The sequence below is a fragment of the Coregonus clupeaformis genome, unplaced genomic scaffold, assembly GCF_020615455.1.
Source record: "Coregonus clupeaformis isolate EN_2021a unplaced genomic scaffold, ASM2061545v1 scaf2613, whole genome shotgun sequence".
Taxonomy (NCBI): Eukaryota; Metazoa; Chordata; class Actinopteri; order Salmoniformes; family Salmonidae; genus Coregonus; species Coregonus clupeaformis.
Genome location: NW_025536067.1, coordinates 1 through 69746, shown reverse-complemented (window position 1 = coordinate 69746; position 69746 = coordinate 1). Strand labels below are relative to the sequence as shown.

At 43.6% G+C, this 69746-nt stretch overlaps 1 pseudogene; it reads right to left on the bottom strand.

Moving 5' to 3' along the window:
• Positions 1–11170: 11170 nt before the first annotated feature.
• Positions 11171–68030, bottom strand: LOC123488950 (annotated as a pseudogene).
• Between the last annotated feature and the right edge of the window lie 1716 nt (positions 68031–69746).

Below are 69746 nucleotides of genomic sequence, written 5' to 3'. Positions count from 1 at the left end.
AACAATATGAGAGACTGAAGAGACAAAACAATATGAGAGGCTGAAGAGACAAAACAATATGAGAGGCTGAAGAGACAAAACAATATGAGAGGCTGAAGAGACAAACAATATGAGAGGCTGAAGAGACAAAGCATATGACTTAGAGGCTGAAGAGACAAAACAATATGAGAGGCTGAAGAGACAAAACAATATGAGAGGCTGAAGAGACAAAACCATATGACTGAGAGGCTGTAGAGACAAAACATTATGAGAGACTGAAGAGACAAAACAATATGAGAGGATGAAGAGACAAAATAATATGAGAGGATGAAGAGACAAAATAATATGAGAGGCTGAAGAGACAAAAACCATATGGAGGCTGTAGAGACAAAACATTATGAGAGGCTGAAGAGACAAAACAATATGAGAGGATGAAGAGACAAAAATAATATGAGAGGCTGAAGAGACAAAACAATATGAGAGGCTGAAGAGACAAAACCATATGACTGAGAGGCTGTGGAGACAAAAACAATATGAGAGACTGAAGAGACAAAACAATATGAGAGGCTGAAGAGACAAAACCATATGACTGAGAGGCTGAGAGACAAAACAATATGAGAGACTGAAGAGACAAAACAATATGAGAGGATGAAGAGACAAAACAATATGAGAGGCTGAAGAGACAAAACAATATGAGAGGCTGAAGAGACAAAACAATATGAGAGGCTGAAGAGACAAAACAATATGAGAGGATGAAGAGACAAAACAATATGAGAGGCTGTAGAGACAAAACAATAGAGAGGCTGAAAGAGACAAAACAATATGAGAGGCTGAAGAGACAAAACAATAGAGAGGTGAAGAGACAAAACAATATGAGAGGCTGAAGAGACAAAACCATATGAGAGGTGAAGAGACAAAACAATATGAGAGGCTGAAGAGACAAAAACAATATGAGAGGATGAAGAGACAAAAAATATGAGAGGCTAGAAGAGACAAAATAATATGAGAGGATGAAGAGAGCAAAACAATATGAGAGGCTGAAGAGACAAAAATAATATGAGAGAGGATGAAGAGACAAAATAATATGAGAGGCTGAAGAGACAAAACAATATGAGAGGCTGAAGAGACAAAAACAATATGAGAGGCTGAAGAGACAAAACCATATGACTCAGAGGCTGTAGAGACAAAACAATATGAGAGACTGAAGAGACAAAACAATATGAGAGGATGAAGAGACAAAATAATATGAGAGGATGAAGAGACAAAATAATATGAGAGGCTGAAGAGACAAAAATAATATGAGAGGATGAAGAGACAAAATAATATGAGAGGCTGAAGAGACAAAACAATATGAGAGGCTGTAGAGACAAAACAATATGAGAGGCTGAAGAGACAAAATAATATGAGAGGATGAAGAGACAAAATAATATGAGAGGCTGAAGAGACAAAACAATATGAGAGGCTGAAGAGACAAAACAATATGAGAGGATGAAGAGACAAAACAAGAGAGGCTGAAGAGACAAAACCATATGACTGAGAGGCTGTAGAACAAAACAATATGAGAGACTGAAGAGACAAAACAATATGAGAGGCTGAAGAGACAAAACCATATGACTGAGAGGCTGTAGAGACAAAACAATATGAGAGACTGAAGAGACAAAACAATATGAGAGGATGAAGAGACAAAACAATATGAGAGGCTGAAGAGACAAAACAATATGAGAGGCTGAAGAGACAAAACAATATGAGAGGCTGAAGAGACAAAACAATATGAGAGGATGAAGAGACAAAACAATATGAGAGGCTGTAGAGACAAAACAATATGAGAGGCTGAAAAGACAAAACAATATGAGAGGCTGAAGAGACAAAACCATATGAGAGGTGAAGAGACAAAACAATATGAGAGGCTGAAGAGACAAAACCATATGAGAGGTGAAGAGACAAAACAATATGAGAGGCTGAAGAGACAAAACAATATGAGAGGATGAAGAGACAAAATAATATGAGAGGCTGAAGAGACAAAATAATATGAGAGGATGAAGAGACAAAATAATATGAGAGGCTGAAGAGACAAAACCATATGACTGAGAGGCTGTAGAGACAAAACATTATGAGAGACTGAAGAGACAAAACAATATGAGAGGATGAAGAGACAAAATAATATGAGAGGATGAAGAGACAAAATAATATGAGAGGCTGAAGAGACAAAACAATATGAGAGGCTGAAGAGACAAAATAATATGAGAGGATGAAGAGACAAAATAATATGAGAGGCTGAAGAGACAAAACAATATGAGAGGCTGAAGAGACAAAACCATATGACTGAGAGGCTGTAGAGACAAAACAATATGAGAGACTGAAGAGACAAAACAATATGAGAGGCTGAAGAGACAAAACCATATGACTGAGAGGCTGTAGAGACAAAACAATATGAGAGACTGAAGAGACAAAACAATATGAGAGGATGAAGAGACAAAACAATATGAGAGGCTGAAGAGACAAAACAATATGAGAGGATGAAGAGACAAAACAATATGAGAGGATGAAGAGACAAAACAATATGAGAGGGTGAAGAGACAAAACAATATGAGAGGATGAAGAGACAAAACAATATGAGAGGCTGAAGAGACAAAACAATATGAGAGGCTGAAGAGACAAAACCATATGAGAGGCTGAAGAGACAAAACAATATGACTTAGAGGCTAAAGAGACAAAACAATATGAGAGGCTGAAGAGACAAAACAATATGATTTAGAGGCTGTAGAGACAAAACAATATGAGAGGCTGAAGAGACAAAACAATATGAGAGGCTGAAGAGACAAAACAATATGAGAGACTGTAGAGACAAAACCATATGAGAGGCTGAAGAGACAAAACAATATGAGAGGCTGAAGAGACAAAACAATATGAGAGGCTGTAGAGACAAAACAATATGACTTAGAGGCTAAAGAGACAAAACAATATGAGAGGCTGAAGAGACAAAACAATATGATTTAGAGGCTGAAGAGACAAAACAATATGAGAGACTGTAGAGACAAAACCATATGAGAGGCTGAAGAGACAAAACAATATGAGAGGCTGAAGAGACAAAACAATATGAGAGACTGTAGAGACAAAACAATATGAGAGGCTGAAGAGACAAAACAATATGAGAGGATGAAGAGACAAAACAATATGAGAGGCTGAAGAGACAAAACAATATGAGAGGCTGAAGAGACAAAACCATATGAGAGGCTGAAGAGACAAAACAATATGACTTAGAGGCTAAAGAGACAAAACAATATGAGAGGCTGAAGAGACAAAACAATATGATTTAGAGGCTGTAGAGACAAAACAATATGAGAGGCTGAAGAGACAAAACAATATGAGAGGCTGAAGAGACAAAACAATATGAGAGACTGTAGAGACAAAACTATATGAGAGGCTGAAGAGACAAAACAATATGAGAGGCTGAAGAGACAAAACAATATGAGAGGCTGTAGAGACAAAACAATATGACTAGAGGCTAAAGAGACAAAACAATATGAGAGGCTGAAGAGACAAAACAATATGATTTAGAGGCTGAAGAGACAAAACAATATGAGAGACTGTAGAGACAAAACCATATGAGAGGCTGAAGAGACAAAACAATATGAGAGGCTGAAGAGACAAAACAATATGAGAGGCTGTAGAGACAAAACAATATGAGAGGCTGAAGAGACAAAACAATATGAGAGGCTGAAGAGACAAAACAATATGACTGAGAGGCTGAAGAGACAAAACAATATGAGAGACTGTAGAGACAAAACAATATGAGAGGCTGAAGAGACAAAACAATATGAGAGGCTGAAGAGACAAAACAATATGAGAGGCTGAGGAGACAGAACAATATGAGAGGCTGAAGAGACAAAACAATATGACTTAGAGGCTAAAGAGACAAAACAATATGAGAGGCTGAAGAGACAAAACAATATGAGAGGCTGAAGAGACAAAACAATATGAGAGGCTGAAGAGACAAAACAATATGAGAGGCTGAAGAGACAAAACAATATGAGAGGCTGAAGAGACAAAACAATATGAGAGGCTGAAGAGACAAAACAATATGAGAGGCTGAGGAGACAAAACAATATGAGAGGCTGAAGAGACAAAACAATATGAGAGGCTGAAGAGACAAAACAATATGAGAGACTGTAGAGACAAAACAATATGAGAGGCTGAAGAGACAAAACAATATGAGAGGCTGAAGAGACAAAACAATATGAGAGGCTGAGGAGACAAAACAATATGAGAGGCTGAAGAGACAAAACAATATGACTTAGAGGCTAAAGAGACAAAACAATATGAGAGGCTGAAGAGACAAAACAATATGATTTAGAGGCTGTAGAGACAAAACAATATGAGAGGCTGAAGAGACAAAACAATATGACTTAGAGGCTAAAGAGACAAAACAATATGAGAGACTGAAGAGACAAAACAATATGAGAGGCTGAAGAGACAAAACAATATGAGAGGCTGAAGAGACAAAACAATATGAGAGGCTGAAGAGACAAAACAATATGAGAGGCTGAAGAGACAAAATAATATGACTTAGAGGCTGAAGAGACAAAACAATATGACTTAGAGGCTGTAGAGACAAAACAATATGACTTAGAGGCTGAAGAGACAAAACAATATGACTTAGAGGCTGAAGAGACAAAACAATATGAGAGGCTGAAGAGACAAAACAATATGAGAGGCTGAAGAGACAAAACAATATGAGAGGATGAAGAGACAAAACAATATGAGAGGCTGAAGAGACAAAACAATATGAGAGGATGAAGAGACAAAACAATATGAGAGGCTGAAGAGACAAAACAATATGAGAGGCTGAAGAGACAAAACAATATGAGAGGATGAAGAGACAAAACAATATGAGAGGATGAAGAGACAAAACAATATGAGAGGATGAAGAGACAAAACCATATGACTTAGAGGCTGAAGAGACAAAACAATATGACTTAGAGGCTGTAGAGACAAAACCATATGAGAGGCTGAAGAGACAAAACAATATGACTTAGAGGCTGAAGAGACAAAACAATATGAGAGGCTGAAGAGACAAAATAATATGACTTAGAGGCTGAAGAGACAAAACAATATGACTTAGAGGCTGTAGAGACAAAACCATATGAGAGGCTGAAGAGACAAAACAATATGACTTAGAGGCTGAAGAGACAAAACAATATGAGAGGCTGAAGAGACAAAACAATATGAGAGGCTGAAGAGACAAAACAATATGAGAGGATGAAGAGACAAAACAATATGAGAGGCTGAAGAGACAAAACAATATGAGAGGCTGAAGAGACAAAACAATATGAGAGGCTGAAGAGACAAAACAATATGAGAGGCTGAAGAGACAAAACAATAGAGAGGCTGAAGAGACAAAACAATATGAGAGGCTGAAGAGACAAAACAATATGAGAGGCTGTAGAGACAAAAACATATGAGAGGCTGAAGAGACAAAACAATATGACTTAGAGGCTAAAGAGACAAAACAATATGAGAGGCTGAAGAGACAAAACAATATGAGAGGCTGAAGAGACAAAACAATATGAGAGGCTGAAGAGACAAAACAATATGAGAGGCTGAAGAGACAAAACAATATGAGAGGCTGAAGAGACAAAACAATATGAGAGGCTGAAGAGACAAAACAATATGAGAGGCTGTAGAGACAAAAAACCATATGAGAGGATGAAGAGACAAAACAATATGAGAGGCTGAAGAGACAAAACAATATGAGAGGCTGAAGAGACAAAACAATATGACTTAGAGTATGTAGAGACAAAACAAGATAGAATGGCGTGAGAAGATGGCTGCCGTTTTACAGCCCTCTCACCAATTGTACTATTATGTGTGTTTTTTCCGCATTATTTGTAATTTATTCTGTACATAATGTTTCTGCCATTGTCTCTTATAACCAAAAAAGAGATTCTGGATATCAGGACAGTGATTACTCACCTCTTCTTGGACTCAAGATTTTTCTTCAACATAAGTCGGACGCGAAGGATATCCTACAGACACCCGAGAAGGCCCAAATCCCCGTCATTCGCATGAGGAAGAGACGGAGATATCGTGGACGTAGGTCGGGGTGCCTTGTAAGGATCAGACGGCAGCAGTGCAAACTGCCGCTCCCATCAATCCTATTAGCCAATGTTCAATCATTTGAAAATAAATTAGATGACCTAAGATTACGCTTATCCTACCAACGGGACATTAAAACTGTAATATCTTATGTTTCACAGTCGTGGCTGAACGGCGACATGGATAACATACAGCTGGCGGGATATACGCTACATCGGCAGGATAGAACGGCTGACTCCGATAAGACAAGGGGTGGCAGTCTGTGTATATTTGTAAACATACATACATTTACATTTTAGTCATTTAGCAGACGCTCTTATCCAGAGCGACTTACAGGAGCAATTAGGGTTAAGTGCCTTGCTCAAGGGCACATTTATCGTCATTTAGCAGACGCTCTTATCCAGAGCGACTTACAAATTGTGCATTACCCTATAGCCAGTGGGATAACCACTTTACAATTATTATTATATATATATATTTTTTTTTGGGGGTGGGGGTAGAAGGATTACTTTATCCTATCCCAGGTATTCCTTAAAGAGGTGGGGTTTAAAATGTCTCCGGAAGGTGGTGAGTGACTCCGCTGTCCTGGCGTCGTGAGGGAGCTTGTTCCACCATTGGGGTGCCAGAGCAGCGAACAGTTTTGACTGGGCTGATGCGGGAACCATGCTTCCGAGAGGAAGGGAGCCAGCAGGCCAGAGGTGGATGAACGCAATGCCCTCGTTTGGGTGTAGGGACTGATCAGAGCCTGAAGGTACGGAGGTGCCGTTCCCCTCACTGCTCCATGGCAAGCACCATGGTCTTGTAACGGATGCGAGCTTCAACTGGAAGCCAGTGGAGTGTGTGGAGGAGGGGGTGACGTGAGAGAACTTGGGAAGGTTGAACACCAGACGGGCTAGTGCATTCTGGATGAGCTGTAGGGGTTTAATGGCACAGGCAGGGAGCCCAGCCAACAGCGAGTTGCAGTAATCCAGACGGGAGATGACAAGTGCCTGGATTAGGACCTGTGCCGCTTCCTGTGTAAGGCAGGGTCGTACTCTCCGGAATGTTGTAGAGCATGAACCTGCAGGATCGGGTCACCGCCTTGATGTTAGCGGAGAACGACAGCTGCTGCACAAAATCAAATACTAAGGAAGTCTCTAGGTTTTGCTCGCCTGAGGTAGAGTATCTTATGATAAGCTGGAGACCACACTATTTACCAAGAGAGTTTTCATCTATATTTTTCATAGCTGTCTATTTACCACCACAAACCAATGCTGGCATTAAGATTGCACTGAATGAGCTGTATAAGGCCATAAGTGAACAGGAAAACGCTCATCCAGAGGCAGCACTCCTAGTGGCCGGGGACTTAAATGCATGTTAAATGTGCAACCAGAGGAAAACAACTCCAGACCACCTTTACTCCACACACAGAGACGCATACAAAGTCTCTCGCCCTCCATTTGGCAAATCTGACCATAACTCTATCCTCCTGATTCCTGCTTATAAGCTAAAACTAAAGCAGGAAGCACCAGTGACTTCAGTGCATATAAAAAGTGGTCAGATGACGCAGATGCTAAGCTACAGGACTGTTTTGCTAGCACAGACTGGAACATTTTCCGGGATTCTTCAGATAGCATTGAGGAGTACACCACATCAGTCACTGGCTTCATCAATAAGTGCATCGATGACATCCGTCCCCACAGTGACCGTACGTACATACCCCAACCAGAAGCCATGGATTACAGACAACATCCGCACTGAGCTAAAGGGTAGAGCTGCCGCTTTCAAGGAGCGGGACTCTAACCCGGACGCTTATAAGAAATCCCGCTATGCCCTCCGACGAACCATCAAACAGGCAAAGAGTCAGTACAGGACTAAGATTGAATCGTACTATAGCCCTTCGGCTCTGACGCTCGTCGGATGTGGCAGGGCTTGAAAACTATTACAGACTGAAAGGGAAGCACAGCCACGAGTTGCCCAGTGACACAAGACTTCCAGACGAGCTAAACCACTTCTATGCTCGCTTCGAGGCAAGCAACACTGAAGCATGCATGAGAGCACCAGCTGTTCCGGATGACTATGTGATCACGCTCCCGTAGCCAATGTGAGTAAGACTTTTAAGCAGATCAACATTCACAAGGCTGCAGGGCCAGACGGATTACCAGGACGTGTACTCCGAGCATGTGCTGACCAACTGGCAAGTGTCTTCACTGACATTTTCAACATGTCCCTGACTGAGTCTGTAATACCAACATGTTTCAAGCAGACCACCATAATCCCCGTGCCCAAGGACACTAAGATAACCTGCCTAAATGACTACCGACCCGTAGCACTGACGTCTGTAGCCATGAAGTGCTTTGAAAGGCTGGGTCATGGCGCACATCAACACCATTATCCCAGAAACCTTAGACCCACTCCAATTTGCATACCACCCCAACAGATCCACAGATTATGCAATCTTTAATGCACGCCACACTGCCCTTTCCCACCTGGACAAGAGGAACACCTACGTGAGAATACTAGGGGTGTAACGATCCATCTACTACATCGATGTATCGATTTATATTCCTATGATCCAACTACATCGATCTGTGCTCGGCGAGTTGGCCTTTTTGGACAACATATATCAATCTAACATCGTTTTAAATGTAATAAATCGATTGTATCGATACTAGAAATAACCCATTGGATTTAAGCACGTCAGACTTTATATGGATGTTTTTTCTTAGCACTTTTAATGATAAAGGCTTTAAACATTACTCGATTCAGTCTGCCTATCTGTGACGTCATCGCCTACACAGCAGCAGCGACAAAGGCGCAAAGACAACAAAACATAGCATGGCGGACTGACAGAGGAGAAGCCGACGAGCGAGAAATTATCAAGCCACCATTGCGGTCCTTACAAGAAACAGGAATCTAGGAAACTTCACCTGCACTGTCCAGTATCCAGGTATTTATTTCAGTCACACTGGTTGAATTTTTCGGCTAAAAGGTTACTGAATCGATTTCAAGTCACTGAATCGCTTTCGGATCGTATCATTCTAAATGAACCAATATCGTCCCTTGAATCGTATCGACAACCACGAATCGTGATACAAATCGAATCGTTGTTAAAACGAATCGTTACACCCCTAGAGAATACTATTCATTGACTACAGCTCAGCATTCAACACCATAGTGCCCTCAAAGCTCATCACTAAGCTAAGGATCCTGAAACTAAACACCTCCTCTGCAACTGGATCCTGGACTTCCTGACGGGCCGTCCCCAGGTGGTTAAGGGTAGGTAACAACACATCTGCCACACTGATCCTCAACACGGGGGCCCCTCAGGGGTGCGAGCTCAGTCCCCTCCTGACTCCCTGTTCACCCATGGCCAGGCACGATTCCAACACCATCATTAAGTTTGTTGACGACACAACAGTGGTAGGCCTGATCACCGACAACGATGAGACAGCCTATAGAAAGGAGGTCAGAGACCTGGCCGTGTGGTGCCAGGATAACAACCTCTCCCTCAACGTGACCAAGACAAAGGAGATGATTGTGGACTACAGGGAAAAAGAGAGACTGAGCACGCCCATTCTCATCAACGGGGCTGTCCTGGAACAGGTAAAGAGCTTCAAGTTCCTTGGTGTCCACATCACCAACAAACTATCATGGTCCAAACACACCAAGACAGTCGTGAAGAGGGCATGACAAAGCCTATTCCCCTCAGGAGACTGAAAAGATTTGGCATGGGTCCTCAGATCCTCAAAAGATTCTACAGCTGCACCATCGAGAGCATCCTGACTGGTTGCATCACCGCCTGGTATGGCAACTGCTTGGCTTCCGACCGAAGGCACTCACAGAGGGTGGTGCGTGCGGCCCAGTACATCACTGGGGCCAAGCTTCCTGCCACCCAGAACCTCTATACCAGGCGGTGTCAGAGGAAGGCCCTCAAAATTGTCAAAGACTCCAGCCACCCCTAGTCATAGACTGTCTCTCTCTGCTACCGCACGGCAAGCGGTACCGAGCGCCAAGTCTTGGTCCAAAAGACTTCTCAACAGCTTCTACCCCCAGCCATAAGACTCCTGAACAGCTAATCATGGCTACCCAGACTATTTGCACTGCCCCCCCACCCCATCTTTTTACGCTGCTGCTACTCTGTTAAGTATTTATGCATTGTCACTCTACCCACATCTACATATTACTTCAACTACCTCAACTTTCTCAACACTTTTTTGTTGTTTTATTCTAATTTTTTATTAAAAATAAATGCACTGTTGGTTAAGGGCTGTAAGTAAGCATTTCACTGTAATGTCTGCACCTGTTGTATTCGGAGCATGTGGCCAATAAAATTTGATTTGATTTGATTTGTTGAGACAAAATAATATGAGAGACTGAAGAGACAAAACAATATGAGAGGCTGTAGAGACAAAAACAATATGAGAGGCTGAAGAGACAAAACAATATGAGAGGCTGAAGAGACAAAACAATATGAGAGGCTGAAGAGACAAAACAATACGAGAGGCTGAAGAGACAAAAACAATATGAGAGGGCTGAAGAGACAAAACAATATGAGAGGCTGAAGAGACAAAACAATATGAGAGGCTGAAGAGACAAAACAATATGAGAGGATGAAGAGACAAAACCATATGATTTAGAGGCTGTAGAGACAAAACAATATGAGAGGCTGAAGAGACAAAACAATATGAGAGGCTGAAGAGACAAAACAATATGAGAGGATGAAGAGACAAAACAATATGATTTAGAGGCTGTAGAGACAAAACAATATGAGAGGCTGAAGAGACAAAACAATATGAGAGGATGAAGAGACAAAACAATATGAGAGGCTGAGGAGACAAAACAATATGAGAGGCTGAAGAGACAAAACAATATGAGAGGCTGAAGAGACAAAACAATATGAGAGGCTGAAGAGACAAAACAATATGAGAGGATGAAGAGACAAAACAATATGCACGTCAGACTTAGTATTTGGTCCCCTTTTTCATTTTAGGGGTTAGGGTTAGGGTCAGGGTTTGGGTTGGTACTTACTAGATCAGTGTTATTGAAGTACCAGACAGCAGTGCTATCAGCATCCTGAGGGTTTAGAGTTAGGGGTTAGGGTTGGGGGACTTACTAGATCAGTGTTGTTGAAGTACCAGACAGCAGTGCTATCAGCATCCAGAGGATCTCCGAACACCCCGTACTGTTTTCTGGATGACAACAAGAGAAAAAAATCAGTTTCAGAATTAATCTAGATGTTAAGACATTGATTTTCCTTCAAGGGTTAAAGGCCATGACCCCCAATGAGGAAACCAACCTGGCATCCCACCATGTCCCCAATAGAGGAAACCAACCTGGCATCCCACCATGACCCCAAAGAGGCAACCAACCTGGCATCCCATCATGACCCCTGCAACAGCAGCCAACCTGGCATCCCACCAGACCCTGCAACAGCAACCAACCTGGCATCCCACCATGACCCCAATAGAGGCAACCAACCTGGCATCCCACCATGACCCCCAATAGAGGCAACCAACCTGGCATCCCACCATGACCCCTGCAACAGCAACCAACCTGGCATCCCACCATGACCCCTTCAACAACAACCAACCTGGTATCCCACCATGACTTCTTCAACAGCAACCAACCTGGCATCCCACCATTACCCTTGCAACAGCAACCAACCTGACATCCCACCATGCCCCCTGCAACAGTAACCACCCTGGCATCCCACCATGCCCCCTGCAACAGCGACCAACCTGGTAACCCACTATGCCCCCTGCAACAGTAACCAACCTGGCATCCCACCATGACCCCTTCAACAACAACCAACCTGGCATCCCACCATGCCCCCTGCAACAGCAACCAACCTGGTATCCCACTATGACCCCTGCCAGCAGCAACAAACCTGACATCCCACCATGACCCCTGCAACAGCAACCAACCTGGCATCCCACCATGACCCCTGCAACAGCAACCAACCTGGCATCCCACCATGACCCTGCAACAGCAACCAACCTGGCATCCCACCATGACCCCTGCCAGCAGCAACCAACCTGGCATCCCACCATGACCCCTGCGACAGCAATCAACCTGGCATCCCACCATGACCCCTGCCAGCAGCAACCGACCTGGCATCCCACCATGACCCCTGCAACAGCAACCAACCTGGCATCCCACTATGACCCCTGCAACAGCAACCAACCTGGCATCCCACCATGACCCCTGCCAGCAGCAACCAACCTGGTATCCCAGCATGACCCCTGCAACAGCAACCAACCTGGCATCCCACCAGACGCCCTGCAACAGCAACCAACCTGGCATCCCACCATGACCCCTGCAACAGCAACCAACCTGGCATCCCACCATGACCCCTGCAACAGCAACCAACCTGGCATCCCACCATGACCCCTGCCAGCAGCAACCAACCTGGCATCCCACCATGACCCCTGCCAGCAGCAACCAACCTGGCATCCCACCATGACCCCTGCAACAGCAACCAACCTGGCATCCCACCATGACCCCTGCCAACAGCAACCGACCTGGCATCCCACCATGACCCCTGCAACAGCAACCAACCTGGCATCCCACTAGACCCCTGAAACAGCAACTACCCTGGCATCCCACCATGACCCCTGCCAGCAGCAACCAACCTGGTATCCCACCATGACCCCTGCAACAGCAACCAACCTGGCATCCCACCATGACCCCTGCAACAGCAACCAACCTGGCATCCCACATGACCCCTGCCAGCAGCAACCGACCTGGCATCCCACCATGACCCCTGCAACAGCAACCGACCTGGCATCACACTATGACCCCTGAAACAGCAACTACCCTGGCATCCCACCATGACCCCTGCCAGCAGCAACCAACATGGTATCCCACCTTGACCCCTGCAACAGCAACCAACCTGGCATCCCACCATGACCCCTGCAACAGCAACCAACCTGGCATCCCACCATGACCCCTGCCAGCAGCAACCGACCTGGCATCCCACCATGACCCCTGCAACAGCAACCGACCTGGCATCCCACCATGACCCCTGCAACAGCAACCAACCTGGCATCCCACCACGACCCCTGCAACAGCAATCAACCTGGCATCCCACCATGACCCCTGCAACAGCAACCAACCTGGCATCCCACCATGCCCCCCTGCAACAGCAACCGACCTGGCATCCCACCATGACCCCTGCAACAGCAACCAACCTGGCATCCCACCATGCCCCCTGCAATAGTAACGAACCTGGCATCCCACCATGACCCCTGCCAGCAGCAACCAACCTGGCATCCCACCATGACCCCTGCCAGCAGCAACCAACCTGGCATCCCACCACGACCCCTGCCAGCAGCAACCCGACCTGGCATCCCACCATGACCCCCTGCCAGCAGCAACCAACCTGGCATCCCACCATGACCCCTGCAACAGCAACCAACCTGGCATCCCACTATGACCCTGCAACAGCAACCAACCTGGCATCCCACCATGACCCATGCCAGCAGCAACCGACCTGGCATCCCACCATTACCCCTGCAACAGCAACCGACCTGGCATCCCACCATGACCCCTGCAACAGCAACCGACCTGGCATCCCACCATGACCCCTGCAACAGCAACCAACCTGGCATCCCACCATGACCCCTGCCAGCAGCAACCAACCTGGCATCCCACCATGACCCCTGCTAGCAGCAACCAACCTGGTATCCCACCATGACCCCTGCAACAGCAACCAACCTGGCATCCCACCATGACCCCTGCCAGCAGCAACCGACCTGGCATTCCACCATGACCCGTGCAACAGCAACCGACCTGGCATCCCACCATGACCCCTGCAACAGCAACCAACCTGGCATCCCACCATGCCCCCTGCAACAGTAACCAACCTGGCATCCCACCATGACCCCTGCCAGCAGCAACCAACCTGGCATCCCACCATGACCCCTGCAACAGCAACCAACCTGGCATCCCACCATGACCACTGCCAGCAGCAACCAACCTGGCATCCCACCATGACCCCTGCCAGCAGCAACCAACCTGGCATCCCACCATGACCCCTGCAACAGCAACCAACCTGGCATCCCACTATGACCCCTGCCAGCAGCAACTGGGAACTCATTTAAACATCTGTTGTTTCCCTCCGGAGATTCCTGGCCTTTAGCTGGAGGCAGGGGTGGTGGGGAGGGGTGGTGGCAGAGGTGGTTGCTGTCAAGGCAGGGGTGGTGGCAGGGGTGGTTGCTGTCAAGGCAGGGGTGGTGGCAGAGGTGGTTGCTGTCAAGGCAGGGGTGGTGGCAGAGGTGGTTGCTGTCAAGGCAGAGGTAGTGGCAGGGGTGGTTGCTGTCAAGGCAGGGGTGGTGGGGAGGGGGAGGATGTCAAGGCAGGGGTGGTGGGGAGGGAGGATGTCAAGGCAGGGGTGGTGGGGAGGGGGAGGATGTCAAGGCAGGGGGTGGTGGGGAGGGGGAGGATGTCAAGGCAGGGGTGGAGGGGAGGGGGGAGGACAGGGTGATAGATACAACCCAAGCAACAGCAGAGAAAAGCACCATGGGACAGAATATAAATGTAATGTCTGTCACATGAATCATTCAGGATCAGACTAACACCACAGATTCTCCATTATATTGACCAGATACTCTAGTGGCTGCTCTAACAATTAAAATAAAAGTATTCAAAAATGGAAGGCAGTCGGGAGGAGGCAAGATCAGGTGGGACCATCCTAGCCAATGAGAGGGCAGATACAGTGCATTCGAGAATTAAGACTTTTTTTCCACATTTTGTTAAGTTACAGCCTTATTCTAAAATGGATTAAATTGTTTTTTTCCCCTCACAATACTTCATAATGACAAAGCGAAAACAGGTTTTTAGAAATATTTGTAAAAACAAAAAGACTTGAGGCTGTAATTGCTGCCAAAGGTGCTTCATCAAAGTACTGAGTAAAGGCTCTGAATACTTATGTAAATGTGATATTTGCATTTTTTTATTTTAATACATTTGTAAAAATTTATAAAAACCTGTTTTTGCTTTGTCATTATGGGGTATTGTGTGTAGATTGATGAGGGGGAAAAACAATGTAATCCATTTTAGAATAAGGCTGTAATGTAACAAAATGTGGAAAAAGTCGAGGGTCTGAATACTTTCCGAATGCGTGTACAACAGGCACAACGGTTTCCACTAGTTACCACAGCCACAAAATCTAAATTGGCTATGTTGTAAAAATGCGTAATCTTTTTAGATATTTCACCTATTTCACTTCAGACTGCATTATCATTTTGACTATTTGACTTGTTTCACTACAGACTACAGCATGATTTTGACTATTTCACTTGTTTCACTAGAGACTACAGTATCATCATGACTATTTGACTTGTTTTATTGCAGACTACAGCATCATTTTGACTATTTGACTTGTTTCACTACAGACTACAGCATGATTTTGACTATTTCACTTGTTTCACTAGAGACTACAGTATCATCATGACTATTTTACTTGTTTCATTGCAGACTACAGAATCATTATGACTATTTAACTTGTTATACTAGTGACTACAGTATCATTTTGACTTTCACTAGTTTCACTACAGTATCATTTTGACTATTTCACTGGAGACTGCATTATCATTCTGACTATTTCACTAGTTTCACTAGAGACTACAGTATCATTTTGATTATTTCACTGGAGACTGCATTATCATTTTGATTATTTCACTTGTTTCACTACAGACTACAGCATCATTCTGACTATTTCACTTGTTTCACTACAGACTACAGCATCATTTTGACTATTTCACTTGTTTCACTAGAGAATACAGCATCATTTTGATTATTTCACTTGTTTCACTAGAGACTACAGCATCATTTTGACTATTTCACTTGTTTCACTACAGACTACATCATCATTTTGACTATTTCACTTGTTTCACTAGAGACTACAGCATCATTTTGACTATTTCACTTGTTTCACTACAGACTGCAGCATCATTTGGACTATTTTACTTGTTTCACTAGAGACTACAGCATCATTTTGACTATTTGAATTGTTTCTCTACAGACTACAGCATCGTTTTGACTATTTCACTTGTTTCACTACAGACTACAGTATCATTTGGACAAATTCACTTGTTTCACTAGAGACTACATCATCATTTTGACTATTTCACTTGTTTCACTACAGACTACAGCATCATTTTGACTATTTCACTTGTTTCACTAGAGACTACAGCATCATTTTGACTATTTCACTTGTTTCACTACAGACTGCAGCATCATTTGGACTATTTCACTTGTTTCACTAGAGACTACAGCATCATTTTGACTATTTGAATTGTTTCTCTACAGACTACAGCATCGTTTTGACTATTTCACTTGTTTCACTACAGACTACAGTATCATTTGGACAAATTCACTTGTTTCACTAGAGACTACAGTATCCTTTTGACTATTTAACTTGTTATAGTAGTGACTACAGTATCATTTTGACTTTCACTAGTTTCACTACAGTATCATTTTGACTATTTCATTTTGACTAGAGTATTGTGACAATTTCACCAGTTTGAATGCAGTATATTAGTGACTATTCCCCTCCAGAGGAGATGTGTATAGTCTAAAGGTTATACCAGCAGGGTGAACACCAGGACACAAGCATTCTGCAAGCTAAGGCCCTTTCAGGAACGTAATGTGATCTCATGACTGTGGTCCTAACTCCTGATTCTCCTTTAAAAAACAACTCATAACCCTAACCTCTTCTTAATGGGACAAAACAACAGCTATCAGATATATTCAATAAGTGTCTCCTTGATGTTGTCCTTTCTTCAGAACATTGCATCTGTATATGTTTATAGCAACAACCTTGAAAAGCAGCAGAATGCTGACATGTTTCAGCTTGCTTCAGTGAGAATCTACCATGCATCAGTCTTCTGAAACACTGACTGGTTCATTTGCTTCCTGCTTGGTCTGCATTTCCCCTCCTCCTTCCCCTCCTCCTCCTAGCTCAGCCATGCATAGGAGCTTAACTACGACACACGCACACACACTTTGAACAAGGGAGAGCTCGGTTTGTTGTTTTGAAAGTTTTGAATGTCTCTGAAAAAGTGTTCTATTGAAAAAGTTTGGTTACTAGCTACCTTTTGAATTTGGATCCTGCGACGCAGTTAGCCATAGCTGCTGGTACCGCTACTATCTGTCCAGGGATCCTGCCAACCAAAAGTGTGAAGAGCTGCTTGGCGAGGCAGCTAGCCTAACTGCTAACTAGCTATCAAGCTAGCCAGGTTTCATTGACAGCTTGAACACAGTCCGCTGACACAGTTAGCCCCTTGTGGCTGGGACCATGGATGGTACCAGGCTTCTGGCTGTCTAAAGCCCTGCTGTTTGTTTAAATCTGCCCTGGGACCATGGATGGTACCAGGCTTCTGGCTGTCTAAAGCCCTGCTGTTTGTTTAAATCTGCCCTGGGACCATGGATGGTACCAGGCTTGTGGCTGTCTAAAGCCCTGCTGTTTGTTTAAATCTGCCCTGGGACCATGGATGGTACCAGGCTTCTGCGCTGTCTAAAGCCCTGCTGTTTGTTTAAATCTGCCCTGGGACCATGGATGGTACCAGGCTTCTGGCTGTCTAAAGCCCTGCTGTTTGTTTAAATCTGCCCTGGGACCATGGATGGTACCAGGCTTCTGGCTGTCTAAAGCCCTGCTGTTTGTTTAAATCTGCCCTGGGACCATGGATGGTACCAGGCTTCCGGCTGTCTAAAGCCCTGCTGTTTGTTTAAATCTGCCCTGGGACCATGGATGGTACCAGGCTTCTGGCTGTCTAAAGCCCTGCTGTTTGTTTAAATCTGCCCTGGGACCTACCCTGTCTGGAACGGACGGCGTGGAGTACCAGCGTTAGCCTATGTTGCTACCATAGCATCCAAAGCCAGAGGCGGGAATAATGGAGAGGATAGTGTTTCTTTATCAAAGGTGAATAATCTTTTAAACAAACAAAAAGGGTTCTAGAAACAGTTGTTACAACAACAGGAAAATAGCTTTAACAGCTTTGTCCAAATACTGATGGAATCAACTACCAAAAATAATGGACGATCTGGCCAGTGAGGTCATTAAGAAATGTTTGCTCTGCTCCCAAGGGAGAGGTGGATGAATGGACAATATGGCCTTAAGAACAGTTTCAAATCAAATCAAATTGTATTTGTCACATGCGCCGAATACAACAGGTGTAGACCTTAAAGTGAAATGCTTACTTACAAGCCCTTAACCAACAATGCAGTTTTAAGAAAGAATACAAAAAAAAATCTACCAAAAATACAATATATATGTTTGCACTGCTCCCAAGGAGAGTTGGATGTCCTGAAATAGAAATGCAGCAAGATGACAACAAACTGTAAGTCCACGGGAGATGACATCAGCACTGTCTGTGAGTCATTATTACAGATTATTGGGAAAACAGACTATCTAGATGGACAATCCAGGAGGAATAACATTGTTGTGGATGGCATACCAGTCTTCACATGAGAACTGGGCCGAGTCTGAGGAGAAAGTGAGAAAAATTATCACTGAAAAGCTGCAGCTGGATCATACAAAGATTGAGGTGGAGCCCTGACCCTAACCCACAGGTCTGGAGCCCTGACCCTAACCCACAGGTCTGGAGCCCTAACCCTAACCCACAGGTCTGGAGCCCTGACCCTAACCCACAGGTCTGGAGCCCTGACCCTAACCCACAGGTCTGGAGCCCTGACCCTAACCCACAGGTCTGGAGCCCTGACCCTAACCCACAGGTCTGGAGCCCTAACCCTAACCCACAGGTCTGGAAAACATGTAACCAGCCCAGGTGACAGACCCAGGCCGATAGTGGTCAAGTTCCTGAGTTTTAAGGACAAGATGGCTGTTCTGGAGAGAACTTCAGAGGAACCAACATCTTCCTCAATGAGGACTTTTCTGAAGCTGTGCGCCAGAGGCGGAAAGAACGTATCCCAGCCATGAAAGCTTAAGTTGGTAGGTAGGTCTTACCTAAGATGGTAGGGGCCATACACATACAGTCATACTGGGTGACATAGTCGATCTGGTAGTCAGAGTTGATGGGGTAGTAGTCAGCCAGCTTCAGCATCTTCTTGAAGGCATCATAGATGAAGATGAAGGAGATGAGGGCAGGAAAACCCTCCTCTGTGAATCGGGTGAAGTACTGAACCATGTAGCTGGCGTCAGTAGCAACCAGCACCAGACAAAAGAACGCAGACCACAGACCAATCCACAGCCGGAACTCCAGGTAGTCAAAGTCATTGTCTCTAGAGGAGAGAGGAGAAAGAGAGGGGACAGAGAGAGGAGAGAGGGAATGGCCATGGTTAGTTACTGTAACAACAGTAACCATGACCAGAATTCAACGTGGTTAGATAGAACTCCAGGTAGTCAAAGTCATTGCACATGGTTAGTTAGAACTCCATGATAGAGGAGTAAAGTAAAGACACTAACTTGCTGAAGTTGAAGAGGAGCCTTTCGAAGACCAGGACAGGTCCAGTGCTGCTGAGGATGGTGAGAGGCTGGCCAGCCAGCAGACAGAAGATCCCTCCAGATACCCGCCGTGCCCAGGAAGCTCTCCAACACCCCCTGGAGTACACAGTAGAACACAGTAGAACAGATCTTTAATACATTAGAACACAGTGTAGAGTGTAACCTAACACAGAAGCAGAGTGTAAGAGTGCAACCGGGAGATGAACCGTGCTCATGGTGGTGGGCTACAGAGGAGAGGAGAGGGGGGGGAGGGGGGCTTCCTGCCCGACAGGAAATATCTGTTCTCTCTCTGAAACTTCACTGTCATCCAACTGGGAAGGGGAGGGGCACTGGCGGGAGGTTTCAGTAAAAATACAAAAGTAAATTTCCTGTCTTCGGGGGAAAACGATCTTTGGACAACAGTGAAAACTGAATGCTGCCAATTGGGGGAAAAGAGTTTGATACCCCTGATCTACATCCTGTTAGTATAACACTCCTGATCTACATCCTGATAGTTTAACACCCCTGATCTACGTCCCGATAGTTTAACACCCCTGATCTACATCCGGATAGTTTAACACCCCTGATCTACATCCTAATATTTTAACACCCCTGATCTACATCCTAATATTTTAACACCCCTGATCTACATCCTGATAGTTTAACACCCCTGATCTACATCCTGATAGTTTAACACCCCTGATCTACATCCTAATATTTTAACACCCCTGATCTACATCCTGATAGTTTAACACCCCTGATCTACATCCTGATAGTTTAACACCCCTGTTCTACATCCTGATAGTTTAACACCCCTGATCTACATCCTGATAGTTTAACACCCCTGATCTACATCCTGATAGTTTAACACCCCTGATCTACATCCTGATAGTTTAACACCCCTGATCTACATCCTGATAGTTTAACACCCCTGATCTACATCCTGATAGTTTAACACCCCTGATCTACATCCTAATATTTAAACACCCCTGATCTACATCCTAATATTTTAACACCCCTGATCTACATCCTAATATTTAAACACCCCTGATCTACATCCTAATATTTTAACACCCCTGATCTACATCCTAATATTTAAACACCCCTGATCTACATCCTAATATTTTAACACCCCTGATCTACATAATATGACTGATAGTTTAACACCCCTGATCTACATCCTGATAGTTTAACACCCCTGATCTACATCCGGATAGTTTAACACCCCTGATCTACATCCGGATAGTTTAACACCCCTGATCTACATCCGGATAGTTTAACACCCCTGATCTACATCCTGATAGTTTAACACCCCTGATCTACATCCGGATAGTTTAACACCCCTGATCTACATCCGGATAGTTTAACGACCCTGATCTACATAATATGACTGATAGTTTAACAACCCTGATCTGCAACCTGATAGTTTAACCCCACTGATGTACATATTATCACTGATAGTAAAGTTCACCACTGATCTAAATCCTGATATTCTAACACCCCTGATCTACAGTTGAAGTCGGAAGTTTACATACACCTTAGCCAAATACATTTAAACAATTTTTTTTACTGTGCAGCAGTCTTTATCAACCTGGCCAAGGCTTTTGACTCTGTCAATCACCGCATTCTTATTGGCAGACTAAATAGCCTTGGTTTCTCAAATGACTGCCTCGCCTGGTTCACCAACTACTTCTCAGATAGAGTTCAATGTGTCAAATCGGAGGGCCTGTTGTCTGGACCTATGGCAGTCTCTATGGGGGTGCCACAGGGTTCAATTCTCGGGCCGACTCTATTCTCTGTGTATATCAATGACGTCGCTCTTGCTGCTGGTGACTCTCAGATCCACCTCTATGCAGACGACACCATTTTGTATACATCTGGTCCTTCATTGGACACTGTGTTAACAAACCTCCAAACGAGCTTCAATGCCATACAACACTCCTTCTGTGGCCTCCAACTGCTCTTAAATGGCAATCGAACGCTGCTTGCACCCGACCGCCCGACTAGAATCACTACTCTCGGCGGGTCTGACTTAGAATATGTGGACAACTACAAATCAAATCAAATCAAATCAAATTTTATTGGTCACATGCGCCGAATACAACAGGTGCAGACATTACAGTGAAATGCTTACTTACAGCCCTTAACCAACAGTGCATTTATTTTAAACAAAAAAGTAAGAATAAAACAACAACAAAAAAGTGTTGAGAAAAAAGAGCAGAAGTAAAAATAAAGTGACAGTAGGGAGGCTATATATACAATAGAATAAAGTGACAGTAGGGAGGCTATATATACAGGGGGGGTACCGTTGCATAGTCAATGTGCGGGGGCACCGGCTAGTTGAGGTAGTTGAGGTAATATGTACATGTGGGTAGAGTTAAAGTGACTATGCATAAATACTTAACAGAGTAGCAGCAGCGTAAAAAGTATGGGGTGGGGGGCAGTGCAAATAGTCCGGGTAGCCATGATTAGCTGTTCAGAGTCTTATGGCTTGGGGGGTAGAAGCTGTTGAGAAGTCTTTTGGACCTAGACTTGGCACTCCGGTACCGCTTGCCGTGCGGTAGCAGAGAGAACAGTCTATGACTAGGGTGACTGGAGTCTTTGACAATTTTGAGGGCCTTCCTCTGACACCGCCTGGTATAGAGGTCCTGGATGGCAGGGAGCTTTGCCCTGTGATGTACTGGGCCGTACGCACTACCCTCTGTAGTGCCTTGCGGTCAGAGGCCAAGCAGTTGCCATACCAGGCGGTGATGCAACCAGTCAGGATGCTCTCGATGGTGCAGCTGTAGAATTTTTTTTGAGGATCTGAGGACCCATGCCAAATCTTTTAGTCTCCTGAGGGGAATAGGCTTTGTCGTGCCCTCTTCACGACTGTCTTGGTGTGTTTGGACCATGATAGTTCGTTGGTGATGTGGACACCAAGGAACTTGAAGCTCTCAACCTGTTCCACTACAGCCCCGTCGATGAGAATGGGGGGGCGTGCTCAGTCCTCTTTTTTTTCCTGTAGTCCACAATCATCTCCTTTGTCTTGGTCACGTTGAGGGAGAGGTTGTTGTCCTGGCACCACACGGCCAGATCTCTGACCTCCTCCCTATAGGCTGTCTCATCGTTGTCGGTGATCAGGCCTACCACTGTTGTGTCGTCGGCAAACTTAATGATGGTGTTGAGTCGTGCCTGGCCATGCAGTCATGGGTGAACAGAGAGTACAGGAGGGGACTGAGCACGCACCCTGAGGGGCCCCCGTGTTGAGGATCAGTGTGGCAGATGTGTTGTTACCTACCCTTACCACCTGGGGGCGGCCCGTCAGGAAGTCCAGGATCCAGTTGCAGAGGGAGGTGTTTAGTCCCAGGATCCTTAGCTTAGTGATGAGCTTTGAGGGCACTATGGTGTTGAATGCTGAGCTGTAGTCAATGAATAGCATTCTCACGTAGGTGTTCCTCTTGTCCAGGTGGGAAAGGGCAGTGTGGAGTGCGATAGAGATTGCATCATCTGTGGATCTGTTGGGGCGGTATGCAAATTGGAGTGGGTCTAGGGTTTCTGGGATTATGCTGTTGATGTGAGCCATGACCAGTCTTTCAAAGCACTTCATGGCTACAGACGTCAGTGCCACGGGTCGGTAGTCATTTAGGCAGGTTATCTTAGAGTTCTTGGGCACGGGGACTATGGTGGTCTGCTTGAAACATGTTGGTATTACAGACTCAGTCAGGGACATGTTGAAAATGTCAGTGAAGACACTTGCCAGTTGGTCAGCACATGCTCGGAGTACACGTCCTGGTAATCCGTCTGGCCCTGCGGCCTTGTGAATGTTGACCTGCTTAAAAGTCTTACTCACATCGGCTACGGAGAGCGTGATCACATAGTCGTCCGGGAACAGCTGGTGCTCTCATGCATGCTTCAGTGTTGCTTGCCTCGAAGCGAGCATAGAAGTGGTTTAGCTCGTCTGGTAGGCTTGTGTCACTGGGCAGCTCGCGGCTGTGCTTCCCTTTGTAGTCTGTAATAGTTTTCAAGCCCTGCCACATCCGGCGAGCGTCAGAGCCAGTGTAGTATGATTCAATCTTAGACCTGTATTGACTCTTTGCCTGTTTGATGGTTCGTCGGAGGTCATAGCGGGATTTCTTATAAGCGTCCGGGTTAGAGTCCCGTTCCTTGAAAGCGGCAGCTCTACATTTACATTTACATTTTAGTCATTTAGCAGACGCTCTTATCCAGAGCGACTTACAGTTAGTGAATACATATTTTTTTCTTACTGGCCCCCCGTGGGAATCGAACCCACAACCCTGGCGTTGCAAACACCATGCTCTATCAACTGAGCTACATCCCTGCCGGCCATTCCCTCCCCTACCCTGGACGACGATGGGCCAATTGTGCGCCGCCCATGAGTCTCCCGGTCGCGGCCGGCTGCGACAGAGCCTGGATTCGAACCAGGATCTCTAGTGGCACAGTTAGCACTGCGATGCAGTGCCTTAGACCACTGCGCCACTCAGGAGACGCAACTCTACCCTTTAGCTCAGTGCGGATGTTTCCTGTAATCCATGGCTTCTGGTTGGGGTATGTACGTACGGTCACTGTGGGGACGACATCATCGATGCACTTATTGATGAAGCCAGTGACTGATGTGGTGTACTCCTCAATGCTGTCTGAAGAATCCCGGAACATGTTCCAGTCTGTGCTAGCAAAACAGTCCTGTAGCTTAGCATCTGCGTCATCTGACCACTTTTTTATTAGCCGAATCACTGGTGCTTCCTGCTTCAGTTTTTGCTTATAAGCAGGAATCAGGAGGATAGAGTTATGGTCAGATTTGCCAAATGGAGGGCGAGGGAGAGCTTTGTATGCGTCTCTGTGTGTGGAGTAAAGGTGGTCTAGAGTTTTTTCCCCTCTGGTTGCACATTTAACATGCTGGTAGAAATTAGGTAGAACGGATTTAAGTTTCCCTGCATTAAAGTCCCCTGCTACTAGGAGCGCTGCATCTGGATGAGCGTTTTCCCTGTTGATTAATGGCCTTGTACAACTCATTCAGTGCAATCTTAATGCCAGCATTGGTTTGTGGTGGTAAATAGACAGCTATGAAAAATATAGATGAAAACTCTCTTGGTAAATAGTGTGGTCTACAGCTTATCGTAAGATACTCTACCTCAGGCGAGCAAAGTTCAAGTACAAATACCTAGGCGTCTGGTTAGACCGTAAACTCTCCTTCCAGACTCACATTAAGCATCTCCAATCCAAAGTTAAATCTAGAATCGGCTTCCTATTTTCGCAACAAAGCCTCCTTCACTCATGCTGCTAAACATGCCCTCGTAAAACTGACTATCCTACCGATCCTTGACTTTGGTGATGTCATTTACAAAATAGCTTCCAACACTCTACTCAGCAAATTGGATGTAGTCTATCACAGTGCCATCCGTTTTGTCACCAAAGCCCCATACACTACCCACCACTGTGACCTGTACGCTCTTGTTGGCAGGTCCTCACTACATATTCGTCGCCAAACCCACTGGCTCCAGGCCATCTATAAATCACTGCTAGGCAAATCCCCGCCTTATCTTAGCTCATTGGTCACCATAGCAACACCCACCCGTAGTATGCGCTCCAGCAGGTATATCTCACTGGTCATCCCCAAAGCCAACACCTCCTTTGGCCGCCATTCCTTCCAGTTCTCTGCTGCAAATGACTGGAACGAACTGCAAAAATCTCTGAAGCTGGAGACACTTATCTCCCTCACTAACTTTAAGCATCAGTTGTCAGAGCAGCTTACCGATCACTGCACCTGTACACAGCCCATCTGTAATTAGCCCACCCAACTACCACATCCCCATATTGTTATTTACATTGTTATTTATTTTGCTCATTTGCACCCCAGTATCTCTATTTGCACATCATCTTCTGCACATCTATCACTCCAGTGTTAATACTAAATTGTAATTATTTTGCACTATAGCCTATTTATTGCCTTACCTCAATAACTTACTACATTTGCACACACTGTATATATATTTACTGTTGTATTTTTTACTTTATGTTTTGTTTTACCCCATATGTAACTCTGTGTTGTTGTTTTTTATCGCACTGCTTTGCTTTATCTTGGCCAGGTCGCAGTTGTAAATGAGAACTTGTTCTCAACTGGCTTACCTGGTTAAATAAAGGTGAAATAAAAAATAAATAAATAATCCTAGTAAAAATTCCCTGTTTTAGGTCAGTTAGGATCACCACTTTATTTTAAGAATATGAAATATCAGAATAATAGTAAAGCATTATTTATTTCAGCTTTTATTTCTTTCATCATATTCCCAGTGGGTCAGAAGTTTACATACACTAGTATTTGGTAGCATTGCTTTTAAATTGTTTAACTTGGGTCAAACATTTCGGGTAGCCTTCCACAAGCTTCCCACAATAAGTTGGGTGAATTTTGGCCCATTCCTCCTGACATAGCTGGTGTAACTGAGTCAGGTTTGTAGGCCTCCTTGCTTGCACACGCCTTTTCAGTTCTGCCCACACATTTTTCAGGTCAGGGCTTTGTGATGCCACAACTTTGGAAGTATGCTTGGGGTTATTGTCCATTTGGAAGACTCATTTGTGACCAAGCTTTAACTTCCTGACTGATGTCTTGAGACGTTGCTTCAATATATCCACATCATTTTCTTTCCTCATGATGCCATCTATTTTGTGAAGTGTACCAGTCCCTCCTGCAGCAAAGCACCACCACAGCATGATGCTGCCACCTCCGTGCTTCACGGTTGGGATGGTTTTCTTCGGCTTGCAAGCCACCCCCTTTTCCCTCCTAACATAACAATGGTCATTATGGCCAAACAGTTCTATTTTTGTTTCATCAGACCAGAGTACATTTCTTAGAAAAGTATGATCTTTGTCCCAATGTGCAGTTGCAAACCGTAGTCTGGCTTTTTTATAGCAGTTTTGGAGCAGTGGCTTCTTCCTTGCCGAGCTGCCTTTCAGGTTATGTCGATATAGGACTCGTTTTACTGTGGATATAGATACTTTTGTATCTATTTCCTCCAGCATCTTCACAAGGTCCTTTGCTGTTGTTCTGGGATTGATTTGCACTTTTCTCCCCAAAGTACATTCATCTCTAGGAGACAGAACGCGCCTCCTTCTTGAGCGGTATGACGGCTGCTTGGTCCCATGGTGTTTATACTTGCGTACTATTGTTTGTACAGATGAACGTGGTACCTTCGGGCGTTTGGAAATTGCTCCCAAGGATGAACCAGACTTGTGGAGGTCTACAATTTCTTTTCTGAGGTCTTGGCTGATTTCTTTAGATTTTCCAATGATGTCAAGCAAAGAGGTACTGAGTTTGAAGGTAGGCCTTGAAATACATCCACAGGTACACCTCCAATTGACTCAAATTATGTCAATTAGCCTATCAGAAGCTTCTAAAGCCATGATATATTTTTCTGGAATTTTCCAAGCTGTGTAAAGGCACAGTCAACTTAGTGTATGTAAACTTCTGACCCACTCAAATTGTGATACAGTGAATTATAAGTGAAATAATCTGTCTGTAAACAATTCTTGGAAAAAATTACTTGTGTCATGCACAAAGTAGATGTCCTCACGACTTGCCAAAACTATAGTTTGTTAACAAGACATTTGTGGAGTGGTTGAAAAACGAGTTTTAATGACTCCAACCTAAGTGTATGTAAACTTCTGACTTCAACTGTACATCCTGATAGTTTAACACCCCTGATCTACATCCTGATAGTTTAACACCCCTGATCTACATCCTGATAGTTTAACACACCTGATCTACAGCCTGATAGTTTAACACCCCTGATCTACATCCTGATAGTTTAACACCCCTGATCTACATCCTGATAGTTTAACACCCCTGATCTACATCCTGATAGTTTAACACCCCTGATCTACATCCTGATAGTTTAACACCCCTGATCTATATCCTGATAGTTTAACACCCCTGATCTACATCCTGATATTTTAACACCCCTGATCTACATCCTGATAGTTTAACACCCCTGATCTACATCCTGATAGTTTAACACCCCTGATCTACATCCTGATAGTTTAACACCCCTGATCTACATCCTGATAGTTTAACACACCTGATCTACAGCCTAATAGTTTAACACCCCTGATCTACATCCTGATAGTTTAACACCCCTGATCTACATCCTGATAGTTTAACACCCCTGATCTACATCCTGATAGTTTAACACACCTGATCTACATCCTGATAGTTTAACACCCCTGATCTACATCCTGATAGTTTAACAGCCCTGATCTACATCCTGATAGTTTAACACACCTGATCTACATCCTGATAGTTTTTATTAATTTTTACTGGGTATCTGAAATCAAAGAGTGCACCTTTAATACAGTTCATAACGAAGGTCTCAACATGCTTGTCAGACAGAAGAGATAGCCTGACCTGCATGTTGTCGGTGGCATCTCCAGCAACCCTCCGAAGGTGATGGCATTAGTTACGGTTCCTAGATAGATGAACAGGATGGCCGACAGCGCCTGGATGTGGAACGCATCGTAGAAATCACTGGCGAAGAATGGAGCTTTCCTTTTGATGTCAAGTAGGAGGCCGCCACAAAACCTGAAAATTATGAAGGAAAACATTCTGGTTGTCCTGTCCTGTCCTGACTCACTTACCTATCCTGAGACTCCAGAGGTTCTGAAGTGTTTCATTGGTTGATCAGAGGTTCAGTTTTATTGGTTTTAGAAAGAACGTTTTTGGGCGCTCAAGAAACAGGAGTCGAGGTGTAACTACCTGTTTTTTGAAAAGGATAAGGCGTAACGCTCACTCACCTTAAAAAAAATATTATTTTATTCAAGCAACTATTAAAAGCTTGATGTTTCAGCCTTCATCAATGGCCTTCATCAGCCTTCATCAATGGCCTTCATCAGTACAGTGTTTTATTGTGTTTTATTAGTTGACTCACCTGCCTGTCTTCTTGAGCTCGTCTCCCACTGCGTGCCCCCTCCCCTCCCCCATCATGGGGCGTGTCTCCGTTCATATGGCCGCTGTCGCCTCCTGCATACATGTTCTTCCTGAGAAGCACAATATAGAGGAATATAGTATAGAGACTATAAAACAGCATATGATGTCAGCAGATAGATGCTAACCTCTTGTCAGCAGAGGGTACAGACTTGGGCGGTTCTATCCTGATGGCCGGGTCCCATTCCCCCGGGGGTAGAACGATCACCTCATCCAGAAACTCATCGATGCCAGCCAGCAGATCCTCTCTGTCCTTCGCCTTGTACGCTATGTCATGGAACACCTGCACAAGACAAAGTCGGTCAGTTCAACAACACTTGGATTTGATTTGGCTTTTTATTGACAAATTTACGTAGTTTGTTTTGTCTCTTGTAAAGTAGAAATTTATTGTTCAAATTGTCTACTGATTAAATTAAATATGAAGTTAGAGCTGGCAGTTATTGTCCTGTAGGGGGTCTCAGTGAGTTCTCAGTTAGTTAGAAAAAGCTGGGAAAAACAAAGCAGTTGTGAACAAGTACATCTCAGCTGGCTTGGAAAGGGACTGAATGTGAATGTTCAACTAGTAGACTGCATATACCTGTACAGCATTCATCTGACTGACTTATACAGGCAGCATAGTATTCAGTAAGGACTCAGATATGTCTTTAGCTGACACCTTGCTCTGTGCTGCTTACCTCATCTGACATCATAGCTGATACCTTGCTCTGAAACCTTGCTCTGCTTACCTCATCTGACATGAGGGTGGCGATAGCTCTTCCTATCTCATGATAGGACTTGGCTTTTCCTTTGGGTCCTAAAAAGGATGAAAAGGAATCTGAGGAGGAAAGACCAGAGAAATTACACTATGATGTCAAACCGCAACAACTCTAGTTTACATTTAAAAATATATATTTATATATTAACCTGGTGGGGACGGGGACTTCGGTGAGGGCTCCCAGCATCACAGCCTGCTGTAGACGGACAAATGCCACGAAGGGGGCGTCCAGGAAGTCCACCTCTCCAACGAGAACGTTGGACGCCTCTGCGTCTGGGGGAAGCTTCTTCATGAACTTGTTCTTCAGCTGAAACAGATAATAACAGAGGACACCTTCAGCCCAGCTAACAGAAACCCAGGAGGGAGTTCAACATTAGCTGGGACCCCGGATCATTAAATCCCATTCCAGCCAAATACCAAACCAGGATGATCAGCAGAAGCCAGCCCTCCTGTTCCTAGCAGGCCTGGGAAGATGTACCACCCAGCATGGAACCTGTTCTCTAATATTTGTGGAAATATATTTATGACAAGATATAAAAACAGTCATTTGTTGATTGTATCAGACACTGTATTGAGCCCTTATACCCATGCCTTTACACATGAATCAATTTAATCTTCTCTTTATGCTTTGGGTCCACAGTCAGCACACAGCTTCAGTCTTCTCTTTATGGTGTCCACAGTCATCACACAGCTTCAGTCTTCTCTTTATGGGGTCCACAGTCAGCACACAGCTTCAGTCTTCTCTTTATGGTGTCCACAGTCATCACACAGCTTCAGTCTTCTCTTTATGGGGTCCACAGTCAGCACACAGCTTCAGTCTTCTCTTTATGGGGTCCACAGTCAGCACACAGCTTCAGTCTTCTCTTTATGGGGTCCACAGTCAGCACACAGCTTCAGTCTTCTCTTTATGGTGTCCACAGTCAGCACACAGCTTCAGTCTTCTCTTTATGGGGTCCACAGTCAGCACACAGCTTCAGTCTTCTCTTTATGGTGTCCACAGTCATCACACAGCTTCAGTCTTCTCTTTATGGGGTCCACAGTCAGCACACAGCTTCAGTCTTCTCTTTATGGGGTCCACAGTCAGCACACAGCTTCAGTCTTCTCTTTATGGGGTCCACAGTCAGCACACAGCTTCAGTCTTCTCTTTATGGTGTCCACAGTCAGCACACAGCTTCAGTCTTCTCTTTATGGGGTCCACAGTCAGCATACAGCTTCAGTCTTCTCTTTATGGGGTCCACAGTCAGCACACAGCTTCAGTCTTCTCTTTATGGTGTCCACAGTCAGCACACAGCTTCAGTCTTCTCTTTATGGTGTCCACAGTCAGCACACAGCTTCAGTCTTCTCTTTATGGGGTCCACAGTCAGCACACAGCTTCAGTCTTCTCTTTATGGGGTCCACAGTCATCACACAGCTTCAGTCTTCTCTTTATGGGGTCCACAGTCAGCACACAGCTTCAGTCTTCTCTTTATGGGGTCCACAGTCAGCATACAGCTTCAGTCTTCTCTTTATGGGGTCCACAGTCAGCACACAGCTTCAGTCTTCTCTTTATGGTGTCCACAGTCAGCACACAGCTTCAGTCTTCTCTTTATGGGGTCCACAGTCAGCACACAGCTTCAGTCTTCTCTTTATGGTGTCCACAGTCAGCACACAGCTTCAGTCTTCTCTTTATGGGGTCCACAGTCAGCATACAGCTTCAGTCTTCTCTTTATGGGGTCCACAGTCAGCACACAGCTTCAGTCTTCTCTTTATGGTGTCCACAGTCAGCACACAGCTTCAGTCTTCTCTTTATGGTGTCCACAGTCAGCACACAGCTTCAGTCTTCTCTTTATGGGGTCCACAGTCAGCACACAGCTTCAGTCTTCTCTTTATGGGGTCCACAGTCATCACACAGCTTCAGTCTTCTCTTTATGGGGTCCACAGTCATCACACAGCTTCAGTCTTCTCTTTATGGGGTCCACAGTCAGCACACAGCTTCAGTCTTCTCTTTATGGTGTCCACAGTCAGCACACAGCTTCAGTCTTCTCTTTATGGTGTCCACAGTCAGCACACAGCTTCAGTCTTCTCTTTATGGTGTCCACAGTCAGCACACAGCTTCAGTCTTCTCTTTATGGTGTCCACAGTCAGCACACAGCTTCAGTCTTCTCTTTATTCTTGGGGTCCACAGTCAGCACACAGCTTCAGTCTTCTCTTTATTCTTGGGGTCCACAGTCAGCACACAGCTTCAGTCTTCTCTTTATGGGGTCCACAGTCAGCACACAGCTTCAGTCTTCTCTTTATGGGGTCCACAGTCAGCACACAGCTTCAGTCTTCTCTTTATGGGGTCCACAGACAGCACACAGCTTCAGTCTTCTCTTTATGGTGTCCACAGTCAGCACACAGCTTCAGTCTTCTCTTTATGGGGTCCACAGTCATCACACAGCTTCAGTCTTCTCTTTATGGGGTCCACAGTCAGCACACAGCTTCAGTCTTCTCTTTATGGTGTCCACAGTCAGCACACAGCTTCAGTCTTCTCTTTATGGGGTCCACAGTCAGCACACAGCTTCAGTCTTCTCTTTATGGGGTCCACAGTCAGCACACAGCTTCGGGGCTTTGTGTGAGCAAGCCCCACAAAGAAATCAGTTGCACTGCACACAGTTTTCATGGGCCTTGTTTCCTGTGAAACCAGCCCACTTGACATTGTGTCTTATTTTTCCCCAGTGGGAGCTGTGGTGCTTGGGGAAGAGGGAGAGCAGGACCTGCTGCCTTGGCGGCCTGCTTGGCAGCTGTAGCCTCTTTCTTGGCGTTCATGTGGTTCTCACGAAGCTCACATGCCAGATCCAGTGGGATGCATGGTGCTGAGGATGAAGCGTTCTTATTTATTTTACATCTGTACACCGTGAGTGTTGCTTTACCACTCTCCATCACTGATGTGGAGTACAGCTCTACTGGTATGTTGTTTTGCGCAGAATGGGGCAGCTCCCGCCTTTGTTTGTTCACTGTTCCTAGCAGGCTAGTCTTCTTTGCAATCAACTTGTCTGACAGGGAAAGAATGTGAAGAAGTTGCCCATGGTCACATTTCTGCCTTTGCCCATGTAAGGCTCAACGAGTCTCAAAACAACAGTCTCAGACAGTCGCTCACCCGCTGGCCTGGTGTCATCTTTCCACAGATATGGAAAGCCATTGAGCAATTACTTGGTTTGGACATCGGCGGCTTCCCAAAATGTAACTGAAGTCACATGCACCATTATCAGTTTCTATCTGGTTGCTGGCATCCATTCATCCATTCATCCATTCATCCATTCATCCATTGACGACAGAATAGCATATTTTAATTTTACGTTTATTATGTTACTAGTTTTTGCATAGTAGCCAGAGCAATGTTGCTGTGTGAATGGTCATGTGTTGAATGCATGGATGTAACCAGAGCAATGTTGCTGTGTGAATGGTCATGTGTTGAATGCATGGATGTAACCAGAGCAATGTTGCTGTGTGAATGGTCATGTGTTGAATGCATGGATGTAACCAGAGCAATGTTGCTGTGTGAATGGTCATGTGTTGAATGCATGGAAAGCACGGTTATTCTTGGAAAAAGTGCAATTTGGTAAAAAGGGAATTTTGAGAGTTATTTGACAAAGGTAAGTGTCATAGAAACGGCAGAATATGCTCTTTCAGATTCTATATAGAAATCACAATGTTTTACCTGCATGTGACTCTGAAGGATGATTTGTTAAACCGATGCTCCTTTCCCTGCATCTGTCAATTACAAGATTCGCCCATCTCTTCATGTACAATTTGACAACTGATAGGCCTAACATTGTCACTCATCAGATTATTGTCAATTCATCTTGTCTATAGGCTAACTCTTATTACATTTGAAATTAGAATTGGTATAGTTTAGGGTAGTTACGATGGGCCGGTTGTGCAAGTTGACTAGCATCGTTTGTTTCCCGCTCATCAACTTGGATAGCGTCAATGTCACGGATCCCCCCGGTACTGCTGCTCATTCCGTTCACCAGTTCCGGAGGTCTACGTCACCGGTCTTCTAGGCGTCACTGACCTGGTTCATTACCACCAACCCCGGACTGTCTTGTCTTATTACCACACCTGGTTCCCATTCCCCCTGATTAGTATGTGTATATATGTCCCTTGTCCGTTGGTCTCATGAGTACCGTGTATTGTGCTCTGGTGGTTTAAGGGTCTCGTCCTGTGTATTGTGTAGAGGTTACACCTCACTCTTTGTTTGGGTTACATCCCTTGTGTATGTACAGTGAGGGAAAAAAAAGTATTTGATCCCCTGCTGATTTTGTACGTTTGCCCACTGACAAAGACATTATCAGTCTATAATTTTAATGGTAGGTTTATTTGAACAGTGAGAGACAGAATAACAACAAAGAAATCCAGAAAAACGCATGCCAAAAATGTTATAAATTGATTTGCATTTTATTGAGGGAAATAAGTATTTGACCCCTCTGCAAAACATGACTTAGTACTTGGTGGCAAAACCCTTTTTGGCAATTACAGAGGTCAGACGTTTCTTGTAGTTGGCCACCAGGTTTGCACACATCTCAGGAAGGATTTTGTCCCACTCCTCTTTGCAGATCTTCTCCAAGTCATTAAGGTTTCTAGGCTGACGTTTGGCAACTCAAACCTTCAGCTCCCTCCACTGATTTTCTATGGGATTAAGGTCTGGAGATTGGCTAGGCCACTCCAGGACATTAATGTGCTTCTTTGTTGCCTTGGCCTTTGTTGCCTTGGCCGTGTGTTTTGGGTCATTGTCATGCTGGAATACCCATCCACGACCCATTTTCAATGCCCTGGCTGAGGGAAGGAGGTTCTCACCCAAGATTTGACGGTACATGGCCCCGTCCATCGTCCCTTTGATGCGGTGAAGTTGTCCTGTCCCCTTTGCAGAAAACACCCCCAAAGCATAATGTTTCCACCTTCATATTTGACGGTGGGGATGGTGTTCTTGGGGTCATAGGCAGCATTCCTCCTCCTCCAAACACAGCGAGTTGAGTTGATGCCAAAGAGCTCGATTTTGGTCTCATCTGACCACAAAACTTTCACCCAGTTCTCCTCAGAATCATTCAGATGTTCATTGGCAAACTTCAGACGGGCCTGTATATGTGCTTTCTTGAGCAGGGGGACCTTGCGGGCGCTGCAGGATTTCAGTCCTTTCAGACAAGATCCTCCCGTGTAGTTCTGGGCTGATTCCTCACCGTTCTCATGAACATTGCAACTCCACGAGGTGAGAACTTGCATGGAGCCCCAGGCCGAGGGAGATTGACAGTTATTTTGTGTTTCTTCCATTTGCGAATAATCACACCAACTGTTGTCACCTTCTCACCAAGCTGCTTGGCGATGGTCTTGTAGCCCATTCAAGCCTTGTGTAGGTCTACAATCTTGTCCCTGACATCCTTGGAGAGCTCTTTGGTCTTGGCCATGGTGGAGAGTTTGGAATCTGATTGATTGATTGCTTCTGTGGACAGGTGTATTTTTATACAGGTAACAAACTGAGATTAGGAGTGTGCTCCTAATCTCAGCTCGTTACCTGTATAAAAGACACCTGGGAGCCAGAAATCTTTCTGATTGAGAGGGGGTCAAATACTTATTTCCCTCATTAAAATGCAAATCAATTTATAACATTTTTGACATGCGTTTTCTGGATTTTTTTGTTGTTATTCTGTCTCTCACTGTTCAAATAAACCTACCATTAAAATTATAGACTGATCATTTCTTTGTCAGTGGGCAAACGTACAAAATCAGCAGGGGATCAAATCCTTTTTTCCCTCACTGTATATATACGTGTTTGTGTTGGGTGGAGTAATACATCCCCTAATACGTATTCCTGCGCCTGTCTTCTAATCATTATACAACGTGACAGTCAAGGATATGTTTTGCATTATTCTAAAGGCCTACTGCAACATGTAGCATGTTTTCGTTTCCCACAATACATTTGATTAGTAATAGAGTTATAGTCAATAAATCAGTCCCATAACAGCTTATTTTTACAAAGTAAAACGTGAAAGTGAATGGTATCAACCTGCAAGGAGCGCGGTCAAATGATTAAAATGAGCGCCAACACTGATAAATAGGCATAACACAAACTCATCATTTCACTATTGTTGTTCTAAGTTAAATCAACCTCTTCACCCTCATCATTCGGTTAGGCCTAATTTAAATTTGATTGTGAAGTAACTTGCACAATTATCAATTTGTAATTTATTCAGTGGGCTGCCATCGTTTGCGTTGCTGGATAGAGTAAAATCAAATCAAATCAAATTGTATTTGTCACATGCGCTGAATACAACACCTTACCGTGAAATGCTTACTTAAAAGCCCTTAACCAACAATGCAGTTTTAAGAAAAATAAGTGTTAAGAAAATATTTACTAAATCAACTAAAGTAAAAAAAATTTAAGCGCAACAATAAAATAACAATAACGAGGCTATATACAGGAGGTACCGGTACCGAGTCAATGTGCTGGGGTACAGGTTAGTCCAGGTAATAACGAGGCTATATACAGGAGGTACTGGTACCGAGTCAATGTGCTGGGGTACAGGTTAGTCCAGGTAATAATGAGGCTATATACAGGGGGTACCGGTACCGAGTCAATGTGCTGGGGTACAGGTTAGTCCAGGTAATAACGAGGCTATATACAGGAGGTACTGGTACCGAGTCAATGTGCTGGGGTACAGGTTAGTCCAGGTAATAATGAGGCTATATACAGGGGGTACGGTACCGAGTCAATGTGCTGGGGTACTGGTTAGTCCAGGTAATAATGAGGCTATATACAGGAGGTACCGGTACCGAGTCAATGTGCTGGGGTACAGGTTAGTCCAGGTAATAATGAGGCTATATACAGGAGGTACCGGTACCGAGTCAATGTGCTGGGGTACTGGTTAGTCCAGGTAATAATGAGGCTATATACAGGAGGTACCGGTACCGAGTCAATGTGCTGGGGTACAGGTTAGTCCAGGTAATAATGAGGCTATATACAGGGGGTACCGGTACCGAGTCAATGTGGGGGGGTACAGGTTAGCGGAGGTAATTGAGGTAATATGTACATGAAGGTAGGGGTAAAGTGGCTATGCATACAGTGTCTTCGGAAAGTATTCAGACCCCATTTTGTTACGTTACAACCTTATTCTAAAATGGATTAAATAAAATAAAATCCTCAGCAATCTAAACACATTACCCCATAATGACAAAGCAAAAACAGGTTTTTAGAATTGTTTGCAAATTTATAAAAAAACAAAAACAGAAATACCTTATTTACATAAGTATTCAGACCCTTTGCTATGTGACTCAAAATTGAGCTCAGGTGCATCATGTTTCCATTGATCATCCTTGAGATGTTTCTACAACTTGATTGGAGTCCACCTGTGGTAAATTCAATTGATTGGACATGATTTGGAAAGGCACACACCTGTCTATATAAGGTCCCACAGTTGACAGTGCATGTCAGAACAGAAACCAAGCCATGAGGTTGAAGGAATTGTCTGCAGAGCTACGAGACAGGATTGTGTCGAGGCAGAGATCTGGGGAAGGTTACACAAAAATTGTTGTGGCATTGAAGGTCCCCAAGGACTCAGTGGCCTCCATCATTCTTAAATGGAAGAAGTTTGGAACCACCAAGACTCTTCCTAGAGCTGGCCGCCCAGCTAAACTGAGCAATCGGGGGAGAAGGGCCTTGGTCAGGGAGGTGACCAAGAACCAGATGGTCACTCTGACAGAGCTCTAGAGTTCCTCTGTGGAGATGGGAGAACCTTCCAGAAGGACAACCATCTCTGCAGCACTCCACCAATCAGGTCTTTATGGTAGAGTGGCCAGACGAAAGCCACTCCTCAGTAAAAGGCACATGACAGTCCACTTGGAGTTTGCCAAAAGGCACCTAAAGACTCTCAGACCATGAGAAACAAGATTCTCTGGTCTGATGAAACCAAGATTGAACTCTTTGGCCTGAATGCCGTGCGTCACGTCTGGAGGAAACCTGGCACCATCCCTACGGTGAAGCATGGTGGTGGCAGAATCATGCTTTCAGATTGTTTTTCAGCAGCAGGGACTGGGAGACTAGTCAGGATCGAGGCAAAGATGAACGGAACAAAGTACAGAGAGATCCTCAATGAAAACCTTCTCAAGAGCGCTCAGGACCTCAGACTGGGGCGAAGGTTCACCTTCCAACAGGACAACGACCCTATGCACACAGCCAAGACAACGCAGGAGTGGCTTTGGGACAAGTCTCTGAATGACCTTGAGTGGCCCAGCCAGAGCCCGGACTTGAACGCGATCGAACATCTCTGGAGAGACCTGAAAATAGCTGTGCAGCAACGCTCCCCATTCAACCTGATGGAGATTGAGAGGATCTGCAGAGAAGAATGGGAGAAACTACCCAAATACAGGTGTGCCAAGCTTGTAGTGTCATACCCAAGAAGACTCTATATATATATATATATATATATATATATATAATTTTTTTAGGGGGTAGATCAGCTTTAATATTGCAGATAGATTGTAACTTCCATCAATGTAATTGTCTGCATCACTTCCAATCCCCCATATGTTTTTTTTTTCTTCTCGCAAATATAAATATATATACATACATATACACATACATACATATATTCTGTCTTTCCGATGCACGGAAAACCCAGCCAACTGTATATTATCCATCTCGTTGTTCAGCCACAACTCGGTGAAACATAAGATATTATCGTTTTTAATGTCCCGTTGGTAGGATAGTCTTGAACGGAGCTCATCCAGTTTATTCTCCAATGATTGCACGTTGGCCAATAGGACAGATGGTAGAAGCGGGTTAACCACTCTCCGACGAATTCTCACAAGGCACCCGGACCTGTGTCCCCTGTATCGGCCTCTCTTCTTCATGCGAATGACGGGGATTTGGGCCTGGTCTGGTGTCAGCAGTAAATCCTTCGCGTCCGATTCGTTAAAGAAAAAATCTTAGTCGAGGTGAGTAATTGCTGTTCTGATATCCAAATGCTCTTTTAGGTCATAAGAGATGCTGGCAGAAGATTATGTACAAAATAAGTTACAAACAATGCGAAAAAACACACAAAATAGCAGAATTGGTTAAGAGCCCGTAAAACTGCAACCATCTCCTACGGCGCCAATGTCTGTCTGTCAAGGATATGTTCTGCATTATTCTAAAGGCCTACTGCAACATGTAGCATGGTTTCGTTTCCCACAATACATTTGATTAGTAATAGAGTTATAGTACATAAAACAGTCAAGTAAAACATAAAAGAGAATGGTCTCAACCTGCAAGGTGTTCGGTCATATTATTTGCTGCTGATCAATAGGCATAACACAAACTCATCATTACACTATTGTCTTTCTTAATTAACCTCTTCACCCTCTTTATCATTCAGGTAGGCCTAATTTAAATTCAACTGTGAAGTAAGGTGCACAATTATCGCCCATTCATCCATTTGTCATTCATTCAGTGAGAGAGAGAGACTCATTAGTGGCTGGCTGGGTACCAACGTCCTACAGCACATTGTCTTGGCTGGGTACCAACATCCTACAGCACATTGTCTTGGCTGGGTACCAACATCCTACAGCACATTGTCTTGGCTGGGTACCAACGTCCTACAGCACATTGTCTTGGCGGATTAAGTCAGGAATACAAACATTTAGGAAAAGTCAGGGAAGGAGCAGGACATAGCTTTTTTGGGGGGCTGATTTTTACAAAATCAAACGTCAGTGGCAGTTGGCCTATGGCAGTTCTATTGTTAACAATACCCATCAGTTAACACAGTGGCCTACCCTTTAACAATACCCATCAGTTAACACTGTGGCCTACCCTTTAACAATACCCATCAGTTAACACAGTGGCCTACCCTTTAACAATACCCATCAGTTAACACTGTGGCCTACCCTTTAACAATACCCATCAGTTAACACAGTGGCCTACCCTTTAACAATACCCATCAGTTAACACAGTGGCCTACCCTTTAACAATACTAATCTGTTAACACTGTGGCCTACCCTTTAACAATACCCATCAGTTAACACAGTGGCCCACCCTTTAACAATACCCATCAGTTAACACAGTGGCCTACCCTTTAACAATACTAATCTGTTAACACTGTGGCCTACCCTTTAACAATACCCATCAGTTAACACAGTGGCCTACCTTTAACAATACCCATCAGTTAACACAGTGGCCTACCCTTTAACAATACCCATCAGTTAACACTGTGGCCTACCCTTTAACAATACCCATCAGTTAACACAGTGGCCTACCCTTTAACAATACCCATCAGTTAACACAGTGGCCTACCCTTTAACAATACCCATCAGTTAACACAGTGGCCTACCCTTTAACAATACTAATCTTTTAACACTGTGGCCTACCCTTTAACAATACCCATCAGTTAACACAGTGGCCCACCCTTTAACAATACCCATCAGTTAACACAGTGGCCTACCCTTTAACAATACCCATCAGTTAACACAGTGGCCTACCCTTTAACAATACCCATCAGTTAACACAGTGGCCTACCCTTTAACAATATCCATCAGTTAACACAGTGGCCCACCCTTTAACAATACCCATCAGTTAACACAGTGGCCCACCCTTTAACAATACCCATCAGTTAACACAGTGGCCTACCCTTTAACAATACCCATCAGTTAACACAGTGGCCTACCCTTTAACAATACCCATCAGTTAACACTGTGGCCTACCCTTTAACAATACCCATCAGTTAACACAGTGGCCTACCCTTTAACAATACCCATCAGTTAACACAGTGGCCTACCCTTTAACAATACCCATCAGTTAACACAGTGGCCTACCCTTTAACAATACCCATCAGTTAACACTGTGGCCTACCCTTTAACAATACCCATCAGTTAACACTGTGGCCTACCCTTTAACAATACTAATCTGTTAACACTGTGGCCTACCCTTTAACAATACCCATCAGTTAACACAGTGGCCTACCCTTTAACAATACCCATCAGTTAACACAGTGGCCTACCCTTTAACAATACCCATCAGTTAACACTGTGGCCTACCCTTTAAAAATACCCATCAGTTAACACAGTGGCCTACCCTTTAACAATACCCATCAGTTAACACAGTGGCCTACCCTTTAACAATATCCATCAGTTAACACAGTGGCCCACCCTTTATCAATACCCATCAGTTAACACAGTGGCCTACCCTTTAACAATACCCATCAGTTAACACTGTGGCCTACCCTTTAAAAATACCCATCAGTTAACACAGTGGCCTACCCTTTAACAATACCCATCAGTTAACACAGTGGCCTACCCTTTAACAATACCCATCAGTTAACACAGTGGCCTACCCTTTAACAATACCCAGCAGTTAACACAGTGGCCTACCCTTTAACAATACCCATCAGTTAACACTGTGGCCTACCCTTTAACAATACCCATCAGTTAACACAGTGGCCTACCCTTTAACAATACCCATCAGTTAACACAGTGGCCTACCCTTTAACAATACCCATCAGTTAACACAGTGGCCTACCCTTTAACAATACCCATCAGTTAACACAGTGGCCTACCCTTTAACAATACCCATCAGTTAACACAGTGGCCTACCCTTTAACAATACCCATCAGTTAACACAGTGGCCTACCCTTTAACAATACCCATCAGTTAACACTGTGGCCTACCCTTTAACAATACCCAGCAGTTAACACTGTGGCCTACCCTTTAACAATACTAATCTGTTAACACTGTGGCCTACCCTTTAACAATACCCATCAGTTAACACAGTGGCCTACCCTTTAACAATACCCATCAGTTAACACAGTGGCCTACCCTTTAACAATACCCATCAGTTAACACAGTGGCCTACCCTTTAACAATACCCAGCAGTTAACACAGTGGCCTACCCTTTAACAATACCCAGCAGTTAACACAGTGGCCTACCCTTTAACAATACCCATCAGTTAACACAGTGGCCTACCCTTTAACAATACCCATCAGTTAACACAGTGGCCTACCCTTTAACAATACCCATCAGTTAACACAGTGGCCTACCCTTTAACAATACCCATCAGTTAACACAGTGGCCTACCCTTTAACAATACCCATCAGTTAACACAGTGGCCTACCCTTTAACAATACCCATCAGTTAACACAGTGGCCTACCCTTTAACAATACCCATCAGTTAACACAGTGGCCTACCCTTTAACAATACCCATCAGTTAACACAGTGGCCTACCCTTTAACAATACCCATCAGTTAACACAGTGGCCTACCCTTTAACAATACCCATCAGTTAACACAGTGGCCTACCCTTTAACAATACCCATCAGTTAACACAGTGGCCTACCCTTTAACAATACCCATCAGTTAACACTGTGGCCTACCCTGTATTAACAAAAGTCCAACAATGAATCCTCCTGAATAGTGGATCCTTATTCAAGCTTTAGGTGGTCTACTGCCTGGTCTGAGACTGAATTACAGAGCATTCACTAGATACAGGTATGTTCATGTAAACCCTGATGAATGCTATCACATATACTTGACTGTTTAAGCTACTGTGATTTCCTTTCCAAAAACGACTGTACACTTGGATAACGATCCGTGCAATTTATAAAGCAAGCATCATAGAGTACCCATAACACACCCTGTAATAAACCTTCGACCCTGGAGAAAAACCATGTAACATGTTAACAATTGAAGCTGTGGTACATCACCATGTAACATGTTAACACTTGAAGCTGTGCTACATCACCATGTAACATGTTAACACTTGAAGCTGTGGTACATCACCATGTAACATGTTAACACTTGAAGCTGTGGTACATCACCATGTAACATGTTAACACTTGAAGCTGTGCTACATCACCATGTAACATGTTAACATGTAACATGTTAACTGCAGAACACGTGGTAGAACATTTCAAGCAGTGCTAGAATCCTTCTCTTGTCTTTTTTTTTTCTAGTCTTTCTTAGCTTCTGCCACAGTAATTGTTGCCAAATTACTACGAATCTGAATCTGATCGCCAGTTCCCAATTAACTGGAAGCAATTTAGTTGGTTTAGCGAAAAACATTGTGGCAACTAATTACAAAAACACTGTGACGCAAGGAGAGCCTCTTAACTCAGTGAGATTCCAAATCTAGGAGACATTCTGGCATGTTTCTGAATGACCACACCTCTAACTCTAACCCCTCTCCCCAATCACAGACTGTCATGTTGTCTTCAGTCTTGGCAGCAGGTTGCAGGGGGTGATTAAGCTGAGGCATTAAAGTTGATTAAATCACTGGTCTGATCTGATCTGGGTGTAACACAATCTAGATCAGGTCCAGTAAGCAACATCTGAAATTCCACTTTCTATCCCATCAGACCGCATTATTAAATTACAGAATATTAGTTCTCAATTTCTACATCTGGATCATTCCGTGTGTCTTAATCTCCTAAATGACAGGATTAATCTGCAGACACTGCTAACTGACCTCCAGCAGTCACTACTGTTTCTGTCTGCTATCACACACTGCTAACTGACCTCCAGCAGTCACTACTGTTTCTGTCTGCTATCACACACTGCTAACTGACCTCCAGCAGTCACTACTGTTTCTGTCTGCTATCACACACTGCTAACTGACCTCCAGCAGTCACTACTGTTTCTGTCTGCTATCACACACTGCTAACTGACCTCCAGCAGTCACTACTGTTTCTGTCTGCTATCACACACTGCTAACTGACCTCCAGCAGTCACTACTGTTTCTGTCTGCTATCACACACTGCTAACTGACCTCCAGCAGTCACTACTGTTTCTGTCTGCTATCACACACTGCTAACTGCCCTCCAGCAGTCACTACTGTTTCTGTCTGCTATCACACACTGCTAACTGACCTCCAGCAGTCACTACTGTTTCTGTCTGCTATCACACACTGCTAACTGACCTCCAGCAGTCACTACTGTTTCTGTCTGCTATCACACACTGCTAACTGACCTCCAGCAGTCACTACTGTTTCTGTCTGCTATCACACACTGCTAACTGACCTCCAGCAGTCACTACTGTTTCTGTCTGCTATCACACACTGCTAACTGTCCTCCAGCAGTCACTACTGTTTCTGTCTGCTATCACACACTGCTAACTGCCCTCCAGCAGTCACTACTGTTTCTGTCTGCTATCACACACTGCTAACTGACCTCCAGCAGTCACTACTGTTTCTGTCTGCTATCACACACTGCTAACTGACCTCCAGCAGTCACTACTGTTTCTGTCTGCTATCACACACTGCTAACTGACCTCCAGCAGTCACTACTGTTTCTGTCTGCTATCACACACTGCTAACTGACCTCCAGCAGTCACTACTGTTTCTGTCTGCTATCACACACTGCTAACTGACCTCCAGCAGTCACTACTGTTTCTGTCTGCTATCACACACTGCTAACTGACCTCCAGCAGTCACTACTGTTTCTGTCTGCTATCACACACTGCTAACTGACCTCCAGCAGTCACTACTGTTTCTGTCTGCTATCACACACTGCTAACTGACCTCCAGCAGTCACTACTGTTTCTGTCTGCTATCACACACTGTTAACTGACCTCCAGCAGTCACTACTGTTTCTGTCTGCTATCACACACTGCTAACTGACCTCCAGCAGTCACTACTGTTTCTGTCTGCTATCACACACTGCTAACTGACCTCCAGCAGTCACTACTGTTTCTGTCTGCTATCACACACTGCTAACTGCCCTCCAGCAGTCACTACTGTTTCTGTCTGCTATCACACACTGCTAACTGACCTCCAGCAGTCACTACTGTTTCTGTCTGCTATCACACACTGCTAACTGACCTCCAGCAGTCACTACTGTTTCTGTCTGCTATCACACACTGCTAACTGACCTCCAGCAGTCACTACTGTTTCTGTCTGCTATCACACACTGCTAACTGACCTCCAGCAGTCACTACTGTTTCTGTCTGCTATCACACACTGCTAACTGACCTCCAGCAGTCACTACTGTTTCTGTCTGCTATCACACACTGCTAACTGACCTCCAGCAGTCACTACTGTTTCTGTCTGCTATCACACACTGCTAACTGACCTCCAGCAGTCACTACTGTTTCTGTCTGCTATCACACACTGCTAACTGACCTCCAGCAGTCACTACTGTTTCTGTCTGCTATCACACACTGCTAACTGACCTCCAGCAGTCACTACTGTTTCTGTCTGCTATCACACACTGCTAACTGACCTCCAGCAGTCACTACTGTTTCTGTCTGCTATCACACACTGCTAACTGTCCTCCAGCAGTCACTACTGTTTCTGTCTGCTATCACACACTGCTAACTGACCTCCATTCATCCCTGAGAGAGGGAGGGACCTCTGGAGGACAGTGTGGGTAAGGAGAAAGTGAGGTCAAGGATATGTCAATGTGAGGTCAAGGAGCAGTGAGAGAGTTAATCAACAGTGAGACTAAGGGCCAACTCTATAGCTGACCTGTCCACATGTAATGTCCTATAGTTGACCTGTCCACATGTCCTGTCCTATCGTTGACCTGTCCACATGTCCTGTCCTATCGTTGACCTATAGCTGACCTGTCCACATGTCCTGTCCTATCGTTGACCTATAGCTGACCTGTCCACATGTCCTGTCCCATCGTTGACCTATAGCTGACCTGTCCACATTTCTGTCCTATAGCTGATCTGTTCACATGTCTTGTCCTATAGCTGATTTGTCCACATGTCCTGTCCTATAGCTGATCTGTACACATGTGTATTTGTATTTGTTATGGATCCCCATTAGTTCCTGCCAAGGCAGCAGCTACTCTTCCTGGGGTTTATTATGGATCCCCATTAGTTCCTGCCAAGGCAGCAGCTACTCTTCCTGGGGTTTATTATGGATCCCCATTAGTTCCTGCCAAGGCAGCAGCTACTCTTCCTGGGGTTTATTATGGATCCCCATTAGTTCCTGCCAAGGCAGCAGCTACTCTTCCTGGGGTCCAACTAAATTAAATCAGTTATATACAATCAAACATCTGACTCTAACGCAAGATCAACTCTCTCATGGAGACTAGTGCACCTCTCAGACTGTCTAGCAGACATTAACATCTAGTCACATCAGATGATCTGAGATCAGAGAACACCTCTCACACTGTCTAGCAGACATTAACATCTAGTCACATCAGATGATCTGAGATCAGAGAACACCTCTCACACTGTCTAGCAGACATTAACATCTAGTCACATCAGATGATCTGAGATCAGAGAACACCTCTCAGACTGTCTAGCAGACATTAACATCTAGTCAGATCAGATGATCTGAGATCAGAAAACACCTCTCACACTGTCTAGCAGACATTAACATCTAGTCACATCAGATGATCTGAGATCAGAGAACACCTCTCACACTGTCTAGCAGACATTAACATCTAGTCAGATCAGATGATCTGAGATCAGAGAACACCTCTCAGACTGTCTAGCAGACATTAACATCTAGTCAGATCAGATGATCTGAGATCAGAGAACACCTCTCAGACTGTCTAGCAGACATTAACATCTAGTCAGATCAGATGATCTGAGATCAGAAAACACCTCTCAGACTGTCTAGCAGACATTAACATCTAGTCAGATCAGATGATCTGAGATCAGAAAACACCTCTCAGACTGTCTAGCAGACATTAACATCTAGTCAGATCAGATGATCTGAGATCAGAGAACACCTCTCAGACTGTCTAGCAGACATTAACATCTAGTCACATCAGATGATCTGAGATCAGAGAACACCTCTCAGACTGTCTAGCAGACATTAACATCTAGTCAGATCAGATGATCTGAGATCAGAGAACACCTCTCAGGCTGTCTGTGCATTATATTTCACCCAATAGACCTTCAGAATAGACATTCAGTGAATCTAAGTGCATCTAATACAGTTTCGTTTTCAGATACATAATGAAATACAATGTGACGTGAACAGCAGCCAATGAGAAGGAGACGTCACAAAGTCAACCAACTATAAAACAGAAGTAAACCCATTGGACAGAAAGACAACCAACTATGTAAGTGAAGTCAACCAATTGGTCAGAGTGCATATTGGTCAAACATGCTCTGGCCAAAATTCATATGTCACAGAAAAATATGTCAAATAAAAATACTCCTGGTCATATCCACCCTCCCTATTAAGATAATCACAATGTAATAATGCTGTTAGTCAACAGGGCAAGACAAACTAAAACCAAAACTAGTCAAATTTGGACTGCCTATTTGTCTATGGCTGTGGCAGACAGACAGACAGACAGACAGACAGACAGACAGACAGAAAGACAGAAAGACAGAGACCCACATCCCAAAGTCATCCCCCAGGGAGCAGCAAAGATCCCAAACATGACCCCCCCCCGCTCTCCAATCTGCCTCTGAAACCAAATCTGTCACAAAGCAACGCCTGTTAGGCCACCAACCCAATTCCCTGTTCCCAGGAGTACAAGCCACTTCCTGGTGACAGATGTGGGCCATGACAGAAAATAACATAACTACACTGAAAGAACACACTACAGTGACAGAATATAGAACCTCTAAACTGACAGAACATAGAACACACTAAACAGACAAAACATAGAACACACTAACAACAGAGAAAGAACAGATAACCTCTACACTGACAGAACATAGAACCTCTACACTGACAGAACAGATAACCTCTACACTGACAGAACATAGAACCTCTACACTGACAGAACAGATAACCTCTACACTGACAGAACATAGAACCTCTACACTGACAGAACAGAGAACCTCTACACTGACAGAAAATAGAACACACTACACTGACAGAACATAGAACATCTACACTGACAGAACATATAACCTCTACACTGACAGAACATAGATCACACTACACTGACAGAACATAGAACCTCTACACTGACAGAACATAGAACACACTACACTGACAAAACATAGAACCTCTACACTGACAGAACATAGAACCTCTACATCGACAGAACATAGAACACACTACACTGACAGAACATAGAAAACACTACACTGACAGAACATAGAACACACTACAATGACAGAACATAGAACCTCTACACTGACAGAACATAGAACACACTACACTAACAGAGCATAGAACACACTACAATGACAGAACATAGAAAACACTACACTGACAGAACATAGAACACACTACAATGACAGAACATAGAACCTATACACTGACAGAACATAGAACACACTAATCTGACAGAACATAGAACACACCACAGTGACAGAACATAGAAGACACTACAGTGACAGAACATAGAACACACTACACTGACAGAACATAGAACACACTAAGCTGACAGAACATAGAACACACAACACTGACAGAACATAGAACACACTACACTGACAGAACATAGAACCTATACAATGACAGAACATAGAACACACTACACTTACAGAACATAGAAAACACTACAATGACAGAACATAGAACACACTACACTGACAAAACATTGAACGCTCTACACTGACAGAACATAGAACACACTACACTGAAGGAACATAGAACACACTACACTGATAGAACATAGAACACACTACACTTACAGAACATAGAAAACACTACAATGACAGAACATAGAACACACTACACTGACAAAACATTGAACGCTCTACACTGACAGAACATAGAACACACTACACTGAAGGAACATAGAACACACTAAACTGATAGAACATAAAACACGTTAAACTGACTGAACATAGAACAAGCTACACTGACATAACATACAACCTCTACACTGACAGAACATAGAAATCACTACACACTGACATAACATACAACCTCTACAGTGACAGAACATAGAAATCACTACACACTGACAACATAGAACCTCTACACTGACAGAATATAGAACACACTACACTGACTGAGCATAGAACCTCTACACTGACAGAACATAGATCACACTATACCGACAAAACATAGAACACACTACAGTGACAGAACATAGAACACACTACACTGACAGAACATAGACCACACTCATTGACAAAACATCGAACACACTACACTGACAGAACATAGAACCTCTACACTGACAGAACATAGAACACATTACACTGACAGAACATAGAACAAGCTACACTGACATAACATACAACCTCTACAGTGACAGAACATAGAAATCACTACACACTGACATAACATACAACCTCTACAGTGACAGAACATAGAAATCACTACACACTGACAACATAGAACCTCTACACTGACAGAATATAGAACACACTACACTGAAGGAACATAGAACACACTACACTGACAGAACATAGAACCTCTACACTGACAGAACATAGAACACACTACACTGACAGAACATAGAACCTCTACACTGACAAAACATCGAACACACTACACTGACAGAACATAGAACCTCTACACTGACAGAACATAGAACACACTACACTGACTGAACATAGAACCTCTACACTGACAGAACATAGAAGAACACTACACTGACAGAAAATAGAACACACTACACTGACAGAACATAGAACACACTACACTGAAAGAACATCAAACCTCTATACTGACAGAACATAGAACACACTACACTGACAGAACATAGAACACACTACACTGAAAGAACATCAAACCTCTATACTGACAGAACATAGAACACACTACACTGACAGAACATAGAAACGACCTAAACTGGCACAACATAGAACACACTACACTGAAAGAACATCAATCCTCTATACTGACAGAACATAGAACAAACTACACTGACAGAACATAGAACCTCTACAATGACAGAACATAGAACAAACTACACTGACAGAACATTGATCACTCTACACTGACAGAACATAGAAAAACTACACTGGCAGAACATAGAACCTCTTCACTGACAGAACATAAAACAATCCACACTGACAAAACATAGAACACACTACACTGACAGAACAAAGAAGATACTACTCTGGCTGAACATTGAACATACTACACTGACAAAACATAGAACATCTACACTGACAGAACATAGAATGTCTACACTGACAGAACATAGAACACACAACACTGACAGAACATAGAATGTCTACACTGACAGAACATAGAACACACTACACTGACAGAACATATAATGTCTACACTGACGGAACATAGAACACACTATACTGACATAACACAGAACAGACCACACTGACGGAACATAGAACAAACTACACTGACAGAATATAGAACATATTAGACTGCCAGAACAAAGACCACACTACGCTGACAGAACATAGAACCTCTACACTGACAGAACATAGAACCTCTACACTGAAAGAACACAGAACCTCTACACTGACAGAGCATAGAACATATTAGACTGCCAGAACATAGACCACACTACGCTGACAGAAAATAGAACCTCTACACTGACAGAACATAGAACCTCTACACTGAAAGAACACAGAACCTCTACACTGAAAGAGCATAGAACACACTACAATGACAGAACATAGAACACACTACACTGACAGAACATAAAACGACCTAAACTGACACAACATAGAACACACTACACTGAAATAACACATATCCTCTACACTGAAATAACATAGATCACACTAAACTGACAGAACATAGAACACGCTAAACTGACAGAACATAGAACACATTATACTGACAGAACACAGAACACACCACACTGACGTAACATAGAACACACTACACGGACAGAATATAGAACACACTACACTGACAAAACATAGAACCTCTACACTGACAGAATATAGAACACGTTAGACTGCCAGAACATAGAACACACTACACTGACAGAACATAGAACACATTACAACGACAGAACATAGAGCACACTACACTGACAGAATATAGAACACATTACACTGACAGAACATAGAACACACTACACTGACAGAACATAGAGCACACTACACTGACAGAACATAGATCACATTACACTGACAGAACATAGAACACACTACACTGACAGAACATAGATCACATTACACTGACAGAACATAGAGCACACTACACTGACAGAATATAGAACACATTACACTGACAGAACATAGAACACACTACACTGACAGAACATAGAACACACTACACTTACAGAACATAGATCACATTAAACTGACAGAACATATAACACATTACACTGACAGAACATAGAACACTCTACACTGACAGAACAGAGAACACACTACACTGACAGAACATAGATCACATTACACTGACAGAACATAGAACACACTACACTGACAGAACATAGAGCACACTACACTGACAGAACATAGAACACACTACACTGACAGAACATAGATCACATTACACTGACAGAACATAGAACACACTACACTGACAGAACATAGATCACATTACACTGACAGAACATAGAGCACACTACACTGACAGAATATAGAACACATTACACTGACAGAACATAGAACACACTACACTGACAGAACATAGAACACACTACACTTACAGAACATAGATCACATTAAACTGACAGAACATAGATCACATTAAACTGACAGAACATATAACACATTACACTGACAGAACATAGAACACTCTACACTGACAGAACAGAGAACACACTACACTGACAGAACATAGATCACATTACACTGACAGAACATAGAACACTCTACACTGACAGAACATAGATCACATTACACTGACAGAACATAGAACACACTACACTGACAGAACATATATCACATTACACTGACAGAACATAGAACATACTACACTGACAGAACATAGAACACACTACACTTACAGAACATTAAATGAACTACACTTACAGAACATAGAACACAATATACTGACAGAACATAGAACACACTACACTGACAGAACATAGAACACTCTACACTGACAGAACATAGAACACACTACACTGACAGAACATAGATCACATTACACTGACAGAACATAGAACACACTACATTGACAGAACATTGATCACATTACACTGACAGAACATAGAACACACTACACTGACAGAACATAGATCACATTACACTGACAGAACATAGAACACACTACACTGACAGAACATATATCACATTACACTGACAGAACATAGAGCACACTACACTGACAGAACATAGAACACACTACACTGACAGAACATATATCACATTACACTGACAGAATATAGAACACACTACACTGACAGAATATAGAACACATTACACTGACAGAACATAGAACACACTACACTGACAGAACATAGAACACACTACACTGACAGAACATAGATCACATTACACTGACAGAACATAGAACACATTACACTGACAGACCATAGAACACTCTACACTGACAGAACATAGAACACACTACACTGACAGAACATAGATCACATTACACTGACAGAACATAGAACACTCTACACTGACAGAACATAGATCACATTACACTGACAGAACATAGAACACACTACACTGACAGAACATAGAACACACTACACTTACAGAACATTAAATTAACTACACTTACAGAACATAGAACACAATATACTGACAGAACATAGAACACACTACACTGACAGAACATAGAACACACTACACTGACAGAACATAGATCACATTACACTGACAGAACATAGAACACACTACACTGACAGAACATAGAACACTCTACACTGACAGAACATAGAACACTCTACACTGACAGAACATAGAACACTCTACACTGACAGAACATAGAACACTCTACACTGACAGAACATAGAACACTCTACACTGACAGAACATAGAACACTCTACACTGACAGAACATAGAACCTCTACACTGACAGAATATAGAACACGTTAGACTGCCAGAACATAGAACACACTACACTGACAGAACATAGAACACATTACAACGACAGAACATAGAGCACACTACACTGACAGAATATAGAACACATTACACTGACAGAACATAGAACACACTACACTGACAGAACATAGAGCACACTACACTGACAGAACATAGAGCACACTATACTGACAGAACATAGATCACATTACACTGACAGAACATAGAACACACTACACTGACAGAACATAGATCACATTACACTGACAGAACATAGAGCACACTACACTGACAGAATATAGAACACATTACACTGACAGAACATAGAACACACTACACTGACAGAACATAGAACACACTACACTTACAGAACATAGATCACATTAAACTGACAGAACATATAACACATTACACTGACAGAACATAGAACACTCTACACTGACAGAACAGAGAACACACTACACTGACAGAACATAGATCAAATTACACTGACAGAACATAGAACACACTACACTGACAGAACATAGAGCACACTACACTGACAGAACATAGAACACACTACACTGACAGAACATAGATCACATTACACTGACAGAACATAGAACACACTACACTGACAGAACATAGATCACATTACACTGACAGAACATAGAGCACACTACACTGACAGAATATAGAACACATTACACTGACAGAACATAGAACACACTACACTGACAGAACATAGAACACACTACACTTACAGAACATAGATCACATTAAACTGACAGAACATATAACACATTACACTGACAGAACATAGAACACTCTACACTGACAGAACAGAGAACACACTACACTGACAGAACATAGATCACATTACACTGACAGAACATAGAACACTCTACACTGACAGAACATAGATCACATTACACTGACAGAACATAGAACACACTACACTGACAGAACATATATCACATTACACTGACAGAACATAGAACATACTACACTGACAGAACATAGAACACACTACACTTACAGAACATTAAATGAACTACACTTACAGAACATAGAACACAATATACTGACAGAACATAGAACACACTACACTGACAGAACATAGAACACTCTACACTGACAGAACATAGAACACACTACACTGACAGAACATAGATCACATTACACTGACAGAACATAGAACACACTACATTGACAGAACATAGATCACATTACACTGACAGAACATAGAACACACTACACTGACAGAACATAGATCACATTACACTGACAGAACATAGAACACACTACACTGACAGAACATATATCACATTACACTGACAGAACATAGAGCACACTACACTGACAGAACATAGAACACACTACACTGACAGAACATATATCACATTACACTGACAGAACATAGAGCACACTACACTGACAGAATATAGAACACATTACACTGACAGAACATAGAACACACTACACTGACAGAACATAGAACACACTACACTGACAGAACATAGATCACATTACACTGACAGAACATAGAACACATTACACTGACAGAACATAGAACACTCTACACTGACAGAACATAGAACACACTACACTGACAGAACATAGATCACATTACACTGACAGAACATAGAACACTCTACACTGACAGAACATAGATCACATTACACTGACAGAACATAGAACACACTACACTGACATAACATATATCACATTACACTGACAGAACATAGAACACACTACACTGACAGAACATAGAACACACTACACTTACAGAACATTAAATTAACTACACTTACAGAACATAGAACACAATATACTGACAGAACATAGAACACACTACACTGACAGAACATAGAACACACTACACTGACAGAACATAGATCACATTACACTGACAGAACATAGAACACACTACACTGACAGAACATAGAACACTCTACACTGACAGAACATAGAACACTCTACACTGACAGAACATAGAACACTCTACACTGACAGAACATAGAACACTCTACACTGACAGAACATAGAACACTCTACACTGACAGAACATAGAACACTCTACACTGACAGAACATAGAACACTCTCACACTGACAGAACATAGAACACTCTACACTGACAGAACATAGAACACTCTACACTGACAGAACCTCCACACGTATATTACAGCCTGAACATTCTGGTTGAGACATGAAGATTAAAGTCCCCTCCTACTCCACACTTCACTCATTTGCAATGTCATTGACCTACTGAGAAGCCATTTACAAGTACCTAAAGTCCAGAGAGGAGGCGTGAGAAAGACTGTCCTTATCACATCCATCTTCCAGATAAATGACATGAGACGTCCTTATCAGTTTCTCCTTAATGATCTCAGATGGAAAGAAAGCCAGTGGAATATCAGAGGAGCTGGCCTTGATGTCAGGGGGAATTACTCAACTGAACTCAGTTGGACTGAACTAGATGAATGATTCAACTGACTAGGACTGAACCAGACTGAATGATTCAAATAAAATTTTATTTGCCACATGAGCCGAATACAAGAGGTGTAGACCTTACAGTGAAATGCTTACTTACAAGCCCTTAACCAACAATGCAGTTTAAAGAAAATAGGTGTTAAGTAAAACATAGAACACACTACACTGACAGAACATAGAACACACAACACTGACAGAACATAGAACATCTAAACTGACAGAACATAGAATACACTACACTGACAGAACATAGAACACACTACACTGACAGAACATAGAATATCTACACTGACATAACATAGAACACACTACACTGACATAATATAGAACACACTGCACTGACAGAACATAGAACACACTACACTGACAGAATATAGAACACACTACACTGACAGAACATAGAACACACTACACTGAAAGAACGTAGAACACAACACTGAGAGAACATAAAACAAACTACACTGACAGAACATAACACACCGCACTGACAGAACATAAAACACACTACACTGACAGACCATACAGTGGGGAAAAAAAGTATTTAGTCAGCCACCAATTGTGCAAGTTCTCCCACTTAAAAAGATGAGAGAGGCCTGTAATTTTCATTATAGGTACACGTCAACTATGATAGACAAAATGAGAAAAAAAAATCCAGAAAATCACATTGTAGGATTTTTAATGAATTTATTTGCAAATTATGGTGGAAAATAAGTATTTGGTCAATAACAAAAGTTTCTCAATACTTTGTTATATACCCTTTGTTGGCAATGACACAGGTCAAACGTTTTCTGTAAGTCTTCACAAGGTTTTCACACACTGTTGCTGGTATTTTGGCCCATTCCTCCATGCAGATCTCCTCTAGAGCAGTGATGTTTTGGGGCTGTTGCTGGGCAACACAGACTTTCAACTCCCCTCCAAAGATTTTCTATGGGGTTGAGATCTGGAGACTGGCTAGGCCACTCCAGGACCTTAAAATGCTTCTTTACGAAGCCACTCCTTCGTTGCCCGGGTGGTGTGTTTGGGATCATTGTCATGCTGAAAGACCCAGCCACGTTTCATCTTCAATGCCCTTGCTGATGGAAGGAGGTTTTCACTCAAAATCTCACGATACATGGCCCCATTCATTCTTTCCTTTACACGGATCAGTCGTCCTGGTCCCTTTGCAGAAAAACAGCCCCAAAGCATGATGTTTCCACCCCCATGCTTCACAGTAGGTATGGTGTTCTTTGGATGCAACTCAGCATTCTTTGTCCTCCAAACACGACGAGTTTAGTTTTTACCAAAAAGTTATATTTTGGTTTCATCTGACCATATGACATTCTCCCAATCCTCTTCTGGATCATCCAAATGCACTCTAGCAAACTTCAGACGGGCCTGGACATGTACTGGCTTAAGCAGGGGGACACGTCTGGCACTGCAGAATTTGAGTCCCTGGTGGCGTAGTGTGTTACTGATGGTAGGCTTTGTTACTTTGGTCCCAGCTCTCTGCAGGTCATTCACTAGGTCCCCCGTGTGGTTCTGGGATTTTTGCTCACCGTTCTTGTGATCATTTTGACTCCACGGGGTGAGATCTTGCGTGGAGCCCCAGATCGAGGGAGATTATCAGTGGTCTTGCATGTCTTCCATTTCCTAATAATTGCTCCCACAGTTGATTTCTTCAAACCAAGCTGCTTACCTATTGCAGATGCATTCTTCCCAGCCTGGTGCAGGTCTACAATTTTGTTTCTGGTGTCCTTTGACAGCTCTTTGGTCTTGGCCATAGTGGAGTTTGGAGTGTGACTGTTTGAGGTTGTGGACAGCTGTCTTTTATACTGATAACAAGTTCAAACAGGTGCCATTAATACAGGTAATGAGTGGAGGACAGAGGAGCCTCTTAAAGAAGAGGTTACAGGTCTGTGAGAGACAGAAATCTTGCTTGTTTGTAGGTGACCAAATACTTATTTTCCACCATAATTTGCAAATAAATTAATTAAAAATCCTACAATGTGTTTTTCTGGATTTTTCTTTCTCAATTTGTCTGTCATAGTTGACGTGTACCTATGATGAAAGTTTTTCCCCCACTGTATAACACACTACACTGACAGAACATAGAACACACTACACTGACAGAATATAAAACGAACTACACTGACAGAACATAACACACCACACTGACAGAACATAGAACACACTACACTGACAGAATATCGGACATCTATACTGACAGAACATAGAACACGCTACACTGACAGAACATATAACACAATACACTGACAGAACATAGAACCTCAACACTGACAGAACATAGAACACGATACACTGACAGAACATAGATCACACTACACTGACGAAACACAGAACACACTACACTGACAGAACATAGAACCTCTTCACTGACAGAACATAAAACAATCTACACTGACAGAACATCAATCCTCTATACTGACAGAACCTAGAACACACTACACAGACATAACATAAAACACAATACACTGACAGAACATAGAACACACTAAACTGACAGAACATAGAATCTCTACACTGACAGAACATAGAACACACTACACTGACAGAACATAGAACACACTACACTTACAGAACATTAAATTAACTACACTTACAGAACATAGAACACAATATACTGACAGAACATAGAACACACTACACTGACAGAACATAGAACACACTACACTGACAGAACATAGATCACATTACACTGACAGAACATAGAACACACTACACTGACAGAACATAGAACACACTACACTGACAGAACATATATCACAATACACTGACAGAACATAGAACACTCTACACTGACAGAACATATATCACATTACACTGACAGAACATAGAACACACTACACTGACAGAACATAGAACACACTACACTTACAGAACATTAAATTAACTACACTTACAGAACATAGAACACAATATACTGACAGAACATAGAACACACTACACAGACATAACATAAAACACAATACACTAACAGAGCATAGAACACACTACAATGACAGAACATAGAAAACACTACACTGACAGAACATAGAACACACTACAATGACAGAACATAGAACCTATACACTGACAGAACATAGAACACACTAATCTGACAGAACATAGAACACACCACAGTGACAGAACATAGAAGACACTACAGTGACAGAACATAGAACACACTACACTGACAGAACATAGAACACACTACACTGACAGAACATAGAACACACTACACTGACAGAACATAGATCACATTACACTGACAGAACATAGAACACACTACACTGACAGAACATAGAACACACTACACTGACAGAACATATATCACAATACACTGACAGAACATAGAACACACTACACTGACAGAACATATATCACATTACACTGACAGAACATAGCACACTCTACACTGACAGAACATAGAACACTCTACACTGACAGAACATAGAACACTCTACACTGACAGAACATAGAACACTCTACACTGACAGAACATAGAACACTCTACACTGACAGAACATAGAACACTCTACACTGACAGAACATAGAACACTCTACACTGACAGAACCTCCACACGTATATTACAGCCTGAACATTCTGGTTGAGACATGAAGATTAAAGTCCCCTCCTACTCCACACTTCACTCATTTGCAATGTCATTGACCTACTGAGAAGCCATTTACAAGTACCTAAAGTCCAGAGAGGAGGCGTGAGAAAGACTGTCCTTATCACATCCATCTTCCAGATAAATGACATGAGACGTCCTTATCAGTTTCTCCTTAATGATCTCAGATGGAAAGAAAGCCAGTGGAATATCAGAGGAGCTGGCCTTGATGTCAGGGGGAATTACTCAACTGAACTCTGTGGTCCTCTGTAGCTCAGCTGGTAGAGCACAGCGCTTGTAACGCCAAGGTAGTGGGTTCGATCCCGAGACCACCCATACACAAAAATGTATGCACGCATGACTGTAAGTCGCTTTGGATAAAAGCGTCTGCTAAATGGCGTATTATTATTATTATTATAACTCAGTTGGACTGAACTAGATGAATGATTCAACTGACTTGGACTGAGCCAGAATGAATGATTCAACTGAACTGACTAGGACTGAACCAGACTGAATGATTCAAATCAAATTTTATTTGCCACATGAGCCGAATACAAGAGGTTACTTACAAGCCCTTAACCAACAATGCAGTTTTAATAAAAATAAGTGTTAAGTAAAAAATAGATAAGTAAAAATCATTAAAGAGCAGCAGTAAAATAAAATAACAGTAGTGAGGCTATATACAGAGGGTACCGTTACAGAGTCAATGTGCGGGGGCACAGGTTAGTCGAGGTAATTGAGGTAATATGTACATGTGGGTAGAGTTAAAGTGACTATGCACAGATAATAAACAGAGAGTAGTAGCAGCATAAAAAAGGGGGTGGGGTGGGGAGACAATGCAAATAGTCTGGGTAGCCATAATTAGCTGTTCATGAGTCTTATGGCTTGGGGGTAGAAGCTGTTAAGAAGCCTTTTGGACCTAGACTTGGCGCTCCGGTACCGCTTGCCGTGCGGTAGCAGAGAGAACAGTCTATGACTAGGGTGGCTGGAGTCTTTGACAATTTTGAGGGCCTTCCTCTGACACCGCATGGTATAGAGATCCTGGATGGCAGGAAGCTTGGCCCCAGTGATGTACTGGGCCGTACGCACTACCCTCTGTAGTGCCTTGCGGTCGGAGGCCGAGCAGTTGCCATACCAGGCAGTGATGCAACCAGTCAGGATGCTCTCGATGGTGCAGCTGTATAACTTTTTGAGGATCTGAGGACCCATTCCAAATATTTTCAGTCTCCTGAAGGGGAATAGGCTTTGCCGTGCCCTCTTCACGACTGTCTTGGTGTTTTTGGACCATGATAGTTTGTTGGTGTTGTGGACACCAAGGAACTTGAAGCTCTCAACCTGCTCCACTACAGCCCTGTCGATGAGAATGGGGGCGTGCTCAGTCCTCTTTTTTTTCCTGTAGTCCACAATCATCTCCTTTGTCTTGATCACGTTGAGGGAGAGGTTGTTATCCTGGCACCACACGACCAGGTCTCTGACCTCCTCCCTATAGGCTGTCTCATCATTGTCTGTGATCAGGAATACCCCTGTTGTGTTGTCGGCAAACTTAATGATGGTGTTGGAGTTGTGCCTGGCCATGCAGTCATGGGTGAACAGGGAGTACAGGAGGGGACTGAGCACGCACCCCTGAGGGGCCCCCGTGTTGAGGATCAGTGTGGCAGATGTGTTGTTACCTACCCTTACCACTTGGGGGCAGCCCGTCAGGAAGTCCAGGATCCAGTTGCAGAGGGAGGTGATTAGTCCCATGGTCCTTAGCTTAGTGATGAGCTTTGAGGGCACTATGGTGTTGAACGCTGAGCTGTAGTCAATGAATAGCATTCTCACGTAGGTGTTCCTCTTGTCCAGGTGGGAAAGGGCAGTGTGGAGTGCAATAGAGACTGCATCATCTGTGGATCTGTTGGGAGGATATGCAAATTGGAGTGGGTCTAGGGTTTCTGGGATAATGGTGTTGATGTGAGCCATGACCAGCCTTTCAAAGCACTTCATGGCTACAGACAGTGCTACGGGTCGGTAGTCATTTAGGCAGGTTACCTTAGTGTTCTTGGGCACAGGGACTATGGTGGTATGCTTGAAACATGTTGATATTACAGACTTAGTCAGGGACAGGTTGAAAATGTCAGTGAAGTCATTGCCAGTTGGTCAGCGCATGCTCGGAGTACACGTCCTGGTAATCCGTCTGGCCCTGTGGCCTTGTTAATGTTGACCTGCTTAAAAGTCTTACATCGGCTAAGGAGAGCGTGATCACATAGTCATCCAGATCAGCTGATGCTCTCATGCATGCTTCAGTGTTGCTTGCCTGGAAGCGAGCATATAAATTATTTAGCTCGTCTGGTAGGCTCGTATCACTGGGCAGCTTGCAGCTGTGCTTCCCTTTGTAGTCTGTAATAATTTGCAAGCCCTGCCACATCCGACGAGCATCAGAGCCGGTGTAGTACGATACAATCTTAGTCCTGTATTGACTCTTTGCATGTTTAATGGTTTGTCGGAGGGCATAGCAGGATTTCTTGTAAGCGTCCGGGTTAGAGTCCTGCTCCTTGAAAGAGGCATCTCTACCATTTAGCTCAGTGCGGATGTTGCCTGTAATCCATGGCTTCTGGTTGGGGTATGTACGTACAGTCACTGTGGGGACAACATCATCGATGCACTTATTGATGAAGCTGATGTGACTGATGTGGTGTACTCCTCAATGCTATCTGAAGAATCCCGGAACATATCCCAGTCTGTGCTAGCAAAACAGTCCTGTAGCTTAGCATCTCCGTCATCTGACCACTTATTTATTAACCGAGTCACTGGTGCTTCCTGCATTAGTTTTTACTTATAAGCAGGAATCAGGAGGATAGAGTTATGGTCAGATTTGCGAAATGGAGGGCGAGGGAGAGCTTTGTACGCGTCTCTGTGTGTGGAGTAAAGGTGGTCTAGAGTTTTTTTTCCTCTGGTTGCACATTTAACATGCTGGTAGAAATTAGGTAGAACGGATTTAAGTTTCCCTGCATTAAAGTCCCCGGCCACTAGGAGCGCTGCCTCTGGATGATCATTTTCCTGTTTGCTTATGGCCTTATACAGCTCATTGAGTGCAATATTAGTGCCAGCATTGGTTTGTGGTGGTAAATAGACAGCTATGAAAAATATAGATGAAAACTCTCTTGGTAAATAGTGTGGTCTACAGCCTACCTCGAGCAAAACCTTGAGACTTCCATAATATTAGATTTCGTGCACCAGCTGTTGTTTACAAATGTACACAGACCGCCACCCCTTGTCGTACGGGAGTCAGCCGTTCTATACTGCTGATGTAGCGTATATCCCGCCAGCTGTATGTTATCCATGTCGCCGTTCAGCTACGAAACATAAGATATTACAGTGTTTAATGTCCCGTTGGTAGGATATCTGGGATTGGAGGTCGTCTATTTTGTTTTCCAATGATTGTCACGTTGGCTAATAGGACTGATGGTAGAGGCAGATTACTCGCTCGCCGTCGGATCCTTACAAGGCACCCCCGACCTACGTCTGAGCATGCACTGACCAACTGGTGCATGTGACAAATAACATTTGATTTGATTCGATTTGATCTATTTCATATCAATAACCAGGTTTCTATCCAACCGGGCAACAGGAAACAGGAAACAGGAAACAGGAAAGGTCGTTACAATTTCAGAAATGGAGTAAACTCTGATTCACATGATGATATGTTGTGTCGTTTTCCCACTGCGACTCGGGAAAGTTAGTCGTAGTTTAGTCTATTAGGCTACAGATGAAATCAGTTATTATGAACTTCACATGGTGGTGGAAGACCACTGTGACGAGCTTGATGCTATAAGGATACGGCTAAAGGCTTTAAGAACTGGTCTTCTACCAGACCACTGTGACGAGCCTGATGCTATAAGGATACGGCTAAAGGCTTTAAGAACTGGTCTTCTACCAGACCACTGTGACGAGCCTGATGCTATAAGGATACGGCTAAAGGCTTTAAGAACTGGTCTTCTACCAGACCACTGTGACGAGCCTGATGCTATAAGGATACGGCTAAAGGCTTTAAGAACTGGTCTTCTACCAGACCACTGTGACGAGCCTGATGCTATAAGGATACGGCTAAAGGCTTTAAGAACTGGTCTTCTACCAGACCACTGTGACGAGCCTGATGCTATAAGGATACGGCTAAAGGCTTTAAGAACTGGTCTTCTACCAGACCACTGTGACGAGCCTGATGCTATAAGGATACGGCTAAAGGCTTTAAGAACTGGTCTTCTACCAGACCACTGTGACGAGCCTGATGCTATAAGGATACGGCTAAAGGCTTTAAGAACTGGTCTTCTACCAGACCACTGTGACGAGCCTGATGCTATAAGGATACGGCTAAAGGCTTTAAGAACTGGTCTTCTACCAGACCACTGTGACGAGCCTGATGCTATAAGGATACGGCTAAAGGCTTTAAGAACTGGTCTTCTACCAGACCACTGTGACGAGCCTGATGCTATAAGGATACGGCTAAAGGCTTTAAGAACTGGTCTTCTACCAGACCACTGTGACGAGCCTGATGCTATAAGGATACGGCTAAAGGCTTTAAGAACTGGTCTTCTACCAGACCACTGTGACGAGCCTGATGCTATAAGGATACGGCTAAAGGCTTTAAGAACTGGTCTTCTACCAGACCACTGTGACGAGCCTGATGCTATAAGGATACGGCTAAAGGCTTTAAGAACTGGTCTTCTACCAGACCACTGTGACGAGCCTGATGCTCCTTTCCAATAAATATGGAGGGTCTTCACATGGTGGTGGAAGACCACTGTGACGAGCCTGATGCTATAAGGATACGGCTAAAGGCTTTAAGAACTGGTCTTCTACCAGACCACTGTGACGAGCCTGATGCTATAAGGATACGGCTAAAGGCTTTAAGAACTGGTCTTCTACCAGACCACTGTGACGAGCCTGATGCTATAAGGATACGGCTAAAGGCTTTAAGAACTGGTCTTCTACCAGACCACTGTGACGAGCCTGATGCTATAAGGATACGGCTAAAGGCTTTAAGAACTGGTCTTCTACCAGACCACTGTGACGAGCCTGATGCTATAAGGATACGGCTAAAGGCTTTAAGAACTGGTCTTCTACCAGACCACTGTGACGAGCCTGATGCTATAAGGATACGGCTAAAGGCTTTAAGAACTGGTCTTCTACCAGACCACTGTGACGCAGCCTGATGCTATAAGGATACGGCTAAAGGCTTTAAGAACTGGTCTTCTACCAGACCACTGTGACGAGCCTGATGCTATAAGGATACGGCTAAAGGCTTTAAGAACTGGTCTTCTACCAGACCACTGTGACGAGCCTGATGCTATAAGGATACGGCTAAAGGCTTTAAGAACTGGTCTTCTACCAGACCACTGTGACGAGCCTGATGCTATAAGGATACGGCTAAAGGCTTTAAGAACTGGTCTTCTACCAGACCACTGTGACGAGCCTGATGCTATAAGGATACGGCTAAAGGCTTTAAGAACTGGTCTTCTACCAGACCACTGTGACGAGCCTGATGCTATAAGGATACGGCTAAAGGCTTTAAGAACTGGTCTTCTACCAGACCACTGTGACGAGCCTGATGCTATAAGGATACGGCTAAAGGCTTTAAGAACTGGTCTTCTACCAGACCACTGTGACGAGCCTGATGCTATAAGGATACGGCTAAAGGCTTTAAGAACTGGTCTTCTACCAGACCACTGTGACGAGCCTGATGCTATAAGGATACGGCTAAAGGCTTTAAGAACTGGTCTTCTACCAGACCACTGTGACGAGCCTGATGCTATAAGGATACGGCTAAAGGCTTTAAGAACTGGTCTTCTACCAGACCACTGTGACGAGCCTGATGCTATAAGGATACGGCTAAAGGCTTTAAGAACTGGTCTTCTACCAGACCACTGTGACGAGCCTGATGCTCCTTTCCAATAAATATGGAGGGTCTTCACATGGTGGTGGAAGACCACTGTGACGAGCTTGATGCTATAAGGATACGGCTAAAGGCTTTAAGAACTGGTCTTCTACCAGACCACTGTGACGAGCCTGATGCTATAAGGATACGGCTAAAGGCTTTAAGAACTGGTCTTCTACCAGACCACTGTGACGAGCCTGATGCTATAAGGATACGGCTAAAGGCTTTAAGAACTGGTCTTCTACCAGACCACTGTGACGAGCCTGATGCTATAAGGATACGGCTACAAGGCTTTAAGAACTGGTCTTCTACCAGACCACTGTGACGAGCCTGATGCTATAAGGATACGGCTAAAGGCTTTAAGAACTGGTCTTCTACCAGACCACTGTGACGAGCCTGATGCTCCTTTCCAATAAATATGGAGGGTCTTCACATGGTGGTGGAAGACCACTGTGACGAGCCTGATGCTCCTTTCCAATAAATATGGAGGGTCTTCACATGGTGGTGGAAGACCACTGTGACGAGCCTGATGCTCCTTTCCAATAAATATGGAGGGTCTTCACATGGTGGTGGAAGACCACTGTGACGAGCCTGATGCTATAAGGATACGGCTAAAGGCTTTAAGAACTGGTCTTCTACCAGACCACTGTGACGAGCCTGATGCTATAAGGATACGGCTAAAGGCTTTAAGAACTGGTCTTCTACCAGACCACTGTGACGAGCCTGATGCTATAAGGATACGGCTAAAGGCTTTAAGAACTGGTCTTCTACCAGACCACTGTGACGCAGCCTGATGCTATAAGGATACGGCTAAAGGCTTTAAGAACTGGTCTTCTACCAGACCACTGTGACGAGCCTGATGCTATAAGGATACGGCTAAAGGCTTTAAGAACTGGTCTTCTACCAGACCACTGTGACGAGCCTGATGCTCCTTTCCAATAAATATGGAGGGTCTTCACATGGTGGTGGAAGACCACTGTGACGAGCCTGATGCTCCTTTCCAATAAATATGGAGGGTCTTCACATGGTGGTGGAAGACCACTGTGACGAGCCTGATGCTCCTTTCCAATAAATATGGAGGGTCTTCACATGGTGGTGGAAGACCACTGTGACGAGCCTGATGCTATAAGGATACGGCTAAAGGCTTTAAGAACTGGTCTTCTACCAGACCACTGTGACGAGCCTGATGCTATAAGGATACGGCTAAAGGCTTTAAGAACTGGTCTCCTCTAACAGACCACTGTGACGAGCCTGATGCTATAAGGATACGGCTAAAGGCTTTAAGAACTGGTCTTCTACCAGACCACTGTGACGAGCCTGATGCTATAAGGATACGGCTAAAGGCTTTAAGAACTGGTCTTCTACCAGACCACTGTGACGAGCCTGATGCTATAAGGATACGGCTAAAGGCTTTAAGAACTGGTCTTCTACCAGACCACTGTGACGAGCCTGATGCTATAAGGATACGGCTAAAGGCTTTAAGAACTGGTCTTCTACCAGACCACTGTGGCGAGCCTGATGCTACTATGGATACGGCTAAAGGCTTTAAGAACTGGTCTTCTACCAGACCACTGTGACGAGCCTGATGCTCCTTTCCAATAAATATGGAGGGTCTTCAGCATGGTGGTGGAAGACCACTGTGACGAGCCTGATGCTCCTTTCCAATAAATATGGAGGGTCTTCACATGGTGGTGGAAGACCACTGTGACGAGCCTGATGCTCCTTTCCAATAAATATGGAGGGTCTTCACATGGTGGTGGAAGACCACTGTGACGAGCCTGATGCTCCTTTCCAATAAATATGGAGGGTCTTCACATGGTGGTGGAAGACCACTGTACGAGCCTGATGCTCCTTTCCAATAAATATGGAGGGTCTTATACTGGTGACATGATGATCCATACTTGACAAATATAAATATTCTCGCTCTTATCCATCATAATCCCATCATGTAGACTAAACTACCAGCACTGTATCTGCCAACTGCTGGCTAGAGCGCACCTGCCAAGACCAGGGTGGGCACAGTTGCTATTTAACACAACAGTTGTTGTGACATAACCATCGGTAGCGTTGAAAATATTTTCTTTATGCCGATTTTAGAATATTTGCATGAAAATCTGTTGCCAATTGGATGGAAACCTAGCTAATAAAATTTTTTGGTTTCTCCCTAGGCAACTAGGTAACTATTCAAGTTAAAATAGCTAACATGAAACAGCTAAAGTGAAACAGCTAACATTTTCTACAAAACACAGTTACTGACACTGTTTTGAGACATTGAACAGAGAGGTCAACCAATAGAAACTCACCTGGTCTTTGTCTGGTTTGTCGGAGATGTCGTTCATGCTGCTTGAGGCCAGGTTCCGATGTGTGGTGGCTGGACTGCCTTGAGAGAACAACAGCCTTGAAGGTTAACAACCTACTCTGCTGTTAAACACTGGACTGAACCTCAGGACACACAGTGTACCAGCCTACCCTTCAAATTACTGTTGAAGGCAATACATCTGTGAATGTGAAATCTGATGTCCCTGTAGTGATTCAACAGTTTGTTACCTCATTCCTCTTGATAGATAATGGGGTAATGACAGTCAGTTTGATGCAGCCAGCGGAAAATGACCTTTTCTATGTTGTCACTGGGGAAATAACTTCTCAAAAGGTAAGGTGTGAACCACAGTCAGACTTGGTGTTAATCTGTGTGGATTTAGTAGACTGAGTGTGGACTGGGTAGAGTGAATTCACTAAGTTTGGATGACAACTGTCAGAATTGAATTTCCAGTCGTCTAAGATCTATCATGGAGGACACTCTGTTGCTGCAGATTCCTCATGAAAGAAAATCACTAGTCTATGTGTGATAGGATACAGTGGGGGGAAGGGGCCAGCTGGTTGTTTGGCTCAATGAGCCAACAGTAGCTACAGAATTAGAATCAGAACATACTTGGCCAGTCAGTGGTGCTGGAGGTCCACAATACAGTAGCATGACTTACTAAGCCAGTCCATGCTGGTGCTCCGCTGGGTCTGCAGCTCCTCCATTGAGGTACGGACTGTTAGACAAGGCACTGAGTTTTCAAGCGGACTACGGGCTTTAGTGGCAAAGCGCGCAGAACCCAAATCCCAAGGAAGACAGAAGCAAAGGGAGAAGGAGGAACGGAAGGAAGGAAGGAAGGAAGGAAGAAGGAAGGAAGGAAGGAAGGAAGGAAGGAAGGAAGGAAGGAAGGAAGGAAGGAAGGAAGGAAGGAAGGAAGGGAAGGAAGGAAGGAAGGGAAGGAAGGGAAGGAAGGAAGGAGAAAAAGAGTGGATTAAGCAAGAGCAAGTGTTAGTTAGACAGACAGAAGCAGTGGAATAATAGAGGGTTTGTTAAACAGACAGAATCTGATGAATAAGGGGAGGTTAGAAGAGAAGAAGTTAGAACGGGACTGAAAGGTTAACTGGTGAAGCAGAGGGAAAGATGGTTATATGGAAAGAACAGAGCTTAGGCTTGGACATACTTAGTTACATTGGATCTGTTATGTTAATCCACTATAGTTACATTGGATCTGTTATGTTAATCCACTATAGTTACATTGGATCTGTTATGTTAATCCACTATAGTTACATTGGATCTGTTATGTTAATCCACTATAGTTACATTGGATCTGTTATGTTAATGCACTATAGTTACATTGGATCTGTTATGTTAATCCACTATAGTTACATTGGATCTGTTATGTTAATCCACTATAGTTACATTGGATCTGTTATGTTAATCCACTATAGTTACATTGGATCTGTTATGTTAATCCACTATAGTTACATTGGATCTGTTATGTTAATCCACTATAGTTACATTGGATCTGTTATGTTAGACCCGTGATCCAGGTTGGTAAACAGCCTGTATGAGCGTGATCCAGGTTGGTAAAGAGCCTACTTGCACTGGAGACCGTCTTGCCGATGTCAGCTAGCGAGCGCAGGTTGGACTTCTTCGTCTGGTGGCGATGTTTCCGGAGCAACGTGTAAATCACCTTGTCCTTTAGCTCCGCCTTCAGCAGACCGCTCTCTATCTGGCTGTATGTGATCAACTCTGTTAGAGAGAGGGAGGAGCAGAGGGAGATAACAGCCTCAGACCACTGGTAGAACAGCCTCAGACCACTCGTAGAACAGGGTTAGGAGCAGAGGAAGATAACAGCCTCAGACCACTCGTAGAACAGGGTTAGGAGCAGAGGAAGATAACAGCCTCAGACCACTGGTAGAACAGGGTTAGGAGCAGAGGAAGATATCACTATAGCTAACAAGCTAGCAACGAACCATAACACTGTTTATGAAAGTTACTTTACGTTTTCTGGCTTTGCTACATTGACATATCCTAAATATAGTTTTTTCAACAGATGGATTTATTGGTGTTAAAAGAGAACAAGTATGCTATTAGGAAAACCTGGCTGATTAGGGGAAACCTGGCTGATGAGGGAAACCTGGCGATGAGGAAAACCTGGCTGATTAGGAAAACCTGGCTGATGAGGTCAGGTTTTGTATTTACACTTCGTAACATCAAGGACAATGTTCATGACGTCACTGCGACACAGGCCACTGTCAAAATGAGTTTGATTGAAATATGATGTAGTTAGACGAACTGTAAAGCAGCTTTAAAACTATGCCAAGGTAGATATGTTGTCCTAGACTGCTCACTATCAGAAAGAGAGGCATCTACTTTGACTGTTTGTCCAACAGACTGGAAAACAAACATAACAACAGTCAGAAAGGACTGACAACCATCCAACACATTGAGGGTAATATATTCAATACCTGCTGGTGTACCACCGTCCAACACATTGAGGGTAATATATTCAATACCTGCTGGTGTACCACCGTCCAACACATTGAGGGTAATATATTCAATACCTGCTGGTGTACCACCGTCCAACACATTGAGGGTAATATATTCAATACCTGCTGGTGTACCACCGTCCAACACATTGAGGGTAATATATTCAATACCTGCTGGTGTACCACCGTCCAACACATTGAGGGTAATATATTCAATACCTGCTGGTGTACCACCGTCCAACACATTGAGGGTAATATATTCAATACCTGCTGGTGTACCACCGTCCAACACATTGAGGGTAATATATTCAATACCTGCTGGTGTACCACCGTCCAACACATTGAGGGTAATATATTCATACCTGCCAGGTGTACCACCGTCCAACACATTGAGGTAATATATTCAATACCCTGCTGGTGTACCACTGTCCAACACATTGAGGGTAATATATTCAATACCTGCTGGTGTACCACCGTCCAACACATTGAGGGTAATATATTCAATACCTGCTGGTGTACCACCGTCCAACACATTGAGGGTAATATATTCAATACCTGCTGGTGTACCACCGTCCAACACATTGAGGGTATATATTCAATACCTGCTGGTGTACCACCGTCCAACACATTGAGGGTAATATATTCAATACCTGCTGGTGTACCACCGTCCAACACATTGAGGGTAATATATTCAATACCTGCTGGTGCCACCGTCCAACACATTGAGGATATTATATTCAATACCTGCCGTGTACCACCGTCCAACACATTGAGGATATTATATTCAATACCTGCTGGTGTACCACCGTCCAACACATTGAGGATATTATATTCAATATATTTCTTAACTCTATTTTCTTAAAAACTGCATTGTTGGTTAAGGGCTTGAAAGTAAGCATTTCATTGTAAGGTTGTATTCGGTGCATGTGACAAATACAATTAGATTTTATTTGATTTGCTTGATTAGAAAATGTATTGTCCTATCTTAG